The sequence below is a fragment of the Corvus moneduloides genome, chromosome 3 (assembly GCF_009650955.1).
Source record: "Corvus moneduloides isolate bCorMon1 chromosome 3, bCorMon1.pri, whole genome shotgun sequence".
Classification (NCBI taxonomy): domain Eukaryota; kingdom Metazoa; phylum Chordata; class Aves; order Passeriformes; family Corvidae; genus Corvus; species Corvus moneduloides.
In genome coordinates, this window is record NC_045478.1 from 102,245,782 (window position 1) to 102,316,756 (window position 70,975).

A 70,975-nucleotide genomic window follows, 5' to 3' on the forward strand; every position below is an offset into this window, starting at 1 on the left:
TGCTCCCGTGCAGTGCAATGCCTATCAGCTACAAGAGGCAGTCAGATCTGGTGTTCACTTCAAAAGCACATTAAATATGTTACCTGGATGAGAAATGACTAGTGCACACTTTCAGCTGCAGCCAGAGAGGATGATGTAGCTCAGCAGTGCAAACTGCTTCAGTCTAATAATTGTCATAGCTGAGAGTTTCAGGAGGAGATTTACAATGGTTCTGCAGTCTGGCTTTAGCCTTAAAAGTTAGGGTGGGGACTGTAAAGAATTGGCAGCTGATAACAGAAATGGAATGAAATCAAAATATCTATCCTTTGTTTATTCATCATCTTGAAATATTTATAATGGTCCAAGTAGCCCTCCACCCACCTCTCACTTGAGCTTTTAAATGTGTGTCCAGATTCGAGACTGGCAACATCTTGAGTCCATCTCTGGATTAACCCAAATTAATATTAGGTGTTACAAGACTAAAATAACCTCTAATGAACCTGAGAAATGGCATCCTGAATGAAGTCACGCAAGATTTGACTGCAGCCAACAGCCCTCTGTTCTAAATATATACATATATACATATATATATATATATACACAAATACATACATAAAACAAATTTAGGGCCAACTGCCCTTAACAGAAAAATGTATATTACAATACCTACCTAACTGGATTTTAAGGCTCCCTCTGACTTAGGTTTAGCATTTCCCTCCACTTTAATTATTTTCTTTAAAAAGAACTCTACACATAGAGTCCATAGTAAGACCACAAATGTCCATAATGCCCTAGAGTTCACATCTGCTTTTCTCTTTTTTTTTTTTTTTGTTCTCTTTAAGGAGATGGCTGCCAATAAGGAAGATTACATGTTGCCTTGAATTTTCCCAGAATATGTCTCCTTGGATCCAGCACTATGGTTCAGCCTTTTGTACACATGGAGAGGGCAGCTGGAACATCTCAGATACAGATGTGAACCTCCCCAGAGTTAATTATTCACGTTATTGTTTGCATCTTCAATTTGAGTTACCCAGCTTGTATTAAAAGTCCTACATACCATGCACGAGTTTTGGTGCACCAATACCTTCTGGGAGTTTCTGGCTGCAACTACTGCTTCATATCTATGTTTCCAGGCACTTTTTGATTTGTGCAACTGGTAGTCAGATTGTGAACACATATATGGAAAAAATAACTTCTACCAGAAAAGAAGTTATTTAAACAATTAGCAGCACAAAGGAGACTAAGGATAACTCTTTTAAAACCCTATAGCTCCTTATTCTCCGTGGCCTGCAGGCATCCCCTCCCTTTGGTGATTTGAAACTCCTAGCCCTGCAGACAGTTGTCTTGGTGTACTGTTTTTGCTGAAACTGCAAGGCAGTTTATCAAAAGGTTTTTGAATGATGACACTTTCTCCCAGACCTGAAGGAACAGCTCATTCCCTCCCATATCCTCCTTGCACTTGCTACAGAAGAGCTGTGAGGTGTTTATGGTGATCTATTTCAGACTTCTTTAACATCGGATGCTCTGGTTTCATGGTCTGACAACTGATTGATAAGTCCTCTTTTGTGGGCTGGGAATGACTGACCTTTTCCTCTGGGATTCCCATTACAGGGTTGCCCTGTGTCCTCTTTCTTGGCCAAGTGCCATGGGAAAGACAGCTTGCAAAGACAGCTCAAAGAATGATGTATGAATTAAAAAAAAAAAAAAATAGAGGAAGAAGAAGGCTTTGAAAGTCATTCAGTATGACTGTGGACACACATAGTTTAATATACATGAGTCTTTTTATCCTGTAAAGATTCTTTCTCACATCTCTCTGTTGACCTTGAATGTTAAGATGAGCCTCGCTTTAAGTAGGTTTCCCTGGATATGTCTGATATCTAGGCACTCTTTTAAAAGAACTATCTGCTGGGATCAATTTCCAAACAAAATCCATCAAACTCAAGACATGGATTTCCAACTTCACAAGCCATTAGTTAAGCTGGAAGAAGAAATTGCGGCAACAACCATAGGCTTCCCTAAAAGTTATACGATCTTGTCAGCGCCTCAGAGGCCAGCGAGACCATTACTGGGGAATAGCTAATGGGAGGATGAGAGGAAGGAAGAGCCAGCTGCTTAAGATGTGGGAAAGTCACTCATGCTCCCTGAGAAACTCCTTGGATTTCCTCTTATTTAATGAGGTGTTTTTCCTCCACCAGTTACTGCAAAGGTACAGTTTCATTAAGCAGTTGGTAGCTTATAGAGCTGCATTATCCGCTTCATATCTATGCCACACTTCACCCATAAGTCAAACTATGAAACTCCGAGCTTCCAGAAAGGTCAGAGAAAAAAAAAAAAACAAAAAACAAAAAGCCCAAAAAACCCCCACCAAACAAAACGAAACAAAACAAAACAACAACAGCAGATACACACGCACACCGAAATTAAAAAAAAACAATAACAGTAGAAAAGCTACAAGAAAGACTACTGAAAAAAGCTACTGAAATACCTTGCAGTGGGGGAATAATGGATATGGAAATAACACTGCAAAACTTGATGATGCAAAATATTCAGTCCAACTTCTGTACAAAAGAGGTGACTAAAGTTATTCAGACCTGAAATTTTCAGGCTGGACAAAGGCTCCCAAAACATTTTTTTTATATCTAGTCATTAAACACTTTCCCTGAAAAGCAATTTCTCAGAATCCCTTGAAGTTGAGGACCCCCAAAACATTGTACAAATTAAGAATTTAAACATGCAGACACTTTTTCAATCTCTGTTTGCACATTTCTTTCACTGGATTTTTTAATGGATTTCCATTGCATTTATCCTGGACTTGTTACATTTGTATTAGGTAGAAGTATTTCATTAGTTCTATGGCTTAGGACCTGTCACAACAAGAGAGAACAGCAGGAGGTCTGGGAAAGCATTGGGACACCCATTGCCTTGGAGGATTGCTCAGGAATCTGTCAGTGTATACTTTGTCAAACATTCAAAGGAGATGGGCACAGACAGAGGGAGATCTTTTTCTCTCTTACACATTAACCAAGTACTTCTCCAGACACAGCAAGATGCTCATCACACTATTCCTGATGAAACTCACGCAAGTGCAGTGCCCGTATTATTTACAAGTTCAAGCACCTAGGGAAGTCTGCAGAATGGAGGCCTGGAGCTAGAAACATTAATTTATCTTGTTACTGTAGTGTCCAAACCTAACACCATTCAGAGGTCAAGTCATGTACTGGGAGGTATGTTTGCTATCTGCTGGCCATGATCAACAGAAAACTCTTTTTTGCCATAAATACTAAGAAGATACTAAGAGAAGGAATCGTAAAAGTAAAACACCCTGTGGTGTCATTGCCACAACCCATACTGGGTTCAACTGTAGGGTGGTCAGACTTTTATTAGAGATGAGTCAATTCTGGGGCCTGTCAAAATAACTCAAAAGGTCTGCTGAGCTTGCTACTGCTTTTGAGCAAACTTAGAAGATTTGCCAAGGAAGAATTTCATAGGATAAAATCATATTAAATCCTATGGTGTGGACTTGAAATCAAAGAAAATGCAGCCATATCAGATTATTTGAATTTTATGTGTAAGTGGATAATCTGATGCTGAACATTATCATCTGCAGAAACACTTAATTCTTCTTTTACCTCTTATGATTTTACGTAGAAAGGAGTCTGTTTAAATTTCGATTTTAATTTTTACCAAGTGTAAGGATTAGGTATACTCTCTAGAAAGATCATGACAAGGCACACATCTGAACTACCTGGAAGTCCTTACTCAGTTGTAGATGAAAAAACAAATATCAAATCCAGCTATTTCAGTTGTCAGAGCACCAAGCTCAGAATCACAGGCATTTGTTTGAACTCCAGTCAATACTGGCTACCACAGTGAATGATAGAGATATAATATAACACATTTTCTTTCTTCCATAGTTCTTTTTGAAATTAAGGGTAAAAACACTTATTCAAGTTGAGTTTTGGATTTCCAGAAAGAGAGAATGAGTAATTTCACTGAACAAACAATACCCACTGTAACAAAAGCAAAGTGACAACAGTGGAGCAGAAGGAGTAGAGAAAGGGGTGCTTTATGTCTTGAATTCTTTTATGTTGGCTTTCTCCATGCAGAGACATTGACATCTCATATTTGTTATATGTCATAGTGTTTGACAATACCAATTTCAACCAAGACACTGTGTCATCTGACTGGCCTCTGAAGTGAGCATAATGCTTTTTCCAACAGGACTGACAATGGTATCAGAGTTTCAACAGGGGAAGTAGACAGCCTCAAGGATTTGATCATGGTGTACACAGAGGAAGAAAAGAACCAGCACTCATTGGTAAAGGACCCAAATACACCTGATGAGCAGGGGCACCTTTCTCCAGCATCAAAGGCAATGGCGCAGCATGAAATTCAAACATCTGAAAAGTCTAATGGCTGAAAATTAAAATAAGCTGTCAGTCTGCTAAAAATGATTTTTAATTCAAAATAAATCAGACTAACAATTTACAGATGTTTGGAAAGAAAATGTTTAAGTTACTCGCTTTCAAAGCCTGAGCCTTCCCTGCCTTCAGTATTTCACTTACATTTTAATGGTTGTGGTGGCTTTCTGCCACTGCCTGCTCTTTTCTGATGCACAGCACGAACCTCGTGAACCGGGAGGTCTTGTGCTCACCCTTGACCTTGAAATCACATCATTTCTATTATTTTCAGGGCTAAGCAGGAAAGATAGGGAGAGAAACCCAAGAGTTGATTATCCCTTAACAGAAAGAATTTATGAAGCCTATATCTATATATCTATATCTATATCTGTATCTATATCTATATCTAGCTATCTATATATATATATGTATGTGTGTATATATATATATATATATATATAAATTCAGTGGAATTGTGGAAATCTGAAGCAGTAAAATAGATCCTTTGAGAAAGAAGTAGAGCACACAGATCTTTTAGGATTTATGCTAGTACCTTCTAAAAGCACATGTATGAAGCCCACCTGTATTGACAAGCCAGAAAAGGAATCTCAGATTAAGCCTCATATGTCCAGTCTAATGTTCCCAGCTTGGAGGGAAGCTGTGTGGCTGGCAGCTAGCAGGAAGACAGGTCAGCTCCCATCATCATGCCACTGACTTTGCCTTTGCTTCATCCATCCAGCCAAACCTTAGGTGAGGAAGGATATGGCTACTATCTCTTTCATCTACTGGTACTTCCATTAATGTTGTCCAGTTTATACTGTTCTTGCTACTCAGTTAGGGTCTTTCTTTACTTACTTTCTTCCATGATTGGAATTGATGGGAATTTTTTCAGTATTAAATTTTTTCTGCAAGTATATTTCCTCTCCAATTAAAATTAAAAGTGCATTAATGTAATTATGTTAGTGTTGGTCTAGTGAAGAGAAGGGGAGACTTTGATACAACCAGTTCATCATGAAGGACATGAGTGCAGCTGAGAGAAGCAAGGCTCAGATGACTAAGACTTAGTGCACTGACTTGTCCCCAGTGAATATATCACTATGGGTCTTTCTTCAAAAATGAACTTTGGAGCCAAAATCACTCTTGAAACATGTTCAAAATTACCCTGGACACATTTACAACATCAACAGCAAAACTGTGGAGAAAACTTCTGAATCAATCTCTTGTGCATTTGTGCCACCTAGTGAACAAAACCCAGCTGAAATGCTTTTGTGAGAGGAAAGACAGACCTTGGTGTCCTCAGAAGTGCTTATTGGCTCTGAAGAGTGCTTTGATGGCTTTTGGGTTACTGCCTTTGTCCATCGCTGTTGGGCTGCCAGTTCCAAGCCCTAGAAGGACAGCAAATGAATGTGACCTGACAAACCAGAGCCACCAATAGCTCTTCTGTGTCACAGGGAAAAAATAGCTGGATCTCACTCTCATCCTCTCACAGTCTCGTAAGCAACATTAGCAGTAAGTGTGTGCAACAGAGAAATTCAGAGTCATTCTAGGTTCAGGTATATAGAGTATAACACCTAAATTTAAACAACTGGTGTCTGCTATTCTGTGAGGGGAACCTTAATATTATTCAAATTAATATCCACTTTGACTGTAAAAACCATACTGGTATTATCCTGGGACACAGTTTCCTATATAGCTCATAGCTATTTTGGGACCATAATACATTATGAAGACATAGCATTATTCATAGTAATAGCAGCCTTGAGGCCCCAGCCAAAAACAGGGAAACTTGAGCGTAGCTATGATTTACAGCCTAATCCAATAAGAGGGGGGGGGAAAGGAGAAATCCTCATTTTACAGATGAGAGTGATGAAGTTACATAGTCAGGCAGGACATGTTTATGTTGTATGTTTTAGGCCAAATCCAGGGTCTGGTGATGATAATGAGTTGGTGTCTGAGTGTATACAGGGTATTATATGCATGTCTATGAGGTTCCCTTGTCTCTGGTCTCATGCTCCTGCATGGCTTCCAGGACTGCTCAGACAAGGGGCTAAGGAGGCTTGCAAGGATTCAAAGCCTGCACAAGTCTCCTAGAATGTTGGTTGATTTTGGTTTAGTTGGTGTAATTTAAAGCTTTAGCTGTGGACCTTGTTTCCAGATTCCAGGCCAAAATCCCTAACAAAGTGTTTTTTCAGTATTTTGCTTTGAGCCAATATGTATATTAAACAACAGCAATCAGATCCTGTGAAAGATGTTTGTTTATCAGTATTTCAAATGCAGCAACTACCCAAGCACTGACTTTCCCCGCAGAGAAATAAACTCAGTTGCAGGACAAACGACAGCTCCACACGCTATGAAATAGCGCCATCTAGTGCATATTGGATGTTAGATTAAACAATCTTTTTCCTAGTGGGAAAACATCCAGAAAGCAACTGCTGAACACATATTCAACACAAAATTTCAGCTTTCAATTGTCTGTAAAAGTTAGGTCTGGAGTGTGCAAGTGAATTCTCTCTGTTTAACTTTTGAGTTCTTTCATTAAATGCTTATGCCTTACAACAAATTCATAGCCATCCCCAAAATCACGCATATATTTATTACAGCAATATTGGTTTCACAGGCTGTGCATCGAATTTTAAGGAAGAGTAAGGCAATCAAAGAAGAATCACTAGTGAGTCTCGAGTAATGAGATTTGATTGCTCATTAAAACCATTAAAACCTTCTGATAAGGCATCTATAAGAACTAAATACCTGAATTTACAAACTACTATTTTGCTTCTGAGAGCAACATTGAAAATAATTCAGAAATCCTAAAGATGCTGCTTATAGAACAGAAGACCATAAAAATAAAACCTGCCAGAGCAGCACCAGATTACCCTCAGCACACCTGTGAGCATGATCATACCAGAGAATTGACTGGATTATTTCCCCAAATTCACTACATCTCTTCCATGATAGGACTTATAAGCTTAGAGCTATGCAAGACAAAGTAGATGGTCTGTTCTAAGAGTTTAATCTGTAGGAGTCTGCTGCACTGCAAAATTAAACCACTCTTTGGGTTGGTCAATAGTCAGGTTCCTGCCCATGGTACAAGATAGCTTGTGACAGTCACCAAAAAGGGAGGTATGTCCATTCCCCCACAGGCCTGTCACAGGATGGTCATTCTTCCTTAGTGCCCATAGGAAGCTTCCTGCATCCCCCTGCTCCTGGATGCCTCACCAGATCCTTCAGGACATTGGTTACCACTCTAATTTAAAAGGTGCTTGATGTCCCATAAGGAAGTACAACCTGTCCAAAAAGGAGAAAATACAAAGTTTTTCATTGAAACTCTGTTAAAAGCTGTATTATTTTTGGTCCCAGATATACATCACTATCTTCAGCCACACTTGTCTGAGATGTGATTTCAGCAATTTTCATGTGGTGCATTTGTCTTGCCAGAGGTATTACTATTCTAGAAGTGTACAGGCTGTAACACTGACAATTCAATATAGGATTCAACAGGCAGATGTCCTCCTCTGAACCTGCAGTGATTCAGCTTATCCACATCCACAGGAAGGACCCTGGTACCACTGGAAGTCTCTGTCACTGCACAAGGTGCAGAGTCTTGACTGTCTGCCCTGATTTAAGGGTTCTGGGGCTGTTTCAGCTAGACCAGAAATATCAGCTCAGGTGTCTTGGATTAAGTCCAGGTACATAATTGCATTCTTCCTGTCTACATTTCCCTTTTGCTTTTTGTTGGATAAACTATTCCTCATGCTGCAGTCTAAATTGTGTTTTGCTGCTCTGTATGCTAAAAGCTGCCATATTCCACCACAAAGTTGGCTGTATTTAAAGGATGGATTAACTGTTCTTTATGTATGCAGTTTGGAACTGGATTGAAAGGTCCATTGTGTGTTTTAGGATCATTGTTATTTAAAATAGTGGTTTACCACCAGTATCTTCCCCTTATACTCAAAGTCTCAAAAGAAGCATATGATAAATAGACCACTGCAGAGAGTGGGTTAATATCCACAATGAGCCAAAGTCAGTGTTTGGTTAGAGTCTGATTGCTGCGACATTTTTCTGGAGGGGGCTGGGAGGGAAATGGCCTCTTCAGAATTAAGGAAAGAATAATCCACTTACATCATAGAAAGTTGGAATCACATCAAAGGCTGTGAAAGCTCAGAAATTGGCAGCTTGAGATCCGCTAAGAACTGAAATGAATTTATACTTTTTTTTAATAAAGCTGGAACAATGATTTAAACAACTTAATCCTTTAGCAATTTCACAACCTTTTGTTACTTTTCAGAAGTCCCTCTCTTGTCTTGGTGTGTCAAATCACCCGTTTAAATCTTTTGCATATTTAGGACCAAATTGTGCTCTCCTAAGTGTTTGATGCTGTTGAGTTCAATGTGCTTGGGAGAGCTGCAGAGCTTGGCCTCTGTCCTTGACGCAGAGAGGATGCCAAAGTGGGGCAGCACAGCCTGAGGACAGCACACAACTCTGTTCTCTGCATAGCTATGCTCTGCTGGAGCCTTTGGGAGTTAGTCAACTCACCCTCATTTTTAAAATGGAAGTAACATCAATCTGCTTCCCAAGACAGCTGAAAAGCTTAAGCACATCCATGTGACAATGCCTGGAATCAATGTGCCACCACAGACTCACTGGCCTTTCTGAATCAATGCCTATATATATACATATATAAGTACATGCATGACCTCTTCAGCCTGATATTGTCAATAGAGCATCAAGTAGATGCAGGATGACTGATGAGACGTAGCATCTGAGTCCCTGTCTGAAGTATAGGGCATGGTCTCCTTGGCGGCAGAATAGACCTTCTGGATGGACCTGTGGGGCAAAAAAAGCCCATGCCAAGCCCCAGGTGGGGAAGCAGCACTAAGGCACAGGCCTAGGAACCCTTCAGCCCAAGAGGGGGGTAAATCCATGGTGTTCCCTCTCCCAAGCTGTACCTCATCACAGAGCATTAATAAACCAGATGTGATTCCAGTCTTTTGAAGATACCTCAGTGGATAGCCAAGAAGGTAAAACTCACGAGAGGAAGAAGTAAAGAGAGCCTGATCCTGTAGTTATGCAGTTCAGGTGCTCAGCTGCAAAGAGGATCACCTGGGCTGTTTCCTCCCTTTAGCGGCCTGTTGAGGTGTTGCTTTTTCCACTGGAGATAAAGAAAGGAAATAACACAGGCAGCCCAAAGTAACACCTTTCAGATCAAAAGTTTGACAACTGCTTTGGGTGCTTGTTTCAAGATCCTAACTGCAGGTCTGACACAGCCAGGCCAGCTCCTGCTGGTACCAGTGTGTTTTCCTTTCCCTAAAACGATGGGATGAAGCTTTACACGCAGAAGCACACACACACCTGTGTTGATTTTCTTCAATGTTAATCCTGTTTGATTCATGCACGTTCTAGGTCTAAAGTTACTTTTGCACATATTCTGTGTTGACAGCCACCTTTACTAGCTAGCAGTATCCTGCTATCCCCCTACAAGAGCTCAGGACTCCTGTGCTGCAAAAATGACACCTTTGAACAGGGAGACTGCATCACTTTGATAGCCAGAAAAGGGGATAGAGAACATCCCAAGCAGGTCTTCTACAGGTAGATGAGACAGAGATTGCTCCCAGCTTCCGTTGAGAATAATGACAGTATATGGAGGAAGATCAGCATCTGTGGAAGGCCATGACCTCTAGACTCCTCATCTGCTACTGATGAGCATCTTAAAAGATGGTGAAATAGATTACAAACTTTCCAAGATCTCACAAGAACCTTTGCTAATGCACTTCCTTCTGGTTTTAATATTTAGTGGAGCATGGGCTAGAACCTGGTTCTCCCAGATCTCTCAATTGCGAAGCATTAGTTCCCAGGTAATGTGGTCATCTTCTTTCAGGAAGCTTACTGGGTAAAATTTTGGGGGTTTTTGTTTCAAAGCAATAGACCATGGTATTGTGAATGAGGGCTTAGCCTTCTCTGAGTTTAGATTCAAGGTCCTAGTGGGGCTGACACAGTCACGTTCAGATACAGACAGTAACTGCCCCGTAGCAATGTCAAGTGAGGGTGCTTTACAAGCACGATAATTACAGCAGTTAATTATTTACACAGTGTCATAGGTGTGCATAGCAATACATCGTTTAGACAAGCCCCTACCCCAAGGACCTTACAGTCCAATCTGGAGGGACATAATTAAAGAATGACCCATGGAAATAAGAGCAGAAGCGAGTCGAATTTGAGCTCATCTCCTATTTTGTCTGTGGGACATGCTGACCTCTGGGAGTAGCTCCTGTTGTTGCCGGATTTGTTTTCCAGCGGCGCTCGGCAGCTCCCGCGGCCCGGCAGGACCGGCAGCGGCATCTCTCCGTTCCTGAGGCTCTGCCGCCCTCCCGCGGCCGCTCGGGCTCGTCCTGCCCGCCTTGGCAGAGCTTCCAGCCCTCCCTTCTCTTTGGGAATGTCATCTCGTGTCTGTGCGCATGCGGCATCCTGCAGTCCCCGGGCTCAGTACTCCTTTTTTGTGTCTCAGAAAACGAAATATTTTCCCTCCAGAAAACATTTTACTGCCTTTTCCTTCAGAGCATAAGGTGCTCACAGAATCATAGACTCATAGATTATCCTGAGCTGAAACGGACCCACAAGGACCACTGAAGTCCATCTCCCAACATTGTCAATACGCTACATGAACTCTGTCGGGCTTGGTGCTGTGACCACTTCCAGTGCCCAACCACTCTCTGGGTGAAGAAGCTTTTCCTAATGTCTAATCTCAACCTCCCCTGACAGCTTCAGGCCATTTTCTCAGGTCCTGTCACTAGTCCCCATGAAGAAACGAGGTGAAGTCCAGGTGACAACACTGTGGGGTCAATAATACATATTGACACAGGGACAAACCAGCAGCCACAGCAGAACCATGAACTTCTGGAGCTCTTAGATTCATTACAATCCAGCCTGGATCCCATGGCAGAAAAGAAATTCTTACAGCCTGGGTGCACTCACTCCTGAAAAGCTCTTTGGAACCCACACAACCATCCTTATATGAGCTGAACCAGAATGTCCTCCTGCATCTGTTTGACTGTATGCTTTGATCATATGCTTAATTACAAACACCAGCAATGTCGTTTCAAAGAACTAACTCTGAAAAGCAGAAAAGCTGCATGAGTGAAGAAGCGAAGCAGCCCTCAGCAAATGAGGAAAAAGACTTTGAAGGGTTTGGGAAGATTTCTTAAGGAAATATGAAATAGCAGCAAGAAAAGTCACAGATTTAGTATTTTGCTAGGGAAATCTTCCCAGTTTCCCATAAGCACCCCTGACAAAATTTTTATGGCATCACAGATAATTCTTGCTTGCATTTACATGAAATAAACAAACAAATTTGCACAATTTTAGAGAACCCTTTGTCCATGCATATGCCCAGGAAATGACAGTTCAAAAATCTAGGCTATCCCAGTCACACAGCTCAAGGAAGAGATTAGAGATGTCCCAGCCAGCTGAACAGCAAATGTTTATTGCATAAGAAAATTGTGGTGATGTAAATATTGTTGGGTTGCCGAGGAAATTGTAAAAAACTTCACACCCTCCATAAATGTGTACACATCTTTAGACAAAGACGTCTCTATGGCTTTGGGACAGAATGTGAAAGACACGTGCAGCCTTAAAATATGCTTGAAAATGGACAGTGTGATATTGGAAAATCCAGACAATCCATTAACCTTTTACATGTGTATGTATACACATAGTCATACGTGGACAAAACCAGCAAACCAAATAAAATACTCAACACCTACAGTTGAAATGGTCCTTATATGGACACCTATGCTTTAACATTTTCCATTTTTACTGAAGTATATTTTAAATATACTTTTAATAAAATGAAAAGCAAAATCACATCATAAATACAGGTTATGGAAAACTGAAAGCAAGAAGAAGATACAAATTGTTCCAAACTCAACACAAAAATAAGAAGATACATTTCACTTGCTCAGAAAAGGAAAAGAACATCATAGGAAATTTCTCACTTCTGAAACAACTTTACCCATTTCTGTTTCACTTTTATTTTTTTCTTCTACTCCCTCACCTCAAAACTGTAAAGAAATATTTTATATATACACACACTCTCTTACTGTACTCTTGAGTTCTCTAAACTCCAACAGAAGAATCACCTACAAGAAAATTTGTTTCCAGTTTCCAGAGAAGCTTCCCACAGTCATCACCCTTCCATTTAACAATTTATTATTTTTTTTCCCTCTGTTTTTAATTTGCACCATAGGATGCCATGCTTAACATTCAGAATTTATTCCTTATGGTTCATGTCAAATCTGTATGTTTCTTTACCTACAGTATGGACAACAAGGATTGTGACAGCTGTTCTTGAGTACAAGAGCAGAGTAGATTATACACTGGCAATTTATTTATTTTTTAAAATTTGGGGTTAGGGTCAGTGGTTAGGCTTAGGGTTAGGGTTAGCATTAAGGTTAGCCTTTGGGTAGGGTTAGGGTTAAGCTTTGGTTAGGGTTAGGGTTGCATTTAGTGTTGCGTGTTAGCGTTAGTTTTACAGTTCAGGGTTAGTATTAGGGCTAGGTTTAGGCTTAGTGTTAGCATTAGTGTTTGTCAGCAAGTAAATTCAGCGAGTATGTCCCTGTCATGAGTCACCAAATTCAGACTATCTTAAAATAAAAATCCATGTTAAATCTCAAATATTTTACCATACCTAATTTTCATGACTTAATCTCTGGATGACAATCACTGAAGAAATGCACACTCACTACAGACGTATTTAGAAGTGTATCTTCCAAACGATTCTCCTCATTCGAAACTACTCATGAAATTAAAATCATGCAAGAGAAGTTCACGGAGAACTGTCTCCTGTGAGAAGGTCACCACGACATAGCAGAGAAAACACTCCTCTCCCTAAGCAAACTGAAAAAATATCTGGAGTGACAAACTGGCTAAACACCCCCTTGCCCTGTCTTCCTCCGTTGTCGATAGAAATAGGGAGGGGCTGGGGGAGAAAAAAGTTGTCTTAAAGGCTTAATTTATTCCTCATTATCCTCCCCTTACTCTGTTAATAATAAATTTACTTTGTACCTTTAAGTTTAAGCCAGTTTTGCCCGTACAATTCTTTCTCCCAATCCTTAACTCATCAACCCTTCGTCACAATTTTCATGGGTGCCTAGTATTTTAACCAGTGTCAAATCATGACACATTGGTATGTCAGAACCATCCCACAAAAAATAAATATCAAAAATGTAAACATTCACAGTGGGTAGCTGTTCCAAATTTGGAGAACATCAGCTTCTGTTGGGCAGTGGTTAACTGTTTGCCAAAGCTTTTTCATACAGAAAGAATCCAGCTGGTGTTTTTTGCAGGGTCTGATGATTTCTGTGGCCATCACTTCCTCAAGCACAAACACTCTGTTCCATAGTGAATGGAATATCCTGTGAATGGCTCTTGAAGCTGCTCTCAGGAGCTACTAGCCCTGACTTTGAAGGCAGAAATAGCTTTTTATCACTGAGTGCTCCCAGTCTGATACTGAATCACAAAAGCAAGCTTAGAAGCTGTTCTTGGTTTTTCCTGATAGATCAAGCATTTTTTCTGATGCATCAGGATTTAAGGAATTCTGTATGACCAAAGCAGTACGCTGGGCAAGTCAAAGCCGTAATTGAGCCACTCTAGTCTCATAGATTGAAGTTCTCTCTGCTGAAGCATATTTTCTTGTTCTTGTACTCTTTCCTTAAGAGCAGGATATCTTTTTATTCTTCTGAAAGGATGAACTTGTAACTTCAGGATACTGGGATATTGGCCAGAACTACTCTGCTTGAAGTACAGAGGAGAAAACTCAGACACTCAGCAGAGACCCTTGAATATCAAGACACCCACTATATTTCAATGAGTCAGGAGAGCACCACAGCTTAGTGGACTGAGACTAGGAATAGTCCCAATGACTACACTCCCTCTGGTTATAGTTTATTCTATAAATCTTGCAGTGAAATAATAACAGGCATTCTGACAACCTATGCAAATTGCCTCCAAAAGGCAGACTACAACACTGTTGACTCTTCATTCAATTACCCTATAATATATGTTTAGTAGCTCTGGAAAAAAAATAGACTGATGAAATCTTTACAAACACATCTCTCTAAGAAAATTATTTTGAAACACTAAACTTTAATAGATGAAGAAATGCTCTTCTCCAGCTCTCACCTAAGAGGGTACCCATGTATTTTCATAAGATGGGCAAGCTTCCATCTTAAGTTTGCTGCATTATGAGGTGCAAACTGTAATTAGTCTTTCTTTTAAGGAGCGTTCTTATCCATATTAAAAGGGCTTTTCACAGCTCTCTTCTGCCTTGTCTTCTGAATGTTAAATGCCAAATCCATTCACACAATAGTTAATCCTATGAGACTGTATTTCCTAAAACCCTGATCCTTCTCAGCCTTGTTCTCCAGCGGCCTCTCATTAGCATCTATCTGCCATGGAAGGTGATCCTCAGAAACAGACATTCTGTCATTGGGGAAACAACAGTAGAACTCAGACCAGGGATGACTCTGGGAATGGTTTTCCATCAGCCATCAGTCAATCTCCAGTGTGATAAAGACTCATCTCTGTGAGACTGCTGATGGGCAACACAGGTAACAGGGTGTGGAGGTTTCTGGAGTCCACACCCAGGTGCCTGTTCTTCACAAGAAGAATTTCTTCTTGTCAAGAAATAAGTGGATATGTTACTCCTTTCACCCAGTCTCCTCTGCTGTCATTTTTGGCTGTGATTACCTGAACATACATGAACTCTTGGAGAGTGAATTTCCTATAGTTGGAATTGAAATTGAACAATTTAGTTAAAATAATATTACCATTTCTAATTAAATTAATTTTAATATTGTATTTCTTTTCGTTTCTTCCTCTTGCTTCTTAAATGTTCACTATCCAAGTGTGGCAAACTAAAGTTGTGTCTGGAATAAGAGGTTTCCATATACACAAACCATGGAGTTCTACCAAGATTATTTCATGTTCACTCCTTCATATTTTTGTTCAAGGCAGCCAACATGATTATAGGTGATACTGACAAAATTGGTTTGGCTCGACCTCCACTTTCTCTGCAATGGGGTGAAGGCACCATTGCCTACTTTATGGCAGCCAGTCCCGGACAACAAGAATGGAGTCTGCCAGAGGGCATTTCTCTGGCTGATGTGGCCAGCATGGACTGTGCTGCACCTGGATTTCACTGAACTTTGTGCAGGAAGGGCGACACAGCTTGGGCACTTCACTGCTCGCCCTCTGTGACTGTGACTGAATTGGCTCCTGACGCAAGCACACATATGTTTCCTGCAGGAGCCCTGTTCCAGTGTGATTCTGTTTTGGGAACAATCTCGTGGAAAAAAAGGCTGCAGACAGCAGGATAACAGTGCAATTTCACAGAGGCCATAATGCCATGTCGTTTTCCTGTGAGATACTAGCAAGTAGTGCTGGGAGACAACCACTGCGTGCCCCAGGGCCTGCACACACTCATCCCAAAGGAAGAGGAGCCTAAATAAAGCTGTAGAGGGCCTGCTTACAAAGGAAGGTACTGATAGGACAAGGGGCAATGACTTGACAGCAACAGAGGGTAGCTTGAGATGAGATATTAGGAAAGAATTCTTGACTGTGAGGGTACGAAGGACCTATCACGGGTTACCCCAAACAGCTGCGGTTGACCTATCCCTCAAAGAGTTCAAGGAAACATTCTAAGCCAAGGTCCAGACAACTGGGTCTCATGCAAAATATCCCTCCCTGCCAGTGGTAGGGGATCAGAGCTGGATGATCTCCAAGGTGCCTTCCAGCCCAAACCATTCTATGGCTCCTCCATTCAATGTTGCCCCTCCCCCAGTGGCCCCCGGGCCACAGGCCGCAGTGCCCAGGACACGGAACCCACCCCTCTGTGACATCAGCCCCAGGGCCGAGGGCACCACGGGCAGCGCGGCTGCTGCGGGCACTGTGGCTGTGGCTGTGCTGCTGCCCGGATCCCTCAGTGCTTGCAGCTGACACGTGCCTCTGGCAGCCATGAATTGGCTCGGCCTCCTCGTCCTGCTGACCGCTGCCGGGCTGGTGCACGGCACATGGGACAACTGTGGGTAAGTGGCCCCAGGCCCTGGGAGGGAGCCAGGCCAACACTTGGGGCCTTCCCTGGAGGGGGCCCTGCCTGTCCCCCACAGCCGGGCCACAGCTTCCCACCCGCCATGGGGAAGCCTCAGCTCCTTGCCAGCAGCCAGGTGCTGGCACGGACAGACGCACACCCCATGGAACTCCCTGGGCTGCTGTGCGTGCAAGCCCTTGTGGGGAGGGCAGAGGGCTGAGCTTCAGCCTGAGCCACAGCAGGCCATGGAGCAGCATGGAAATGACTTTCTGCTTGCAGAGGGACCTGCGGACTCAGAGCTACCTACCAGCCCATGAATTATTACTACGGCAACGTGGCTTATGACTATGGCATGACCCGCATCGTGGGTGGCACAGGTGCCATGGACGCATCCTGGCCCTGGATCGTCAGCATCCAGCATCCCTGGGCACCAGACCTGGGCCATTGGTGTGGAGGGTCCCTTATCAGACCTCAGTGGGTCCTCACAGCAGCCCACTGCTTCAACAAGTATAAGTAAGGAGGAGCAGGGAATGGGGACATCCCCACAACACCAGCAGGTACCCTGTTGGCAGCACCACCTGCTACTCCCATCCCCTTTGCTCTCAGTCAGCCCAGCTGCCACACTGCTGAAGAGAAGCCTGGGCTGATGCCAAGGCTTCCTAGTAGCTTCCAGCCCAACATTCCCCCACCCTAAGCTGTGGGAGGGCACTCACTCCTGTCAGAGCACTGCCATGCCACACAGAGGTCTGGCAGCTGCTGGGCTGCTGTGGTGCATGGCTCTGCTCCCTCTCAGCCCTCTCTCCATCTGCCTTCCAGTAATGTAAGTACCCTGTACGTGGTGCTTGGGACCAGCCAGTTCACCCAGCCGGGCCCGGGGGTAGTAGTGCGCAATGTCAAGCAGCTGCTGATACACCGGTACTACAAACGGGCCGACTTGAGCTACGATATTGCCCTGCTGGAATTGGACCATCCTGTCCAGTGCAGCCCCTACATCCAGCTGGCCTGTGTGCCTGACGCCACGCTGAGAGTGTCAGAGCTGCAGAACTGCTGGATTGCTGGCTGGGGTGCCGTCACTGCAAGATGTGAGTTCCCAAGAGGGATTCCTGAGCCAGCTCAGCACACTGGGGACACAGCTTGGGCTTCCCCACAGCAGAGGCCAAAGTCAGGCTGTGGGACGTATGCCTCTGCAGAGATGGACCTGCTCTGGTCCCCAAAGGCAGGCAGCAGAGACACAGAGCCTCTGCAGAGGCAAAGCAAGCCCTAGGGAAAGGGATCCCCCACACAGGGGATGTGAGCTGGCAGGGAGCTGCTGGGGGCTTATTCCTTGCTCTGCTCACAGCTCAAGATTCAAGTGATCGCCTCCAGGAGGCCAAGGTCCAGCTCATCGATACCAAGCTCTGCAACAGCAGCGGCTGGTACGCAGGCGACGTCCACCCCTACAACCTGTGTGCTGGTTACCCACAGGGCACCATCGACACCTGCCAGGTAGGAGCGTGCCACGAGCCCCTCAGCCCCCAGCAGCGCGGGCAGCCCGGGCAGCACCGCCCCAACACAGCCCAGGGCCTGCTCCGCCCGGCCACTCAGTCGCCCTCCCAGCCCCGGCTCCCCACCGCTGTGGGGGCTTCCCGCACACTCCCCAGCCACACCTGCTTGCCCAGGGCCCCCTTGTGCCAGAAAGCCCAGCTAGTGTTCTTGGCAACCCAGAGATCCAGGTGCCAAATATCCATCCTCTGCACATCCAGGAGCCCTGTGCAGAGAGGACAGAGAGCACTAGCCTTACAGGACACCAAGCCTCTTGCAGACAGGATTCTGGATGCTCCAGCCCCTGATGAGCAGAGCCTTGCTCTGCATGGAATGCAGCTCTGGCAGGGGCTGTGGGAGACACAGAGACAGCCCCAGTGCTGACAGGGACCACCCAACACCACCTTAATCCTGTCTGCTCCCCTGCAGGGTGACAGCGGTGGTCCTCTCATGTGCCAAGACAACAATGCTGACTACTGGTGGGTCATCGGAGTGACCAGCTGGGGAGAAGGCTGCGCCAGACCACAGCAGCCTGGAGTCTACATCTCCACTCAGCATTTCTATAACTGGATCCTGGTCCAGATGGGCTTAAAGGCAGCTAAAAGTACTTCTTGAGCAGCAGGACTGGCAGCATCCAGAGCAGGCTGCAGTGCACTGCAACCATTTGCTGCTGGGGCAATGCCTGCTGATCCAAAGGCAGCCTCAGTGTCATAAACCTGCTCTGTCCTGACCACAATCCTCTCCTGTGTGCGTGCAAACACTGCAGTTGATTTAGTTGTTGAAATAAAGTTACCTTTGTTCACAGGGAACCATCTTTTCAGTGCAATTCCAACTCCTGGGCAAGGCAAGGACTGCCACGCTCAGCACCTGCAGAAGGAGCCATTGGGCACAAAGGGACAGAGTGGCTCCAAAGAGCTCCCAAGTGCCTGGGCAGAGAGGAGAGTGCTCTCAGCCACCATGGGCTGCAGGAACCTGGTACATCAAGCCTAGCAAGGGGATAGGAAAAGAGCAGACACCTTGGGGGTGGTGCTCAAAGGTACGTGGGCTGGGCATTAGGGCCCAGGGTATGAGCCTGGGCTAAGGGAACAGCACACCTGGGAAACTCCCAAACATGACCAGGGAAACTGCTGGCTCCTGACAGGAGTGCCAGTGCCCTAGGCAGAGCCAGATTTCATGAGTACTAAAGGGTGATGGATGTGCCAGGTGGTCACACTTGAGAGATACTCAAAGGAAGGGCTGGGGTCATTGCGGGGAGAGGAACCTGGCAGGAACAGTAGGAGAGCACCCCAGGAATGCCATGGAAGGCCAAGGTGAGTGGGCCAGCAGCAGCTGCAACACCAAGTCTGTTCACAGGAGGGGCCAGCCTGGCAGCCAGGGGGAAAAGATCCCTCATCTTGGCTCCATATTTGGGAGGAGACAAGGGCAGAGAAAGAGAGGAGTCAAGGAAGATGAGAGGGCTGTATGAGCCTGGCAAATGGAGAGAAGGGGCAATCAGAGAGCCAGCTGCACAGACTCAAACTGCAGCTTGGTGTGCTTGTCTGCCTGAGTGCTGCACATAATCACCACAGGATGGTGTAGTGGTTTTGATTCAAAATATCCATTATTTACTTATTTTTCTTCTGTGAGATAAGAATTAGGAGAAAAGCAAAGCAGGCACAAACCTTAAACAGTTGCAGTACAATGAAAGAGCTTTATTACTAACAGAATTAAAAGTAAAGAGAAAACAACAAAACAAAATTAAAGTAAATTCCCCCCCCCCCCCCTTTCCAGCACTTCTCTCCTTTTATCCAGCTCACACAAGGGATAACAGAACATGGGATGTTAGTCAGTGTTGCAGTTCTTGAAAAGTCTTTTCTCTTATGCTTAAGGAAGAAAAGGTTTTCCTTCAGTTGCACGTGGTTCCCAAACTGCCGCCAATAGCAGACCCGCCCGGAAACAAACAGTCTGCTGTGTGTAGAACATCTCTCCCATGAAGAATTTCACAGTTCTTTCATACTACAAAACATGGGCCATCACATGGGGTTATTCATCTTTTTAAGGATAAGTTCTTTTGGCCTGCACACAAAGGCTTTTCTTCGCCACAAGTCTCTAACAGCCTCTCACTACTTCTATATAGCCTGGCATAGGCACTCTTCACAAACTTCATAGGCACACGAGGATACTCCATCCCCCCATGTTCTTCAAATGGATTAAAGAGACAAACAGTTTGTGGTATTACAGTTTCTTACCACGGCATGCAAGAAGGTTTCTTTTAAGCTGCGCGCCAGAATCGCGGCACCGCCCTCTTCTCTCCCGTCGCCATTTCCAGCTCCGTCCCACGTGACTCACTTCTCTTTCTCTCTGACTCTGAAACCGCCATGTTGAAGGGTGTTCTTGTTCAGGCTTTACGGTGGGGAAAGCCTCGCTCCCTTTGTGCTGCTGGCTGCATGGTGTCCTCTTCAGTTCAGCACGGAGTGTGCTGGCTGCAGACAGGAGGCTCTGCCGGCTCCCGCTGGCTCCGCCGGCTCCGCATGGAGAGGAGAGGGACCCGCCTGTCCCCAGAAGCCGCGCTGGATGGGTTTAGCTGTGGCAGTCCATGGCTGGTTTTAGCTGCCTGCGGCTCTGGGACAGTCCCCCCCAGCGACCCAGGGTCCGTGCCGTGGCGCTGAGAAAGGGGGAAAGGGGCAGTGGCCCCGGCCCGGCCCAGCGGGGCCGTGAGGCTCGGAGCCCCCCCCACCTTCCAGCAGGCGAGCTCCGACCAAAAAGGGGAAGTCCCGCCTTTCTGTGTGGTTTAAATATGTAAATTGTGAGAAGCGTAATTGGTCTTAAAGACTGTCCATCAACTCAGGGTCAACCCAACACAGATGGGCAAGAACCTTCTTACCTCGACTCGCTAATCAAGAAATCATCTACAAACTGTACAAATTCACCCCAAAATTTATACCCTTTTCAATCAAACCTCGATATTTGGGGTGGTGGGGGAGGGAAAGAAAAAATAGTAAAGGAATGCCGTGGGGAAGACTTGTTGGAGGCAATGGCTGTCTTTTCCAAGTGAAGTGAGGCAAACATTGACTCCCTTCATCTAATGGAATGCTTCAAAGTGCCTCGGGCTAGGTGTCACTCCATCTGCTTCTGGATACTCTTCTTGGCTTCCAGGCCGGTGGAGTCCTGTCTCATGGCGGGTGGCACTCTTCCCTTTGTGTTTATCAGTATGGGCTGTGCTGAGAACCACCGCCCCACATCTCTACTGGCCCCTGGCACCCTGGCAGAAACTTCTTCAAATATTTCCTGAAGTCAGGGGCTGCCTGCTCACAAAAGATGCTGACCACAAGAGTGTCACTCAGGCTTGGGCATGGCCATTACCCTGCCCAGTGAGCAGACCAGCTTAGAGCAGCCCGATCACCCTGGCACAACCTTATGGCGCTGTCTTGGCAGAATCCTGCTGCCCATAATGATTTCCCCCAGTTTAGCAACACCTCAGCCACAGACATTCCCTCACCTAAACCAAGGATATTTCCCATCACATCAAACACCTCGAGGCACGTGAAACCCCTTTTTGCATGCCAAGAAGGGACTTCAACCCCCTTCTGTGTGCGTGCCCAGGGACTCTAGCACCCGTTGTGTGCCATGATGGACACAAGGCTCTCCCTGTGCCTGTCTCCAAAAGCCTTTGAGCAGAGACTCAAGCGTCCTGGCAGAGACTCCAGCCCCTCCACCTCACAGCTTACGGGGGCCTCCATAACTCCTCTGTGGCCACCTTATGCTGATCATGCTGCGCACCCATGCTCCACACGCTACCAGTGATGTCACCAAATATGCACCAAAGGGCACTGTAACACCCTACAACATTCAAATGCTAGGGGGTGACCTGAGGTTCCTTGACTTTGGGTCAGTGCATGGGAGAAATACCAACCACATTATCTCAAGAGGTCAAAATCACACAAAAATTTACCAACAAAATACAGAAAAACAATGAATTTTGGCAAAGGATTCAATACAGCATCCAATTCAACATAAAACACTTATCATAGCTCATTTTACCTATAAACCTTTAAAACAGTTCAGTGTTATCTTACCCAAAAGGTTCCACAAAAAGAGAATTAGAAGAAGGAGAGAAAGACAGAAAAGATATAGAAAAACACACATAGAGTTGGAGCTACCAACTCCTGGGTTCCAGTGTGGATGGGATAGAAACTCCAAGAAGCTGATAGGGTCCAGGCTCTCGTGCTTCCCTCAGGGGGCCTTTAAGCCCCAGAGCCTCTATGGGCCCTGCTCCTAGGCTGGGCTTCCAGTCACCTGGCCACACAGGAGCTGGGTTAGCACAGCCTCTGGAGTGTGATTGACTGACAGCTCTGCCAGCCTGGGATTCAGGCTCTGGGGCTGGAGCAGAGCACATCCTCGCCTACACAAGGCCTGATCTGCCCCACATCCCACCACACACACACACACGGAGGCATCCCAAGCATTCCAAAATATCTCAAGACATCAATCTTATCCAGTCTCTGACAGCCACACAAATAGAGAGGCTCAAATCCACCCTTATAATTTACATGGAATCTGCACACGGAACTGTAACACTGCCCCTGTGACTTCTTCCTGCTCTAAAGATCCCAGGAGAACTCACCTGCTGCCAGCAGTTGGATGTTTGGAGGAGGGAGGCTCCAGCAGTCCTGCTCTTGTGTCTCATCTGGGCTGCCAAAGTGCTGAGGGAACTCCTCTCCCCTGTGTGACCATTCTGGAGGCACGGCTGGCTCCAGAGAGCCAATGTGTGCCCCATTTGATTCCCTACACACTCCACTCTCACCCAGTCAGAGCGGGTTTCCGTACCAGTTCAGCCCCCAGCAGACTCGCAGATGTCTCATTCCATAAAGAGCCACCAGCTCCTGCTGCAGCTCTCCGTGTCCATTCAAATCCCTGGCTGGCACCTCAGCTCCCCGTGCCCTCGGTTATGCAAAGGCTGGGCAGCTCACGGCCCCTGGTCCCGGGCTCCCCCCAGCCAGAGCTCAATCTGCAGCTGGCACTGCAGCTGCACACCCAGCTCCCTGCCCCAAATGGATTCCTCAGCAGCTGCCTGCCCCGGGGACTGCCCAGCCTCATCCCACAAGAAGAGGGGCCTAAAGAAAGCTGCAGAGAGCCTTCTTCCAAGGGCAGGCACTGATAGGACATGGGGCTGTGGCTTGACAGTGACAGAGGGTAGCTTGTGATGAGATACTGGGAAGGAATTCTTGATGGTGAGGCTGCTGAGACACTGGCATGGGTTTCCCAGAGCAGTGTGGATGCCTGTTTTTCATGTAGGCAGGGTCAGCACAGAAGACACAGATACCAACTTCAGGAGTGTCTTTTACCATAATTCAAAACTGCAAAGAATTGCAAAAGGATAGGTAAGCAGTACATCAAATCATCAGCAAACATTGACAAAAGGATAAGCTAAGCAATGCATGTAATCATTACTACAAAAGACTGCCTACAGTGAGGAAGGAAGACACATCACCAGTTACCCTAACCCTTGACCATCATCCAGGTCTGCCCATCAACTGGGGGAAGCCACTGTCACAGTGAAGGACTGGGGAACCACTCCTGGCAACTGGGAAATCCTGCAGGTGCCTCCACCTACAGGCAACGAGGCTTCTGACCACGCTGTGAGAGGGTCCAGTTTTTACACTGTTGAATAAACAAGATACCAAAACTTCTGTGTACAGGAACATCTGGTTTCATTATACTATTGGGATGCTCCTGAGGCCTGGGAGGGCTTCAGAAGGAACCAAGGGAGTTGTCTGTGATCCTACACCCCCAAAACAAGGCCAGATGTGGCCTTATCCAGTTTCTAAATATGGAAAGATAAATCCACGATTCTCCAGTGAGCAGATTTGGATAACATTTGGTTGGAAAGCCCATGCAGAGGCTGACTTTTGGTCACGGCCAGTTGCTCCAGCCTCGGTCAGGGCCTATTGACCAGGACTCAGTACTTCAATGCCCAATCCATCAAAGTGTTCAAGGACAGCTTCTGAGCCAGGCTGCGTACACTGTTGGCTACTGGGTCTAGTGGAAGCTATCCCTCTCTGCCCATGACAGGGGGTCAGAGCTGGATGATCTCCAAGGTGCCTTCCAGCCCAAACCATTCTATGGCTCCTCCATTCGATGTTGCCCCTCCCCCAGTGGCCCCCGGGCCACAGGCCGCAGTGCCCAGGACACGGAACCCACCCCTCTGTGACATCAGCCCCAGGGCCGAGGGCACCACGGGCAGCGCGGCTGCTGCGGGCACTGCGGCTGTGGCTGTGCTGCTGCCTGGATCCCTCAGTGCTTGCAGCTGACACGTGCCTCTGGCAGCCATGAATTGGCTCGGCCTCCTCGTCCTGCTGACCGCTGCCGGGCTGGCGCACGGCACATGGGACAACTGTGGGTAAGTGGCCCCAGGCCCTGGGAGGGAGCCAGGCCAACACTTGGGGCCTTCCCTGGAGGGGGCCCTGCCTGTCCCCCACAGCCGGGCCACGGCTTCCCACCCGCCATGGGGAAGCCTCAGCTCCTTGCCAGCAGCCAGGTGCTGGCACGGACAGACACACACCGCATGGAATTCCCTGGGCTGCTGTGCGTGCAAGCCCTTGTGGGGAGGGCAGAGGGCTGAGCTTCAGCCTGAGCCACAGCAGGCCATGGAGCAGCATGGAAATGACTTTCTGCTTGCAGAGGGACCTGCGGACTCAGAGCTGTGGTATCTGACTATGGCCTCATGACTTATTACTACGGCAACGTGGCTTATGACTATGGCATGACTCGCATCGTGGGTGGCACAGGTGCCGTGCCAGGAGCCTGGCCCTGGATGGTCAGCATCCAGCATCCATGGATGCCAGACCTGGGCCATCTGTGTGGAGGTTCCCTCATCAGCACTCAGTGGGTCCTCACAGCAGCCCACTGCTTCAACGACATCACGTAAGAAGGGGCAGGGAATGGGGACATCCCCACAACACCAGCAGGTGCCCTGTTGGCAGCACCACCTGCTACTCCCATCCCCTTTGCTCTCAGTCAGCCCAGCTGCCACACTGCTCAGGAGAAGCCTGGGCTGATGCCAAGGCTCCCTAGCAGCCTCCAGCTCAACATTCCCCCACCCTAAGGCGTGGGAGGGCACTCACACCTGCCAGAGCACTGCTCCCTCTTTGCCATGCCACGCAGAGGTCTGGCAGCTGCTGGGCTGCTGTGGTGCATGGCTCTGCTCCCTCTCAGCCCTCTCTCCATCTGCCTTCCAGTAACATCAGCATGATGTACGTGCTGATCGGAGCCACCCAGTTGACTCAGCCAGGCCCTGGGGCACAAATGCGCAGTATCAAGCAAGTGGTGATGCACCAGTACTACAATCACGGTGACATGAGCTACGATATTGCCCTGCTGGAATTGGACCATCCTGTCCAGTGCAGCCCCTACATCCAGCTGGCCTGTGTGCCCGACGCCACGCTGAGAGTGTCAGAGCTGCAGAACTGCTGGGTGGCTGGATGGGGTGCCACTGCTGCAAGAGGTGAGTTCCCAAGAGAGACTCCTGAGCCAGCTCAGCACACTGGGGACACAGCTTGGGCTTCCCCACAGCAGAGGCCAAAGTCAGGCTGTGGGACGTACGCCTCTGCAGAGATGGACCTGCTCTGGTCCCCAAAGGCAGGCAGCAGAGACACAGCACCCCAGAGCCTCTGCAGAGGCAAAGACAAGCCCTAAGGAACAGGCCCCCTCCAAAGTCAGGAGAGGAGAATGGACAAGGAGGTGCTTAAAGCTTATTCCTTTCTCTGCTCACAGCTCAAAAATCAAGTGATCACCTGCAGGAGGCCAAGGTCCAGCTCATTAATACTAAGCTCTGCAACAGCAGCGGCTGGTACGCAGGGGAAATCCACACCCACAACCTGTGTGCTGGTTACCCACAGGGCACCATCGACACCTGCCAGGTAGGAGCGTGCCACGAGCCCCTCAGCCCCCAGCAGCGCGGGCAGCCCGGGCAGCACCGCCCCAACACAGCCCAGGGCCTGCTCCGCCCGGCCACTCAGTCGCCCTCCCAGCCCCGGCTCCCCACCGCTGTGGGGGCTTCCCGCACGCTCCCCAGCCACACCTGCTTGCCCAGGGCCCCCTTGTGCCAGAAAGCCCAACTAGTGTTCTTGGCAACCCAGAGATCCAGGTGCCAAATATCCATCCTCTGCACATCCAGGAGCCCTGTGCAGAGAGGACAGAGAGCACTACTTTACAGGACACCAAGCCTCTTGCAGACAGGATTCTGGATGCTCCAGCCCCTGAGCAGAGCCTTGCTCTGACCGGAATGCAGCTCTGGCACAGGCACTGTGGGAGACAAGCAGACAGCCCCAGTGCTGACAGGGACCACCCAACACCACCTTAATCCTGTCTGCTCCCCTGCAGGGTGACAGCGGTGGTCCTCTCATGTGCCAAGACAACAATGCTGACTACTGGTGGGTCATCGGAGTGACCAGCTGGGGAAGAGGCTGCGCCAGAGCGCAGCAGCCTGGAATCTACACCTCCACTCAGCACTTCTACAACTGGATCCTGGTCCAGATGGGCGCAAACACAGCTGGAAGGGCTTCTCCAACATCACAGGCCTGGAGTCATTTTATGACCGCCCACCTAACAACTCAGAAGCCACGGCCGACACGACCCCCAGCTCAAATGCCTTGGCCAGCACTACCCCCCACTCATAAGCCATGGCCAACACGACCTCCCACTCATAAGCCATGGCCAACAGTAATCCCCTCTCAAAAGCCCTGGCCTACAGCACGCCCCACTCCTATGCCATGGCCAAAACCAACACCATCGGGCGAGGTTAGCTCCTGCCCATTTCCACTCAACAAGCTGGTAGAGTTTTTTACTAAGGTGAAGAAGCTCCTTCATCAGGTCCTTGGACAAAACACAGCTTGAGCAACAGGACAGACAGGATCCAGGGCACACTGGAGTGCACTGCAACCATTTGCTGCTGGGGCAATGCCTGCTGATCCAAAGGCAGCCTCAGTGTCATAAACCTGCTCTGTCCCAACCACAATCCTCTCCTGTGTGCGTGCAAACACTAGAGTTGATTCAGTTGTTGAAATAAAATTACTATGCTCAAAGTGAATCAGCTTTTCAGTGCAATTCCAACTCCTGGGCAAGGCAAGGACTGCCATGCTCAGCACCTGCAGAAGGAGCCATTGGGCACAAAGGGACAGAGTGGCTCCAAAGAGCTCCCAAGTGCCTGGGCAGAGAGGAGAGTGCTCTCAGCCACCATGGGCTGCAGGAACCTGGTACATCAAGCCTAGCAAGGGGATAAGAAAATACTTTTGTTAAGGCTCCACTATTTGTTGAAAATTCCTACAAGACATTATACTGCCTCACTGTACTCAAGATAAATGCCTCCCATATTAACCATTTGTGAGAAGAGTGTTGCTTTTTTACAACACTGCTACTGCTCCCTCCTTGTCATTTCCCCCTCTCCTCAGTGGCAAAATAGGCATTGTGCTTTGCAGTGCAGATACCAGTGCTATTACTTGTATTTTTTCATTTATCTGGTCCAATTTTCACATCTCACTTGTGCCTGAAATGCCCTTTGTTCTCTAAAAATCCTAATAAAAAGAGGAAATGTTAGGGGAGGGAATTAAAAATCCCACACATGGAGCACACCTTGAGCTGTGACATTCATCAAGCATAAGCAAACCCAAGACTCCACACCTCGTGGTTGTTTGGGGACGAGGGAAGCCGAAGGCTCTCACAACCAAGGTGGTTGCAGCCAGCCTAAGCACCAGCCCCACCTCTTTATCTCTCACCCAGACAGCCCTTCCCACCCGGTACTGGTGTGGTCACCCCAGCTTCCCTCAGATCAGACCCCAGCTCTGGGCCAAGCCCTTCCTCTTCCCGCAGTACCAGAGGTGGCAGTCCCACACCTCCAGTGGCCCCTCACCTGCCTGGCTCAGTGCTTCTCTCCACCCTGCCCAGTCAGGGATGGTACATCCACAGCTTCTCTGGGCAACCTGTTCCAGTGCCTCATCATTCTCACCGTGAAGAATCTCATCCTTATATATGCTCTGAATCTACAGTTTCCATTTAAAACCATTCCCCCTGGCCCTATACCTACAGAACCTACTAAGTCTAAACCAAGTAAACCAATACTGTTACAGCCTTAATCAATAGCCTGCTAAAACACACTTGTACTCAGTGAAAGTCACCCTTTGCATTATGCCTAGTACCAAAACACAAAGCCACTGGAGGAAAAGGGAAAAAAAATATTATGTCGTGTATTATTCATGCCATGGCACAAATTCCACCTGTTCTCCATCTCAAGAAGTAACACAACCCAAAGCATTCTCCTGCCCCCATGCATTTAAAGCCCTTGCCCACTCCCCACACTGCTGCATCCCCCAGTAAACACTTCCAGCTTCTCATCCAAATCACTTACAATTCACACAAGTGCAATTTAATCTATGCTAATTCTTCAATTAATTCAGTATTCTGTTCTCCAGCATTCTAACCCCAGCTGACATGAAAAGCAGATACCCAGTTGTACATCGAGATGGCAGAACAGCTGAATGCTTAATGACTTAAGTAGTGCAATTCACTGATGATTATTAAATCCTAGAAAGGTTTCCAAAGTGAACTGTAGGCAGTTTCCCCACCACAAAAGCTAAATGTGAGACCATGAGTTTTATTTTAGAATTAGTGGAAAAACTTGTTAATGTTTGATTTTCTTCAAGGGAAATAGATGGTTTCAACAGATTCTAAAAATGCTTTGTTAAAAAAATCTTATTAGTCATGCCTTACTCAGCTAACACTTAGCCCAAATTGAGTCTGTTCCCTGGAGTTCTTCCAGCTACCCACAAGGCTGCTCTGCCAAACTGCCCTGTCTTGAGCCTGATATTTGCAAATCTGGTTCTTCCAATACTCTGGTCATCTGAGTACAACGAAACCTTCAAAGAGTAGATTGTCACCTGTGCTCAGAAGTGCATTGCAACTTTTCATCCTCAACCCTGCAAAGCAACACTCTTGCTCATTGAAAATATTTACCAGGAATTCATATATATATATATATATATATATATATATATATATATATATGAAAATTTGGAACTAAGCTGATTTTTGTACTTGGAACCAAAACTTCACCAGTGCTTCAAAAATCCCCACATCAACTCCACTTTTTGGCAACCTTGGGAGCATTTGATGAGTACATTGTTGACAGTTCAGAAAGTAGGGCAGAGTTTTGTGATTGCCAATTACAAGGTTACACTGCACCCCTAGTTCTGCCAGGGTATAACCTATCATTAAAAAAAAAATAAAAACAGTAACCCAACAAAAACTCTCAACCACAGGAAAACCCTGTGGGTGATGTATTTTGAGTTGGTCTGTGGGATCTTTGGGTCACTGGAGTCGACTGCCTGCCTAAGAGTATTTGCAGCATATAACAGCACTCCCTCGAAATCATGGTCTGTCAGTTCTGATCGTTTACACCATCCACATAATCGCATAAATTGCTTTCACTTCCTCTTCACTGTATACAACTCAAAACAATCAAAGAACAGAGTTTGGGCATCATTATTCCTTAGCACAAACATGTCATTACATTAATTAACATATTAACGCTGATTACTTAGGGCTGCATATCATATAAGGGTAATCTATCCTAGAATGGTTTGGGTTGGAAGGAACTTTCAAGATCATCTTGTTCCAACCTCTGCCATGGGCAGGGACACCTTCCACTAGACTAGGTTGTTCAGAGCCCCATCCAACCTAGTCTTGAACACTTCCAGGGATGGGGCATCCACAACTTCTCTTGAAAAGCTGTTCCAGGGTGCCTCACCACCCTCACAGTAAAGAATTTCTTCTTAATATCTAATCTAAAATTACTCTCTTTTAGTTTAATATAGTTTGTAGTCATTACCCCTTGTTCTGTCACTACATTCTCTTGTAAATAATCTCTCTCCATCCTTCTTATAGTCTCCCTTCAGGTACTGGAAAGCCACTGAAGTTTGCAAAAATAGATTGTATAGAAGTCAATTTTACAAGTCTTCAGATAAGCAGGCAATGCATTGCAAACTTTACTGGGTTTCATTTTACTCATTCAAGACAGGACATTAGGCTTTCGCTTCCCTGAATTTGAGTCCCAAACACAAAACCCACTTGTGCAAAGCCTGATACAGTTCCTTCCAGTAAAAAGTTGCTACTAAACTTGCACATTTGTTAATAGAAGAACAACATGTAGCGAAACAGTAAAATCTCCACACATGACAGAGCAATCTCTAAAAAACCAACATGTTCCACCTGCAAGCCATGTTCTGCTTGAAAGAATCACTACAAGATGCCCCTGCCCAGAGATGGAGGGAGGAGGTCAGTTGTTATCCTGCCTGACTATAAGACACTGCTGCCTGAACTCACACTGTTTTGCTGTCTGTGGCATGGAATATCATCTACAGGATTTTTATGAGAAGCTGAATTCAGCATAATGTCTGCAAAAATGGTTCCAATTAAGTACAGTTAAAACAGTCGTAAGAAGCCCTTAGTTTCCATTGCACCTTGGAAAAACAGATTAGGAGAGGAAAAAATCCCAAATCTAAAAAAAAATCCTCTCTACAAAGACAAGAGAGTGGGGAACTCCATTGCTCACTGGAACTGTACTCTTACCAGTGTGTTGAAGTCAGAACTTGACAGAATACTTTAGTAGTTCTTTGCAAAACAAGCATTTTTCCACAAACACTTTTCTCTAATGCAATAGTGGTTTAAATAAGTGATCCAAACGTTTATCCTGTGATTAATAACCACAAAGAGTTTATGCCATACATTTCAGTGACTCCATAATCACAAACATGCCAAATTCCTTTAGCTCAGGCATGATTGTAACCCAAACTAAAATGCCACAAGATATTAGTTTCATGTATGACATCAAGGAAAGTTACAACTGTTGTCAGAGCTTCAAACATCTGTATTCTGAAGCATTTAATATTCAATGCATAGGAGTGGAATTCTGCATGCTGCCCACAAGAGTAGAACTGTTCCACTCTTACTTAAAACCACGCTGATCTCTCTCTGAAATTGCTTTAAAATTTCAGGAAACACAAGGCTTTGCAATGACATCAAGTCACCACAGAGCCTCAAGGTACGAGGTACTGTCTTTCTTTTCTGCCTCCATCTCTTTTATTTTTTCTGCCTGCCCCCCAAGTACACGTCAGTTTTCATTGAGAACTTCTATTTTGGGAATATAAAAGCAAGAGCATTTCTATGTTAGGGCCCAAATGAGACACCATCCAATGAGAGAGCACAAGAACACATCTGGAGAATAAAAATGTTTTTTGGATTATACATGGAAGCTTCCATATAGTTCCATAAATTGATTTCTTCTACCAAAGCTTCATGGAGCAGCAGCATGGACAAGCATGATTCATGAGTGGCACAACTTATCAGCACACACCTTCTGTGTAGCCACATATAGGGGAATGAAATTGCCACTGAGTACCTGACTGGTGCACAAACACCTCCTTCTTACGTCTCAAATATGAAAGCAGAGATGTTTGAGGATAAAAACATTTTAAATTCTCAGTTGAAAATAGCTGTTAGTGATGTGGCTCAGAGAAGCACAGGTCAAGAGGTCTGCCCTTGGCCAGGCACCCAGCTGGGTTGAGGCAGGAATTTGCATCAGGTCAGGAAAACAGTGGGTTTGTGACTCACCTGGCAGAGCAGGCTCCACTGTTTGCTTAGGACACCCCAGTGAGTGGGAGGCACAGAGTAGCTCTGGGATGGAGGACCTGGGAAGGGAAGCACTGGAGTTAGACATAGGAGATGTTGAAAGGAGATAGAGGACAAACCCAAAAGAAACCAGATGTTGGTAGCATAACTCCTATCTACAGCCATCCCTTCTTCCAGTGAGCCAAAGGAGGGGCTGGGAACAGGAGCTGTGATCCAGTGCTGGCATAGGGTCACCTGGATGTTTATCCAAAAGCTGTCAGACTTATCCTTACACAAGGAAACACTTGGTGCAACACAGGGTTACACTGTTGATCCTTCAGGAAAGTGTGGAGCTATACAACACCAGGGCTGGCGCAGGGCTGCCCTGCGCAGGTTTGGCGCAGTAACCGCAACAAGAAAATGTTCGCTACAAATTATTTCTTCAAGGCAGCTAAAGATAACAGACGCCTGAGGCCTCCCTGAGACAGTGACCAGGGATGTCATACATTACATGCCCAGGCAGTGCACACCTCTGTGTTAGGGGGGCCAGCAAGCCCGATGTTTTATGCCCTGCTCTTAACAAGAGGTGCTATGAGTAATGACAGTGACGAGAGGCATATGATGGACCAGAAGCATGTAGTGCCTGCAATGAGAGCACAAATCCTGGCTTTGTTTCTTGGTTGGAAATTGCTTGAATCTCTTGGAAACATTTTTGAAATCTCTTGAAAAATTAAAAAGTTGTTTCCATAAAAAGACTTCATGCTTTCACCTTAAGGAAGAAATCACAACAGGTTTCCCACCTCCCCCTTCCCCCCTCTCCCCCTCCCCCCATCCCCCCCATCATTCAGAAAGTACTTTATAAATAATTTATTGCTTTTCTCTCTCAAGGAGATGACAACACACTAAAAAAAAAAAAAAACCCTCATTATTTCAATAAAAAAGAATCTAAATAAAACTGTTTTAAAGGGTTTTGTAAAAGTCACTGAATGAGCATTTTGGTGATGTTTACCACTTCTCATAAACAACTACATTAAAATCTTATTTCAGTGGTAAAGCTTAAGAAAATATGGCTGTCTCTTTTATTGTTTGGGGTTTTTTTCCTTAATGTTGGGCAACTTTTTCATTCATTCACTCCCCCTTCAGGCTCCTCGCAGCGCCAAGCAGCACCACCAGTTAATTTTCCGAGTGCCCACTAGAGGGACCATTTCCATAGGGCTCAGCTGCGCAGCAGGCAAACCTCATCAGCATCCCCATCCCTATCAATCAAACCACGACACTGCGAGCCGCCGTGTGCCTTTGTGATGTTGAAAGGTAGTTATGGTTCAGCAACAGCTCAGCTACACGATGGGTGTTTATTTGCCTGGTTTATGAGAAGAAATTATTCGACTCAGTCCTTCAAGCTATTTTACATCTGCAATTAAAATTTACCTCAGAATAAAAGACTGGTACAAACTGGCATTGGAGCACAGTTAAACGAGGTGGGATAAATATATATGTCTACAGCCCACTGAAACAAATGGAAGGCTTGAGTGAAAACTCACTAAAGAGGCAGCAGCTCTTCATCTTGTAAAATTCCCAGTCTCCTTCAAGAAGTGTAAAATGCAAAAATTAGTCTCAGAGTCCCACAAGGGGATAAAGCTTCTGCTGTCTGGAAATTAAAGTGCCTTTAAGGATCTTGTTCACCTCGGTGCAGGCAGCACTGAGCCCTTGGATTTCACAGTCCTGCTTGTACAAACCTCAGTGCCAGCAGCAGGCACTAAATCATGGCAAGTCTCCTCTTGTTGCAGGGGTTTATTAAGTCACCCACCTAACAAACTCATGGGTGACTTCAGCTTTCATTTGGGAGAAAGAAGGCTTCTAGTGCTCCTGGTGGGAGAAAAACCAACTGAAAAAGCTGAAGCAAGCACATCACAGAATTATGGAATCATTTACGTTGGAAAAGACCTTTAAGATCATCAAGTGCAACTGTAAACCTAACACTGCCAGGTCCATCACTAAGTCTTGTCCCTAAGTGCCACATCTACATATCCTGGAGGCTAAGGGATCCTTCCCTCTTTACTGTGGCTGTTCAGCCTTGCAGGGCTCACAACATACCCAAGCAGGCAGTACCTCAAGCTGCTAGCAAAGCATGAATAGCCTCAAAACCACAACAAAAATTTTAAAATTAGATCAATGAAAGGGACATAAGAACAAAAAGAAACTGAAGGCAGATAAAAACTCAACCCAAGGACAGATTTTCTGTGCAAGGTGTGAAACACCAGGCATATTAAAAGATCTACTAGCAACTTTGCTATTGCTACTGATTTTTCAGGAGCTGTGCTCACAAGTTTTGGTGAAAAACAGCTCTAAAATGAGAAAAATAGACCAGTTGTGAGGACTGAAATTGACCCTGGAGCAAATGGTTTGTTGTTTGTCCATACAGGGAGAGGTTGATCTCATTCGGGGCACTGGGGAATGATATCAACAGGAGGCAGGAATGGGTCAAGTGGATGTTGCCAGTGGCCCAGAGTTGATCTCTGGCCTAGGAAGACATAAAGAACCCATGGACAGAGATAGCCCAGAGGCTGGTGCCTTCACTCAACGTGAGCACTGAATGGGCCTTGTTTGCAAAAAACCTGTGCGTGTCAAGGGCATAGAACCATTTATAGCATTCAGAGATTAGGAGAGTTCAGGGTATACAATCCATCCTTACATACAAAGAGCGAATTCTTAAAGGCTGTTAACCACCCCATAAGTGAACTCAAATCATAAGGTGAACCCAATGGCCACCAGGAAAGGCTGATAGCAGAGCAGCAAACTCACTGCCACCAGATTGCTCCAATGACTTGCACAAATGGGCTCTGGGATCTGCGTCATGGATCCGAATGGAACTGCTGTGTAGGCAGAGTGTTTGTCATGACATCTTGCTGTTTGGTAGAAAATGTCTCATTCTGCCTCTGCTTTACTGGTCCTTTTCAGCAAACAGTAACTTTTTTTTTTTTAAGAAAGGCTCTGAAGCATTGATTTCTAGTTGCAAATCCCTACACCACGTCTCCTGGCTACAGCAAAGTAATTTTCCATTCTTTCTTAACATTTATCTACTCAACTAAGAAATACTTCCTGCAAGGGAAATCACTTCCACTTTAGATTGGCCCTGATACTGTGCTAGATAAATTTAACATAGAGAATGGTCCTGCATGGTAGAAAGAAGAGCCTCCAGGGAAGACTCAGAAGCGTTGGTGTGTCCTGCAATCAGAAGATGCATGTAATGTGTGTCCAGGACATTCCTTTCCTTGCAGGGAAAAGAGGTCATATTTTATGACTGGCCAGTGATACTTCAATAACCTATAAAGAAAATCAGATATATCCATTGTAGAGGAGAAAGTGCAATGGAAAATTCTTGCGTATTACAGTCATGAGACCTATTGAGTTCAACTGTTAATTATCCTGGGTGAACTTCTCTTTAGTTTCCACGTCGCTCACTTTTATTTAAAATATCTCAAATGTTAAAATGTGGGTACCTGTGTCACAGGCATTGCTATCTTTGTGCGTGCATGCAGGAATGGTAACAACTAATCTGCTATTTTCTAGAGCAGAAAAGAAACAAGGACTTGTTGCATATCAGGGAAGAAATGGCTAAAAATTAATTTCAACATACTGCAAGAAAATACATTTGAAGTACCCATAATTAAACAAACTGGGTTTGGGATGGGGGGTTCGTCTGGTTTACTTTTTAACTTATAATTGTGCTTGGCCTTTGGAACAGCCAAGTTTTCTCCCAGCTTGGAGGTAGGCAGCCACAAGCAGAGGAATGTTTAGAAAAATAATTTCAAAAAGTTTTTGGAGGAAGGGTTTTAAATGAAAAAAAATGATATAGCATTTAGCTAATATTTCTTACACTTCTTCCTTAAGTAATTCCCAGACTTTGAAATACTTTTTTTCTACTCTATCCTGCTTTTTAATACTTACACCTTTATTTTAGAGAGACAAGCACTGTGGTCTTCTCTGTGGTAACCAGTGACAGGACTAGAGGGAAGTTGTGTCAGGGAAGGTTTGGGTTGGATATTATAAAAAGTTCTTCACCCAGAGGGTGGTTGGGCACTGGAACAGGCTCCCCAGGGAAGTGGTCACAGCACTAAGCCTGACAGAGTTCAAGAAGTGTTTGGATAATGTTTGCAGGGATTCTTTTGCATGGGGCCAGAAGCTGGATGACCCCTGTGGGTCCCTTCCAACTCAAGATGTTCTGTGATTCTATGACTTGGAATATTTTACCACTTTTACTGTGGAAAAGCTCTCACTTTCTCTGGAAGTTCGTTCTTCCAGTCTTCCCCGCACATTGATCTTAACTCCATCATCCCTATGCCCCATCAGTCTGCTGGCAATTAGTGATCATTAGTCTGCAGCAAACAAATATAAAATAGCCTTCCTACGACCATTTACATCTCCTAGATTTTAGTCACATCATGCAGAAATGTATCTTGAAAATGCTTTAACTCAGAGTTTAGTGGTAAATGGGCAGATATCTGAAAAAACCCTGTACCCTATGGCAAAGGGGAAATGAGTTCTTTCAAGCAATCCTCTTTGAGACCGAGATCTAATTTAAGAAAGACCACCTTGGCTGATCCATTTATTATGATTTTCAGACTTGAAATTTGTTGTGTTCATCTTAGGTATTTGCAGCACTAGTTTTCTTCCAATAAGTGCTATTTTAACACCACCCATTTTCAGCCCACTAATAACCAGAATGGTTTATTAAATACATTATTAAGTAATCTTGTAGGCTTCTGTTTGCTAGGTATAATGTTGCAAATGAACTCACTAAAGGATATTTTTTCTGCAGGAGAAATTTCACTAACTAGATTTTTAAATCATATTTTGGAGGAAGATCAGTACTGTTCAGAGATCTTCCCTTATATACTTTAAACCTTGCTTCATATTTCACCTGAAAGACAGCCCTAAGGTCACTGGTTTATTCATTACAATTTCCTTGTATGAGGAATACTATGTCACAATGTACTTGTTAGCCTAAGACAACCAGCACCAGTCTCCTCCCCTATGCTGTTTCATCTGTTTTTATCTAATAACATCATGAAATATTTGGGTTTATTACTTTGGGATTGTTTGTGCTGAACACGCATAAATGCTGCTGTTTTGGGAGGGGGTCTTAGCACACGTTAACCTGAACAAATTGAACAAATGCATCCCCTGCAGTACTGACTTAAACGAAAGGATGAGTCAGGAGTCCAGCAAGAGGTCCCTCCCACATCCAAAAAAACCCAAAAAGCTACTTCCCAGTCTCTGGGACAGCAACGTGTGACTCCCTGTAAGGACCTCAATGAATTTGGATCTTCAACAGGCTGAATTCAAACAGTGTTAGCAGAGACCTGACTGTCTCTGTAGCTGAAGTACTGCAGATGGCAATGAGACACAGGTGATAGTTTAGCCTGCAGCACCTCAAATCACGAGATGAAAATGAAGAGCAAGGAGGAAATACTATGACACCTTGCCCATCCTGGCAGAGGGACAGCAGCTAGCACAGTTCCAGGTACCTCGTAGCCTGCTCCATGCTGCAGCTCCTCCTGGCAGCGCTGGAGGAACAGCAGTGGTATCAACAGCGCAGCACTGCCAGTCTCAGTTTGTGTGCAGTTGATGTAGAAGGGCAGAGAACCATGAGTATATTTAGGAGTGGCAATGAGCAGAGAAAATGCTGGTTTTAAACAAGTGGGGAATGCTGTTGTTTGCAAAACACTGGTAGTTCAAAAGCTGTAGATTTTCCTGAAGCCACTCTCATAGCTGCATTACAGAAAATGTAATGCAGCTATGAGAGTGCAAATGTAAATTACTCTTTCTTCTGGCATAGGAAGGCATGAATCAGTAGCAAAATGGAGCTTCACTGGCAATATGATTCATCTCACCTTTGACCACCACTTTCTGTCTCTTCTATGAATCATTATTACAAATTATTACTGACTCAAGAACGAACTCTTTGTTGAGCTCAAAATCCCACGAGTCATCAAAAACTTTAACTTTGACCACGATCCAGTACCTAGAAAACTCACTAGGATTTTAAATCTATTGCCATTGAGATTAGACTTGTTACTGAGAATTCGAGATACCGTGGCGCAGACCCTACCTTGATTTATTCCAGCATCAACCAGAATTATTTCCATTTGCAGCATCAATATGAAGCCAGAGCAAGTGAAAGATTTAAGTCAATGCAATATTTATCAGGCCTGCATCTCTGTCTTTTGTCACAGCAAAGAGAGCAACACTTAGAGCCAGGCTCTTACATAATGGCTCTGGAGATTATGCTGATCTTCAAGTCTAAAGGTGAAGTCTGACTCAGCCCTCCATCTTCCCACCATTTAGTATAAATTCCCATATGATTTCTCTGTTTTACTGACATCTCACCTTCCCCCAGGGGATTTTGGGCATATATGGGAGATGGGGACAAGAGATAACAGTCACCCTCCATTCCTCAGAAATAAACCCAAAGTCTAAGCAGGCCACTTTTACTGTCTCTCAAGCAAGCACTGAACTGGACCCTGCTTAGTTGCATCAGGCCCAGACAGATTCATGTGCAGCCAAAGGCTTCACTAAGATAACAGCAATTCATTCGTTCTGTTTTTTCCTGTTGAATGAAAACTAAAGTGTGATTCAGTATACATTAAGTTACTTTATTCCATTCTGAGATGCAAGTGTTTCACTGCAGCTGTAGGCGAGGGCAGCTCATCAGGATCATGCAAGACATGTGAGGGAATTACCATGTAAATGTATAGTTCTCTTACACGGAACAGCTTCTGATCCCTGAGCAATGTAATAGAAGAGGTGCATGCTTTCAAAAAGCAGGCTAGGTAGTTCATTACTTGCTCATCAAGAAACCCACACAGTTTAAAATAAATGCCTAAGTTGTTCTGTGTACAGCTGACAGAAAGGAGATTTCTGGCTGCACAGTGTGATAAGCAGATAAGAAACAAAGGAACTGCTTCAGGCAGATAATAACATTCCTGATAGTACAGACCTCTGCTCCCAGACAACTCCAGCACGATTTCCATAAAAGTAAACGTTGTTACTTTTCATGTAGGACTTCCTGAAATACTTCTTGGAAAGCATTAATTGAATTATATTGCCAATCTAAGACCTACAAAAGGATATCACCCCTGGACTGCCACAGGCCTGTGACCAAGGACCAGATAACTTCCTTTTTCAAACCACAGGTGAAGCACAGAGCTTGATATAGGCACCAGGACTGGGAGCCAGTCTGAGCATTCCTTTCAGAGCTGTAGACTCATTAACTTCTTAGCCCCTTTATTAAGCCTAAGCTATTTATGGAACCATTGAAATCAATGAGTCTGCTGATTAAAATAGAGCTACATGCATAAATCCTGATGTACTAACTTGTAACTGGATTCAGTATCACTAAAGCTGAAGTCAAGACAAAACAACAAAGAAGGAGCAGTAACACATGCTCCTGACATGCTTTTCACCATAGCTAGTTTAGCTAATCACACCAAACACCACTGAAAGCAAAATTCACATCAAAAAATTCTCAAATCAACCAGAAGTTTGAGAATTTGGTCTACATTTTAAACTCTTCAGGCTCAGAAGTGCCACCCATTTTATGTTTCTAGTACATCTGGCAAAACAGATTCATTCTCAGGTGCTCTCCTAGTAAAGAAACAATTAGTAATATTTAGAGTAATAAACTTCAGGATATTTCTATATAGATTAACATTTTTAAATATTTACCCCCTAGTATGTGATCAAACAGGACTTCAGAGGGTTCCTTTACTATGCTCAGCTGGACAAACAAAAGTCAACCTCATTGACATACTCTTATCACTGAAAGCCCAAAGGAGAGGGGGAATTAAAAAGAAAAGAGTTGAGAGAAGGGAGTCATTGGTTCAGCCAGTAAAAACAAACAGCCATGATGGGTGCCACAGTGGAAGTTCATGAGGTTCAGTCCCACAAGTCTTACAGTGCCCATGATCTCAGTAAAGGTGGAATCACCAGTCCTCCAAATCAGCTGAACTTCATTTTTAATTAACCACCAGTCTTTCAAATCAGCTGACCTTCATTTTTAATTAATCAGATTGAAAGGTTAAGGGCCTGGAATCTTTGCTCAAGATCTGTTAGATTTCTTTTCTTTAGATGTATAACGGCAGTCAAATTAGTCAGAATCGTTTAATCATTCATACAAGAAAAATTGCTTATCTCAACAGAAGTGCCCTTGTTATCACTTTGTAAATACAGTTGTATTATTCTGGTAGAGGATAACAGGTTCAAAGCTGTAAACCTTGGAAATCTTTCACCATATGAAAGGTTATTGTAGGCATTTACTCATAATGTCTGCTTGCTATCATGACAGTGCCAGTTCCCCAGGGGTCAGCACGTTTATGCTAAAGCACATAGTGCTGAGTGTAGAGCACGAATAAACATCTATTGTCACTGAACCCAAACACCCTCTTTTCTTCCCTGCTCTGAGCAACAAATTAAGAACAAGAGATACATGCAAGTGCATTCTTCTTGGCCTTATGATCACCCCAAGTGCTCTAAAATGCTCTCAGTGTCTTGAGAAAAATCATGCCTCAGAAAATGCTCTGGGTTTTTCTGAGCACTCCTGCTGGAGGCAGATGGACCAAAGTGGCAAAGGCAGGAATGGGTTGAGCACAGGTCAGCCTCGTGGCAGGCCCAGCTGGCTGCAGTCTAGCCAGCCTGGTCTCAAATAAGACAAAAAACAGATTTACAAAAGAGGTGGTTTGTCAGTGCTGTGGATGAGCAGGACCTCAAGGATGATCTTGAGGTTATCCATGGTGTTTGCCAAAGGGAGAACACTCGTCAGCTGGAGGGAGCTTTGTCTTGGTGTCACTATGTGACCCTGAAGGTGCACTGCGGAAAAGAGTCAAGCCAAACACTTCCCATACCCTTGATTTTACATAGTCTCCCACAAAATCTTTGAGGATTCACAAGTGTTTCCTTAAGCAGCAATATTGCAGAGTATCTTTGTATTGATTCTCTTCTCCAAATTGCTTGGAACTAGTCACCACAGCCTTTCTTTTCATGTTAGTGGTGGTGGAAGTAGTAGTAGTGTTAAAAAACACTTCAACTTAGCCACAGTAACTAAGGTGGGTTTTCGCATCTTCAAACTTTCTGACCCCTTGACAGTTCTGAATAAAAAAGAGAAATTTGGCCAGCAATGTATATTCAATATCTGGGTCTAGATATACAATTGAACAGCAGTTCTGTAAAAAGCAGGTTAGTTTTGAAGCTGGCTGCACTTTCAAGCCCCAGACCTGGTCACTTCGAATGCCTCCCTTTTAGATTTTTTGCAGGACCAAGTTAAGAAGGTCTCCAAGCCGAAAGACAGCAGCTGCAAATTGGGCAGTGTCATGCTAGGGAGGGAGAGATTGGCAGCCCTGAACAGATGGGCAAGGAAGAAAGGAGATTAGGGGGGCCCTGGATGGCAAGGGAGAAAGCATCTGAGAAGAGCAAGCAGAAGGAAAGTAATCAAAGGGATTGGACAGGCCAAAATTTGGAGTCCTCAGATAGAGGCAAGGTGGAGCAGAGCCCATGCTTGTGGAGGGTGATAAGAGCTGGTCAGATTGTGGCTGTTGCCACCAAAAAACTCATGTTGAAATAGTAACTACCCACTGAACAAAGGACTAGGAGGACTTTTCCAGGGGGATTGGCTTTATTTGTCTATCCATGCCCTCTTCCTTTCTTCCTGTGCACATCTAGTAAACTTTTAAAGACCCCCTTTGTGCTCCTCTCTACCCAGATCAACCCCAGCAGGGAAAATCAGTGCGAACACCAGGACAATGGAAGTCTACTTTTTATGCCTCTGCCCTTGACACAGCTTCAGTACCTAGCAGAAAGGTGCTTCATACAGCTGGGATCCACATGGCAGTGCTCCATAATGGTAAAGAAAATATACCAAATACATTCAAAACCCTGATTCTAGGTGCTGGCTGTTTCTGCCAGGCAGACACACAGGTAGTTAAAGGACAGCTGTGATGTCCTGACACACTGAATTGGTCCAGTTTAAAAATGATAAGCAGGAAGGAGACACCAGAGAGAAGATATCAGGGATACCCAGTAAACTGTATTTGTATGGCACTGTGATTAAAGCAAGAACTTGCATTTGCTGATACATGGTAATAAATATGGCCATGTATGGTCAGTATCATGTGTGTGTGCCTATATATGTGTGTGCATGCAAAAATAAATACATGCGTATATGTCAATGTGCCCTAAATATGAGACGTTTCTCCACTTCATCAGACTCACTGCTGCTGGCACTTGCTGTGGAAACAAGCTCCATCCTACAAGACACTCCATACATGTCTTCCTTATGGATCCTTGTCCTGAAGCCACATTTGTCCAGAATATTTTTTGCTTTATGTGTGTCCCATATGAAGAAGGTTGCCCTGACCCACGCAGCGCAGGCTGGACAGAGATGCTGGATTCAAAGAAGGCACAGGCACGCTGCCAAACACTTTGGCCAAGTGAGCAACTGCTTTGAAAGACCTCTGTGAGCCAGGCTCCTTTTTGTTCCCCTCAGCCTCCTGTTGCTGCTGCCTCACATGATTATTCTCTGGCCAGGACACAAAGTGCTTGGAGAAACAGTGTTTGTCTTTCAGAAGGAAACTTAACGTGTTAGTTGGGTTGCAAATACAAAATAATTTGCAGAAGCCTTTGACTTCTGCCAGAAATAATACATATATACATGTGCAGGAACCAGGAGGAGGTGGGGGTGATTGCCCTGCTGCTCCGTGGTCCCTAGAGATCCCCACTGTAGCCAGAAAAGTAAATTTTCATGCCCTTAAGGAGGCAGCTGAGTCGCTGTGTAACCCCTCCTTGCCATGCTGGCAGCCCAGTTCCCTGTCACGTGGAGAAGAGCAGAGCACAGGGACAGATTTTCAGCTGGTGAAAATAGCCAATATTTCCCTCTAGCCAACACAGTTCTGCTTGCTTCCACCAGCAGATAGTTTGCTCCTGTGTTCCTGCATCAGGAGCCAAATCCCTTTCTTCTTGGGCTGGCAAAGAAGCACGAGGACATTGATGCTCAGTCTGCCAAAGGCAGGCTTTGGGAATAGCCTTCATGTCAGCCCAACCACTAACCCAAAAAGATCAGTTTCCTTCTTGAAGGAGCAATACCCTGCCTGACAACCAGGAGGAAGCATAATCCATTTCATTATTTGTAGAATTTCACAGCTCTTAGGAGAATATTACTTTGGGATCTCTGCTTTTTCTGTTTCCTTTCTTTTCAGTACAGGCACACAATGCCAGCATATTGGCATAAAGGTTGGGCCAGTGTTACTTCTAGGGGTAGATGGACTTGCTGTCATTGTGAGTGTAAGGAGCTGGCTGGTTAAAACGAGATTCCATATTTCATATAATAAAGGGCAGAGGCAAGTAGGAGTTACTGCAAACAAATGAAAAAACTGTATGCGGAGACAATAGGAATCAAGGGAAATTATAAAAAAGCTTCAACACATTTTCAAGGAAGTCACTTCCTTTCAAATACAAGCATCATGAGTAGGAGGCAGAAAGATGCCTACACCTAAGGTGCCCACTTCTAGATGACCTCAGAAACTATGCTGGAAAGCACAAGTGACACTCCCAGAACAGGGTTTGTAGGGGCCGCTGAGGGAGCTCCCCAGGCTCCCACTCTTCCCCCTCTGAAATCCTCAGCAAAACCTTCTCCATCATCAGCTGAAGTTGTTTGTCCTGGGGGATGCATGACGTCCCTTTGCCACAGCACAGGCACAGACGTGCAGAGCAGATCCACAACAGGTCTTCTCCCCCAGAGCTGGCCTGGCTGTGGGTGAGAAGCAGGACCCTCCTCCTCCTCAGGAAGGGCTGGGGAGCAGCTCCTCTGAGCACCACGCAAAGGCCACGGGGCCGAGATTATCTCCGCCTGTCATGAGCTATCAAGCTACACCCAGACAAGAGAGGGCTCACTGAACACTCACACTCTTAGAAATTACACACCAGAGAAGTTCATGAGTAGAAGGGTGTTCCCCAGATGGCAATGTCAGCAAAATCATTTGGGGGCAATTGGTTGAAGTGTGCACCAACCAGCACAAAGAGCTGCAGGTACTGTGCTGCTGGTGCGTGTTTTGTCACTGCATAGACCCTTCACACTGCTGGGCTCTTAAAGCCCAGCCATAAGAAAACACTTTCTGTGACCAGTTTGGGCAAAGGAAACTGGGATATGCAGAAAGGCTACCATCTTGACTTCATACAGCAGCTCTGAAAAGAAACAGCTAATCAGAGTGCTGCTCTGCAAGATGTCATAACATTCACTGAGCTGATTTCCCATCTCCTGTAGTTCTTCCTGGTTTACAGCGGGTGGATCAGCTCATCCACATCAGATGCTTTTTACAAGACTGATTTTTAAGGTGTTCATTGAAAAAAAGTTGCTTTCTACCTCTTGAATTATGCAATCCTTTGCTTGCAAAATATTCTGTCCTCTAGGCTGTGGACCTACTGTGTCAATGACTAGTATAAACTCATCACTGGGTTATTTCCCCACACATACCCTGAAGCCTCTTACCATAGTTTTGTTTCCACCTCCTCACCACGGGGTGGTCAGCAATGTGTGGTTAAACAAACACAGAGTTTATTAAACATGAGTGAACACTGAAAAAAAAGTAAGAATGTCCTAGGACCAGAAGAAGGTAAAGCAAAGGGCAGTGTCATATTGAACGTGCCACTTGCCTTGCACCTTTCATTTCCAAAGCAATGCAAGGAGCTGGGATTGATAGCATTATCTGCTGACTGCACTGCTGATCAGGGCAGCCTCTCCCCTCTCAGCTTGCCCTGTGCACTGATGCAGAGGAAACCTTTCCACCCTTGAGCCCAAGAAACCACCACCAGCCTCATCTCCTTTTCTACCTGCAGGTCCTGCTACCTTGCACAACAGAGTGGAGGCTCGGGGACCAAGGGCCTCACCAATATTGGCAAATTAAACCACAGCTGGGAATGAACCATGATAATCTGTATTAGTAAGGTGTTCAAGTCTTTCACAGACCATGCCAATTACTGCTCTCCATGCCCAGGTACAGTCCAGAGTCAGGGGCCTAATCTGAGCTGGTCATGAGCAGGGAGCCACCCTCTCCTGAAGCGAGCACTATCTTCCCAGCACAGGTACAAGCTTTTGTGTGCCGGCTGCTCCCTGTGCCTGGGAATAACCCCAGGTATAATTAATTGACCAACATACAAGTAGTTGAGAATAATTCCTGGTTGTTCAAATGCCTGTTATCTGTATTGACCAAGATATGTGTTTCTTTCATCAGACAGCCAATGTAACTTCAGCAGAGGCAAGTTCAACCACAAACCTCCAGTGGCTCTCTAGAGAGCTGATGGTAAGCATTGCAATTATGCTTTTCTGGCTACCATTTTATAGCAAAATAACTCTCTGTCTGTAAAATATGACTAGGATTCAACAATAAATTCCATATTTGAATCAGAGAGCAAAGCTTGTGTCCTTGAAGAGACAGAGGCTTACTCATCCCTGAAGAATACCTCATTAGCTCCCGCTGGCATTTCATTGCACATCTCCTACTCTGTTTTACTGAACCTCTACCTTGTCCTAACTGGAAGATTCAGTAACTTCCCCCCAGATATATTCTAAATTTGCCAGACAATTTAACTGACTCTTCATCCCCCATTTGTGATTACTGCTATTTCTTCACTTCTTACTACAGCTTTGGGTCAGAACAAGATCTCCACCAGATCAGAAAGCACTTGCCCTCAGCAGATAGACACGCACCCATTTGTGGGGAATCCATAGCAGCCACCTTAAACATCCTTGCAGAAGGGTATGGATTTAAAACCGCACATTTGGAAACAGAACAAACTGTAATTGCAAACATGTAACATAAAATGCGTAAACATTTTGCATAAATTAATATTGAATGCATAAGAAGCTATACAGATTGTGGGCTTTTTTTTAGAAGCTGTTTTAAAAGTGCAGTCTACCACATCCAGCCCAAACTCATCCTATTTCTGTGACTTCTTGGAGCGTAGAAAAGTATCAAAACAGTAGCAGCCCTCTAAGATGGAAAAATACCTTCTGCTCCAGAAAGACTGAGATACAAAATGAGGGCCTCTGTATAGAGAAGTCCTTGAATTTCAAGTGCTTTATGTCAGTCTGTGCAACAGAGAAACTGTTCCTAAGGTGTCAGGATTAAAATCACATGGTCCAAATCTATCAGCCCTTGTTCTTCTTGTCCTAAAACTGTTTTTTTTTCAACAATTATTGATCAGAGCATGATCTCATATCTTTGTAAAATAATCCCAGGATTGCTTGGGCAGCATTGCTGCAGTAATTTTCATGTACAACCAATAATGGTTAGGCTAAACCCTCAACATTTCTTTTCTGTTCATAACTTTTTTTTTTCTCTTTAGCATATTTTCTCTCTCTGTAAGGAAAGAGGAGACCTGGCTACCCTGGACAAAGAGAAGTCGGAGGTTCTCAACAAAATCTATGCCTGTCTCACCTCTGTGCCAGGCAAGAGAATGGAGCAGATTCTCCTGGAAACTATGCTAAGGCACATGGAAAACAAAGAGATGACTGGTAATAGCCACCATGGCTTTACAAAGCAGAAATCATGCCTGACAAATTTGCTCACCTCCTGTGACGGGGTTACAGCTTTGATGGATGGGACAGAGCAACTGACACCATCTGCATGGATTTTGCAAAGTGTTTGACACTGTACTGCATAACATGCTTGTCTCCAAATTGGAGAGGCATGGATCTGATGGATGGATCACTCAGTGGATAAAGAACTGGCTGAATGGCTGCACGCAAAGAGGGGTGGTCAATGGCTCATTGTCCAAGTGGAGATCAGTGACGAGCAGTGTCCCTCAGGGGTCAGTACTGTACTAGCCAATACTATTCAGTGTCTTTGTCAGTGACATGGACACTGGGATAGAGGACACCTTCAGCAAGTTCACTGGTGACACCAGGCTGTGTGGTGCAGTCAACACGCTGGAGGGAAGGGATGGTATCCAGAGGGATCTTGACTGGCCAGAGAGCTGGGCCGCTGCAAACCTCAGGAAGTTCAACAAAGCAAAGTGCAAGGTCCTACACCTGGGTCATGGCAATCCCAGACACACCCACAGGCTGGGCAGAGAAGTGATTGAGAGCAGCTGTGTGGAGAAAGACTTGGAGGTGACGGTGGATGAAACGTTCAACATGAGCTGGCAATGGGTGCTTGCAGCCCAGAAAGCAAAGGAAATCCTGGGCTGCATGCAAAGCAGCGTGGCCAGAAGGTCAAAGGAGGTGATTCTCCTCTCCTCCACTCTGGTGAGACCCCACCTGCAGTGCTGCATCCAGATCTGGTGACCTCAACAGAAGAAGGACATGGAGCTGTTGGAGCAAGTCCAGAGGAGGTCACAAAGTTGATAGGAAGACTGGAGCATCTTGCTTAGGAAGACAGGCTGAGAATGTTGGAGCTGTTCCTTGAGGAGAAGAGAAGGTTGTGGAGGGACCTCATAGCAACCTTCCAGTATCTGAAGGGGGGCTGAAGAGAAGCCTGAAGAGAGTGACTCTTCCTCAGGAACTGCAGTGATAGTACAAGGAATAATGGGTACAAATCGAAAGAGAGGAAATTTAGGTTAGATATTAGGAAGAAATTCTTTACTGTGAGTGTGATTAGAGACTAGAACAGGTTGCTCAGGGTGGTTGTGGATGTGGAGTTCAAGACCAGGTTAGATAAGGCCTTGAGCAACCTGGCCCAGTGGGAGGTGTCCCTGCACATGTCAAGGGTTTGGAACTAAGTAATGCTTAAGATCCATTCCAACCCCTTAACCTTCTATGAATCTATGTGTAATTTTAATTTTGTCAGGAATGGCTTTAAAACTTTTTCAGTTCTGTCTTCCAAATCACTAGTCGTCCACCATCTACAAGCCGAGTAATACCAACCACGCACACGAGCACAGGCAACGTATTGGCCAAACCTGAACTGCATTTCTTATGGAGCATTTATGTAGCATCTGCCACTCAGACACACTCAAAGGACTTAAAAAAAAACAAACCAAGCACAATGACCACAGCCTCCTTATTGATTATTCTTAACAAAGTAAGTAGGGACATGAACAACTGGAGAATTGGACACAACAGGGTAGGGAGCAGGTGGCAGATACTTAATACTGATGCTAAGAAGACAAACATATGAGGGCATCTCTGTGACTGCTGTTCCAAAAACGGCACCTAAACTTGTAGTGTTAGACCTCACCCCATTTCTAGCACACACATTCAGGTCATGAAACCCAGGAGTGAGAATCACAATATACACGTTCAACTTTCTCCATGTGGCAAAATGCAAGGCTGCTTGCAGAAGAAAAGCTTTTGAGTGCTGATTCCCTTTTCTTCTAAATACATACAAAATTTGCAACATTAACAAGCTCACAGGTTGAGAACAAACTTCACTCATGCAAAGATCCTAAAATTATCCAGTGAGACACAAGCTCCCTATTGCTAGCAAACATCAAGCTCAGAACAAAGGTTTATTTAAAAATACACTTTATTTACAAGACATTCAAACTTCATTTTGATAAAAATATAGCTGTACATAAAACCTTAAGTCATTTCTCACTAATGGTTAATAAAACCCCAGTGAGATTCAGCAATCATGGAAATTACATTTTGGCCCATTAAATCACATCAGGAACAGAAAAACTGGAGGAAATTTTTAAGCAACACAGCTCCATAAATGTAACAATCTTTTACAGTGACATCCTCACATCAAGGTATCACTGTTCAAATAAAGTATTTAACATAGAAAGTGCTTCCACTGTACAGCAGAGTAAGTAGTAGAACCCATAGGAATGTTCATAGCTTTTGAATTATCTTTCACTAAGCTTTCCCCCAAGATGTTAATGACCAAGGAACCCTCCTGATTTCACTTTACCTTCCCACGTTTAGAAATCAAACTTTCTTAGGAAGTTGATTCAGTTAGAGTGTTCATAAAGAATTTAAATATACATAAACACATGTGTTCCTACCTCAGGATGACTACTTAGATAACACTTCTACACAGACCACACTACACAAAATAGTCCTTGGATTAACTCACATCAAGCCATCCATAGAACTTGGATAGTGAACTTCACTTTGGGAAAAATTCAGGTACTGGTGTGGTTCCTTCAAAGTTCAGAATAAAAGGGAGTATTCAGGACAATAAGCATTATAACCAGGAATGGGAGAGGGAAAGAAGAGGAAAAAGTAAAAAAGGGCAAAAATTGGTTTGCAATGGTAAGGTGTGTTTAACATAGCAAAACCAGAAAGTGGGTGTATTTTAGTAGAGTGCAAAATTTAAACTTATACATAAAAATGTATTTCTAAACTGTATTATTGGTACACCACCATGACCAGACTATCAAAACCATCCTGCTTTTATTGAAGAGACAACGAAAAGAACATTAAGAGGAAAAAAACCACACTTGCACGATGAGTCAAAGTAAGTATTGTAAAGAAGACAAGGAAAAGGTGGTAAAACAAAGGCAATACTCCTGAAAATAGTAGCAGTTTTCTTTATAATGAAGAGCAAAGGCAACGCCTACATTTAGAGAGCTACAGAAGAAGAAAACATTAAAAATCAAATTGGCACTTTTGGCACCCATGAAAAGGTGAAAAGAATTGATTCTCTTTAAGAAAAGGCACGCGACTGATGAAGGCCAGTAAATTGCTTTTGCTTTCAATGTCATGTTAACTTATTCCAGGTTTCACTTTTACTCCAGAATGATCTGGCAAGCCTAGCAAGGGTTTCATCATCGTCCTACTAGGTCACATGTATGACTGGCTATGGATCACATCCACAGGAGCTGGACAACCAGTTGAAAGTCAAATATAATTTAAGCAGATTTCCTTTGCCACCAGCAGCAATGGACAGAAAGGGACAATCATTGCAAGAGAACATGAAAGCCATGAGAGACAATCACAAGGCAGTGGTTGAAGGGGACAGAGCAGCACAATCAACCTGCATTTGTCAGGGAGGCAAACAAAGCAATTCAGCTAAAGAGGCCAGAACAGAGCTTTTATGACAGTGCAATAGACTACAAAACTGAATTTAGAACAACTGCCCATAGATAAAGGGCTAACATGGAAATATACTATACCTCAAAATGAGGGAAGCCTGCCTCAACAGAATTAGAAGAGATATGCCAAGAACTGAAGGGAAACAGGCCAACACAAAATACACACTCATTGGAATGGAGTCTCCCACAGAAGTAGAGAGGGGACACACACTACAGGAGAAAAATATTTTGTTACTGAAAGGAAGGCAAAGATGTTGGTCAGAAACCTTGGTTGAATACCCTGAAAGTCCCAACATAAAAAAAAAAAAGCAAGGTTTAGCTCATAAGTAACATAGCTCTGTTGGTTTTGCTTGTTTAAGTAATAAAGCAATTTTAAAATCTGTTTGTTTTCTAGATATGAAGATTTCTATAAGCCTAGTATTTTCCCATTTATTCACAAGCAGCAGTTACAGTACATTCAACCAGACGAGAAAAAAAGTTTAAGGATGTTATTTCATTGTATTTTCAGATTACAACACTTTTAAAAAATTTAAAAATACATAGCCACGGTTTTAACACTGGAAGAATAAAAATTGCCCATTTTGACAAATGCCCCAACATCACACATACTAGTTTTCTTTAATCCCAGAGTAAATACTGCCATTCCAGCTTTCAACCATTTAATAAAATGTGTGTGTGTGTATATATATATATAAAATTACCTAATTTAGGATACAAATGCATAATTATGAAAGGGTGCTTGTTTTAAAGGATATCTGTGAAGAAAGTTCTCCCACAGACTTTGTTGTTATTTTGGGAGCTTTCTATTCCAGTTCTCAAAAACACAATAAATACATTTTTCATTTACATCAAAACACCATCACAGATGAAAATAAAGAGGAAAAAAAAGAACAGTATAAAGGGCTGTCTTACTTCACAGCACATGCTTGTAAAAGACAGAGCAATTCTTATGATGTTTCCTGATTTACATTAGCTGGTGCAATAACTGCCAAGCAAGATCCTGCTGCTGCTAAAGGAATCAAAGAGGCTGGAGGATCAAGCTCTTAATTATATTAACAAATAGGTTAATTTGTATAATAGAAACTTACAGTGAAATAGTATAAAATGTCTTAATTCACCCAAAAATTTGTTTAAAAGGGGTAATTACGATTCCAGAAATGTTCTATTTAGACTGGAATCACTGCTTCAGTAAATACCACATTCCAAGTAGTAAAATATCATTCTGTGTTTTAATATCAATTGAATTATTGCAATCATCTTTATTAATAAGGAGTTGGCTGCTTTTAAGCCATCCTTACAAGGAGGTCCCGGTATTTTCCCAGCCCAGGCTGGAAATCAATTTGCCCTTTCTGTTAAGGTGTCACTGAGATAAAGACACCTCTATTTCACAAAGGTGTCCTTGTGAATAAATGGATGAAATTGCCTCTCCAGGCCACACAGACCACTGAAAGGCTGCTTTTGCCAGCAAAATGTATTTGGAATCTTCTGGATCTGATCTGCATAGCCAGGGAGACCAAGCACTAGACTCAGTGTGGATTGGGTAGTGAGTCTCCTCTCCCAGAACCCTGTGGAATGCACCTGAAATCCAGCACTGGTAACAGGGCACACATCGCCTTGTTTTCCTTAGAGCACCCCTGCATACCTTCAGAAAGAGCAAGCAGCAAAAAGATAGTGAACTCCTTCACTAAATACGCTTTGAGAGACACCTTTGGGCAGGGGGAGGAAAGCCAGGGCAGAGGGTAAGGTCCAGACCTTTAAAACCAGCCGAGAAGAAATAATCAAGACTAAACCAGGAAAAATTTCCTGGTTTAATTTTTTTAAAGCTCCCTCTGAGTGATAATACTGCATATGAGACTTTAAAGGTGCTTCCTTAATTAATACAATATTAAATTATGCCTTAATAATAGAATTTCAGATTTTCAACTGTTCATAATAAACACATTAGCTTATTTATTCAGCATGAATAATGACAGACTCAGTGTCAAAGATAATGCAATCATCCTGCACAATGATGAAATAAGACCATGGCTCTTAGAACTTGTGTTGTCAGGAGAAGGATAAAAAGAATTTGAAAAGACTGAGTTGTACAATCACAGCAGTGAAAAAGATAATAGTTATTTGGATGACTGCCTGCATTTCCATTTGCTAGAGTCCATACAGACAATGCTAGTAGGTATTTATTTGCTTTCATGAAAGCAGCCTACTCCTTAGCACACTCATCTATGATTAAGCTGGGACTCCAATATTGCTTGTGGAGAAGCAAGACCAGCTTCTGCTCTGTCCCTAAATACAGGAGTCAATCAAGAAAACAACACAAGTCAAAATTCCTGAGTGCTTCCCCTTAGATACTCTTAATTTCATTCACAAACCCCACTGGCCAAAAGTGTTACTGTGAAAAATGAACTGTCCATGCAAAAATGGGGTTGAAGGATCAGTAAAGCATCTCTACTGAAGTCCTTTGTAAATATACAGTACTTCAGCCCAGTACAGTCATTAACTGGCCACAGAGCTTTTAAGAAACAGCTCTCTTCAGCAGGAAAGGCCAGAGTTTCTCTCCCAGTGCCACTGGCTGTGAACAGCAAACATCAGTGCAGACAGAGAGATAGACACCATCCACTCTAACAGCAGGAATTCACCCTTAGTTTGGTAAGGAACTGGGTAAGGCTGCATCACAAAAATCTTAGATGAACACAACAGCCTTGGTGGAAATCTTAATCCTTATTTCAGGTACAAGGGGGGTTTAGGTGTATTTTGGTTTACAGCTAAAGCACAGAAATCTTTTTGCCACACCTACATCAGCTACAATGACTGATGCCCCCCTTCCCAACCAGGATATGTTTGCTCCATGAAAACATGACACAGAGCAGAGGGAATTGCCTAAAATCGTGTACCACACAACTGTGATTTGTCATCAGACACGTCACAATTTTTCGCGTTTCTCATGCTCTCCTCTGCCACTGGGTCCTCCACAGGAATTTCAATGTCACTTTTCCTTGAACCATCGTCTTTGTGCTGTGTGGAAAGGCAACTTTCTCTTTTCTCCATGTAGCCATTCGTTTTAGCCCTGGGGGGCTCCCTCTGGCTGCAGCACAGCTGAGAATCACAAGCTTTTGAGATGCAGGGTGAGCTGCACAGTAGATGAGAAGTCTTGTGGTCAACATACTCAGGCTGGATGGTCACGGAATGGACTCCTGCCTCGTGGAAAACCTTCCGTATTTTGTAAGCAGCATCTTGGTAGTCAGAAGGGGTTTGGCACTTGACATGAAGGGTGGCAATATTCTTCCCACTTGCAAGCTCCCAGACATGCACCTCATGGAAGCTGCTAACCCCTGGTACACGAGCTAGTCTGTCAGCTGGAAGACATAAGAGAAAGGTATTAGGGGCTTTGGTGCACTGATTAATGATCAGTCTCACTAGGCACCCTATTCAAAAGCAGCAGTGTCGAAACTATCATTTTAGAACAAACATACTTGATAAAATATGTCTACTCCCAGCTGCCTTCAGTTCAGCCTCCAGGTGACTGCATGAACAGGCCATCCTTCCTTTTGGATTCACCCACCCCTCAGGCTCCCTAATGGCAATTACCAACTTTTCACAGAGGAAACCTTACAGCATCACTTCCTCTATCAAAATCCCACATCTTCTGGTTTCTTTAACCCTTGAGCATGATGGAATTCCAGAAATACCCAGTGCTACTCCACAATTAACCAGTGTGAACAGCACTAAGAGCTACAAAATTACCCAACCTTAATGGAAATTTCTAAGATGTTTTGGCAGCCTTTCAGAAGTAGCCACTGCAGGGTTGGAAAAGATTGTAACTCAACACTGGTTTTTTCACAAATAACCAACACAAAGCATTAACAGCTCAAGATCTGGTATGTTTGATGTATTGTTGGAGTATCACATTCTCAAAATGCATGCTTTAACTAATCCAGAGAGATTTGAGTCATGTTGCTAGGACACAGGCATGTGACTGTTTCTCACAGTTCTTGAGAATTTAGAGCTAATACGAGTAAATAATCCAAACATATCATTCCACAAATAACATATGCATTGAAATACACCATTAAAATTAACAGCATTTCAACAACAAATTTGACTTACTCAGTAGTTGCATATTAACACCTTTGGGGACCATCTGCAACAAAATAGCTGAGGTCTCCTTTATAAGTGGGAATGCAGAAGACAGGATGATGAACACCATAATTATTGTCAGGCTTGGATCAATGTAGCACTGCCAATTACACGAAGCAGCCCCCAGAGGACGTACATAGAAGATAGTAGCAGTAACTACCACGACCACAGATCCAAGTGCATCTCCCATAACATGCAAAAGAACACCTGAAACAAATGGCACAATTTCCATTAGTGGGATGGGTTTGGGGTTTTTTGCTTTGTTTTGGTTTTTTCTCTGGAGGGGAATGTAATGCTACATTTTTCAAGTATGTTCCACTTGACATGAAGAATGCAATATTCCAGCCATTAATATCGAAACCAAAGTTTCCAGTAACAGCTTTTGGAAAAAAAGCAAGGGAAATACTGACTCTGAAGAACTGCTGTTTAAGTGGGATGCATTATTAAGCATGTAGGGTATGCTAGCAACTGCTGTCCAACTGCAATGCCATGGCAACACAAAATGTGCTTGCTTAAATGCATGAAGATTATTAAGAGATCCTGGCACGTTAAATCTAAATTTAAAATTGATGACTAAATTTATCCATTCTACCCTGGAAGTTGAGAGCCACAGACTACCCTCAGCAACAGTTACCCTCCCCCATGAGTTTCTGTGACACCGCTGAAATCTGAAAAATTGCCTAAGTGAACTCTAAGCTGGCTCCAGACACCCTCAGACCCCAATTTTCAGATCAAGCTTGATTACCAGTCATATTGTTCCATCAATATTACTAGTCTTCTGACCTGCCAAAAATCTAGGGTCAGTCACATGGTTTAGTGCCTGGACTACTCTAAATTGAGAGGAATTCTGGGTACCTCTTCTTACATCTTATAAAATAAGGTTTTGTACAAAAGGTAAAGACACAAAACTGTAACATATTTAGCTGCTCTTTAAACTACCATAACCAAAGCTGGTTTTCTGCTATACAGTTACCATAACCCAAGAAGTCCCTTTTTTTTTCTTTTTACTACTTTACATAAACTTTGCTCTTCCCATCACTTCTCATTTTTGTTAGTTTTTACTGTTCAAACTCAGATTTTATTCCAACCCATGACTGAATTCCGAACATCTCTCTCTATATGAAGTCAATTTCTTAGTCAGCACTTTTTGGGGGGGGAAGCTGTGAAAGAAGGAAATGAACGGTCTCCTTTTAACAACCCTATCACATACACTCTCAAGTGCTTCACTGCCGTTTAATCCCTTCCTCTGGGCTAGGGAAGTCTTAAAAGGCTCCCCCAAAACTCATTAACAACACAGCAAAGAGTTTTGATGATGCTGGATACTGGATTAACCCTAGAACTCTGCCTGTGCTGCTGTTCCTTGCCAGCTCTGCACACACACCTTTATCTGTGTGAGAAATGAAGGCCACAACCTCTGGAGCTCCTCCAAATCACTTGGGTCAGATAAGAAAATACAAACTCCTGGTGAGTCCAGCTCTTTCTGCTGGAGTCAGGCGTGTTCTGTCCCATTTGGCAGTCTACCACGGGGTTTTACTCCTCCTAACAGTGTTGCAGTGTTTCCTTTTCATTTACAAATAGTCCTGATTCAGCATGGGCTATCAGCTGTTGCACTAAAAAGAGGGACAGGCAGGATGCAATTGCATTGCCCAGGCAACTAACAAGAGAGCACAGCTTATAAAGAACAGGAAAATGTTTCAGAAAGCCTTCTTTTGAGTTAAGAAAAAAACTAACTATGTCAGAATTTTGATGAATCAGTAATTGAGAATACAGAATTAGGAAAAATGCTTATTTTACATTCTTAACATCATTAATATGTACATCTTGGTAAGGCATCACAGAATTAGGGCCCAGACAGAAACGAACACATTTCCCTATCAAATCCCAAAGACTATGATTATAAGCTGGAAGTGAAAATGAGTACTTACAGAACGAAAGCAGTATGGTAAGACCATAGGTAACTGTTTCCAACAACTTGCCTTGCAAAGTCTTACTGAACTACTCTGCATATGCTCAAGAAGTAAAAGGAATAATTTCACACTACAATAATTAATCCTGCCAGGCAGAATTTATGGATTCCTGTTCCTACCAGTTCTAAAAATCAAGGAATCCATCCCTCTGTCAATCCATTCTGTTCAGCCATGTTTTTCAGGGAGGCTCGAATTCCACAACAAAAGAATTTTTTGCCAGGTGATCACGACGTATAGCTATGTAGACAACTTAAAATGAAAAGTATTGATTGAATCAGAATTTCAAAGACATATCTTTATGACTACAGAAGCAAAGAACATTTATAAAGATAATAAAAATAGGTTTTGCTAAGGTGACATACTGAAGTAGCACTTAAAAATTTCTTTCTAAAAAATCGAAGATGAAAAGTATCTTAAAATAACTGTCACAAAACTTCTTATCTTTCAGACATTTTTGAAAGCTTCCAGCATCTTTATACCTAAGCACTGTGGTTCAGGCAAGCAAGGCCTTCTCTAAAGTAATTGGTTTCTCACTCTTCTCTCCTCCATCTCTGAGTGTGACAGTTTGCTTATCCTGCTCAAATAATGTTACCACTATAATGCCATAATTTTCAGTGACACCAACTTCTAGTCATTCAGGCAAGTGTTCAGACTCTAGCACATGGTTTGATTTTCCAAATCATCTTCCCTTACAGAAGCATTTTTGTAGCTGTGCAAACACTTTTGAAAGACAGACAGTCACATATACACACAAAAAGACCCCAGCAAGCCCAGGTGTCTGACTGCCACATTGACCTCTCAAGCTGAATTTATGCAATGCAAACTTACACAACCTTAGAGGAATATCAGCTGCTGAGAGGTGACCATAAAAAGCCTGAAACTACTGTTCTGATTCAGGTTTCTGACAGTCCTTTCCTTGGGGACAAACTCCGCATTTCATATCCTCAAAGACATCTGCTTTTTGCCCTGCTCAGAGTACACACATAAAAGTGTATGCATGGAAACGCCTACACAGACAGGGAGAGACACGTGGGTAATTTATTCCTAGGAGGAGCTTTATGCTTCACTCCACAGATTCCCAGAGACCTGTTGAATTACAACGTAGGAAGGGCTGATCCTGTCACAGACTCTCACAGGGACGGGTTCACACTTCAGGGGCCTGCAAAAACACCATGCTGAAGCACCGGTTTCAGAATCCTTTTTCTTATGCTGACAATAAAACATTATCAGCCTTGGGATTTAGAAGGATTTCTGTTTTCTACCCAAAAGCATTTTAAGGTTGAATATTGGTCAACTACTACATCAGTGACACTCAAAAATGCACCTCATAGCTACCTGTGTTACCTTCCTGTAAAGCCTGTAATGACTTGAGCTTAGTGCAATAGGGTTTGTGTTCTCCAAATGTTCAGCTGTACTCTTCTAAGAATAAAAATCAAAATGTGAGCACACTCAGAGCCAAACCAGCATGACACAATTTTGTTACTACTTATGCTATTTCATACAATCAAAACCTTTCCAGCAGAGATAACTGGATCCAAATATATAGAAGAGTCCTGGGGTTTTGCTCCCCTTCTTGCTGATATTTGTGTGTGTGTATGTAAATCTGAAATGAAAACCACAAAGAGTTTGAAGTTAATATAACGTTAGCAGTATACTCCTATGTCATACCTCTGATGTTCAATGCTTCAGACTTTTTCTCTTTTTTCTTCTCTGACCCCTCTTCAGGGCTCTTTTGGTCATTTGGTGAATCACCTGCATTCAAAGAAGAAACGCTGTGTTGTGTATAAGTTCTACAAACAGAAAAAACATCAAAACCAAAACCTTCTCAAAATCAACTTATTTCAAAGATGACAAGAAGAAAACATAAAAACGAGTCAAAACATTTCCTATGCAGTTCCCTGGGCAACGCCTCCTCCCCCCATCCCGAGAGGACACCCAGAAGCCCGGGGCAAAGTACAAGGTGAAAGAGGCGGCGGGTGCCTGAGTGGGCTTAGTGAAAGCCCCCGGGGCCCACGGGTGACCTTGGGGCTCTGAAAGGGCCCAGAGGATTGGGCCAACATCTCGGCGGGTCCCGAGGGAAAACGAGAGGGAGAGAAGGGATGGGGAAGGGTACGGAAGGGTGAGAAGGATGCTGAAGGGAAGAAGGGGTGGGGAGAGATGCGGGACACAAGGGGAAGGCGGGGAGGCGAAGTGCAGCCGAAAGGCACCTGCTTCATCTGCCTCGCCGCTCGGGCTGCCACCGGGCACGTCCCGCAGCGCGGCGGCCGCGGGCGGAGGAGCGGACGGGCGTCGCCGGCGGCAGCAGGCGCCCCAGTCCTGGAAGACGAGGAGCCCCACGACGTTGACGGCGAGGCCGAGGGTGCCGACGATGAGCACCAGCTGGGCGTCGTCTATGGGCTCAGGCCGGGCGAGGCGGAGGATGGAGTCCACGAGGATGGTGAAGCAGAGGGCGGTGAGGAAGACGGCGTTGCTGAGCGCTCCCACCGCCTCGGCCCGGCTGTAGCCGTAGGTGGCGCGGGGACCGCGGCTGCTGCGGCGGGCGATGCGCCCGGTGGAGAGCCCCACGCAGAGGGAGATGAGGTCCGAGAGCATGTTGAAGGAGTCGGACACCAGCGCGATGGAGTTGCCCAGGTATCCGGACACCAGCTCGGCCACGAAGAAGCCGACGGTGAGCACCAGCATGAAGATGAGGCGGCACGTCTTGCCCGAGTACCGCCCCATGGCGGCCGCTCGCTGCCGCCGGTAACGCTCCGCGCCAGCGCCCGCCCGCAATAAGAGCGCCCGGCCCGGCCCGGCCCGGCCCGCCCGGGGGCACCGCCCCGCCCCGCCCCGCCCCGGGCACCGCGGGCCCCGAGCGGCCACGGCGGGGGACGCGGAATCAACCAAACGCGCAATGAACGGAAGAGAGATGGGCCGCGGGGAGGCGCGGAGCCGGGCGGCGGCGGGGGAAGGGCCCTCTCGGGCAGGCACAGCTACCCAAGGCTGTCCTGCCTGCGCTCCGGCCACCCCGAGACGGTGAAGTTCCAGCGATCCAACAATTACGGTCCTTTGGTGCTTTATTGGGGACGAAAGTGCCAAACCAAAGGACAGAGTGTCGTCTACTGAGCTAGCTCGTTTCCAGCCACCAGTCTTTAAAGAGGTGTGTCAAAAAGCCAAGCGAATCCTGGGCTGCATGCAAAGCAGCGTGGCCAGAAGGTCAAAGCAGGTGATTCTCCTCTCCTCCACTCTGGTGAGACCCCACCTGCAGTGCTGCATCCAGATCTGGTGACCTCAACAGAAGAAGGACATGGAGCTGTTGGAGCAAGTCCAGAGGAGGTCACAAAGTTGATAGGAAGACTGGAGCACCTTGCTTAGGAAGACAGGCTGAGAATGTTGGAGCTGTTCCTTGAGGAGAAGAGAAGGTTGTGGAGGGACCTCATAGCAACCTCCCAGTATCTGAAGGGGGGCTGAAGAGAAGCCTGAAGAGAGTGACTCTTCCTCAGGAACTGCAGTGATAGTACAAGGAATAATGGGTACAAATCGAAAGAGAGGAAATTTAGGATGGTAAAATACTGGCACAGGTTGCCCAGGGTGGTTTTGGATGCCCCATCCCTGTTAGTGTTCAAGGCCAGGTTGAATGGGGCTTTGAGTAACTTGGTCTAGTGGGAGATGTCTAAGCATGTGGAACTTCATCTTTAAGGTCCATTCCAACCCTTAACATTTTATGACTCAATGAAAATAATACCTTAGTGTGCACAAATCTATCACCACCCTACAAGAAAAATAATTTCATGCACTTTTTAACCTACAGGAAAGTCTACAAGAACCATAATATAGTAGTAAACCTCTATCTTGTATTTGTAGATGTTTTGTTGTTGTTGCTCTTAGGACAGTTCTTGGGAAAACGACAGCCCTGCTGGCAAAGGGTAAAAGGACAGAGCTGCGCTACTAATACATCATTTCAAATTGATGGGGACAACTAAAGGAGCTGCTGTGAAATCAAGCTATCCTCAACAACGGGGTTCTCAATACCAGAACTCATCCCAAAAATAATAAAATATATAAGACCTAAAGAAAATTATGTCCTTAAGGTGTTATCCTGTGAGAGTTTGGAGCACGTCAGCTATGCCAGAGGCAAACCAGTGCTGAGGTACTGCTTCAGCAGCTACAACTCACACTGAAATGCCACATCACACGTTTCACCTGCTTGACAAAGCACCCATCACTGTCAGATTTTAAACCAGCAAGGCCAAGAAACACTATCTTGTCCCACCTACCTAAGGCAGTGCTCTCTACAGCCAGAAATCCCTTCAGGGCCTCAGGAATTTCCTCTTTGTTCTAGCTCTGAAGCAATTGCATTGTTACGGCTGTTGATTGAGTTTGAGCCCTTGGTTGAATACATCTTTTAAAGGAGGCCTCTCCATTTCACCTAACTCTGTGCACAGAAGCCAAGATGTATTTTAACCTCTGGAGTGGACTTCAGTAGCCTTTCAGGGGATAGTCTCCCCTGCAAGGAATTAACACACAACTCCCAATTAACCAGAGATTCACACATTCAATATCTTGCGGTGTGCAAATTATTATTATTATTTATTATTGTTATAATAAATGCAGTAAAATGCAAATTATTATTTATTATTATTATAAATTCATAAAAATAAATGTATTGAAATGAACCTTACCATAAACATAAACACAATTGTGGGAGAGAACGGAGTAACTTACATCACCACACATTTCAGCTCTATAATTACTACTACCAACATAGGATACGAGATTTTTAATGGTTGATCCAAATCAAAAGCAGTGGGACATAGGTGAGAAAAGAAAGAAGAAAAATACGAGTTATAGGAAGATAAATAGTCAGATATAAATTTTAAAATGACAGACTACATCTTCTTTACTATAATTAATGATAGAAAATTCTGCCTCTGGCACTTCGCTTACAATCAAAAAGGAAAAAAAAGACAAAAAAAGACAACTCTCTGAAGCTAATTGTACCTTCATAGAACTGAAAGGAATTTCCAGTGGCTTTTATTTTAGGAAGACATATAATACAGTAGCTGAAACACCATTAATCCTCCTGTGAAAAATATACATCAATCCTCTTTGAAAAAAAGAAAGTTTCATAGCCCTGAACTCACTTCAAAACATAAAAATATCACGGTTATTCTGAAGAAATGGTGTTAAAAATATTGTTTTCAGCAAATAAGGCTGTGACTAAGTCCTCTGACGTGGAGCACAATTACAGCTGACTCTGAAGGTGTCAGAAGCTGTATGTGTTCAGAGCCTCAGCTCTGACACTGTATCTGCTGATCTTCTGATTATTCCTTCTGTCAAGCTCACGCATCCCCATCTGCTTGTCACGATACAGCCACACTCTGACACAGGAACAGCGCAGTGTCTGCTGGGTCAGACCACAGATCCGTGTCTGGACTGTTTCCAGTTCCCATCTACACCTCTTGGAGATGAGGAAACCAAACCTTCACTGTCTTCAAAATACAGGGCAGCCACAGATACAGAGGAACTGCAAAAGTCCTGGCTGTCTCCTTTACTCCTTCCCCTGGATGGTCTCATATTTGATTCACTTTTCTGTTCTGAACATTAAGCACACATTTTTATGGAACTGATCATTCACTCCTGCTTTCTGTTTCTCATCTTCAGTCACAGTTTAAGCCCAGCTGGCAACTCAGTGCCACACAGCAGCTCACCCGCTCTCCCCTGCCACCAGGGGGATGGGGAGGGGAGTCAGAAAAAAAAGTAAAAAAAACCTTATGGGTTGAGATAACAGTTTAATAACTGAAACATAGTAAAAACAAACAAACAAACAAAAAAACAAACCAAAAATAAACCAAAGAAAGGAGTGATGCACAGCACAGTTGCTCACCACCCGCTGGCCGATGCCCCGCTCATCCCCCAGCAGTGATCAGTGGCTCTTGGCCAACTCCTCTCAGTTTATTTTCTGAGCATGACTCTCTATGCTGTGGAATATCCCTTTGGCCAGTTCAGGTCCTGCCTGTCCTGGCTGTGCTCCCTCACAGTTTCTTGTGCAGGTTCTCGCTGGCAGATCACGGAAAACTGAAAGTCTTTGACTTGGAGCAAGCACTACTCAGCAACAACTAAAACATCAGTGTGCTATCAATATTTTTCTCATGCTGAATTCAAAATGCAGTGCTGCACCAGTTTCTATGAAGCCAAAAACTATTCCAGCCAAAACCAGGACATCTTCCGCCCAGCTCTTCATCCATGGAATGGATGCTTAGAAGCATCTTGGAAATCCAAAGTTTTGCTCTTCTCACTGTGCATCCAAACCTCCCTTTCCCTCTTCATCCAGGTGCCACAATCTCTTCAAGAAAAACAACAACTGAAACTGCCAGGTGAACAAAGTTATCCTAATCATTACATGTAAGTAAGCTGTTGCTTTCAATAACAAGAATAGTTAATTCAGGTCAATCTTCAGAATGAAGTGTGTGTTATCCCTGTAGCTCTTTTGCACCTTGATTTCTTCCCACACAGTCCAAAGGAAAGCCATGATCCTGCACATAGGAGTCACTGATGCCATTACCAGTTTCTTTACTTGGGCTCTTCCCCCTTTTTGGGCACTGCCATTCTGCCTGCACCAATCCACCTGCAGTGTCAGAACATTTGGTCTCAAATCCTTTTAGAAAGGAGCGATGTTCATGATTGCTTTGCAGTGTGCTTGGCATCCTTGTGTGTTTTACACTGATTGCACACATCCAACAGTGGAATGTTATGATTTCACTTTTTCATTCAGTGCTGAGATGGCCTGAACAAGATACATACTATTAAACAAAGACAAGAAACCTAAATATCCCAGGCTCTCCATTTCTGACTATGCTGAGTTGGAACAAGTTCTTAGGAGATTCAGAAAAAGTTGTCCAGCACCTTAGTTTTCTGATTTATTTGCCACTTTAGTTTCAGTTACAACGCTGCTAGAAAAGCTGCAGTTTTCTCATCCTAATTGGGAGCAGAAATTAGAAAAATTCTTCAGAACTCCTAAAATTATTAAAAACAAAAAAATTTCCTTCTGAACCCCGAAGTGCAAAGCACTCCTGTAAGCTTCAAGATCTCTGTGTGCCAGGCTTTCAAAGTCCTCAACACACCAGTTTTCAACACTTAGCCATTGGCAGCCAGATCCTGTAGCCAAGAGGCTGTCCCCACCTGTGGCTGTTAGGGGATGCTTAGATAAGAGTAAAGCAGGGTAAGTATTCCCTTAATGGTCTTTTATCCTTCAAGTGTTTTCAGCCCAAGTGAGTTTCTGAGCCAGATATCTGTATTTAGTAGCCCTCAATGAATTTTTTTCCATGCACGAGTCCAGCCTCTCACTCATCACTGCAGACTTCAACATTAACTGGAAACAAGCTCCACCATCACCTCTCACAGTGTGAAGAACCATAGGATAGTTTAGTTTGGTACCCACCCTGCCACAGGCAGAGACATGGGCAGGTTGCTCAGAGCCCCATCTAACCTGGCCAGGAACACTTCCCGGGATGGGGCATCCACAGCTTCTCTGGAAAATATACTCCAGTGCCTCACCATCCTCAGAGTAAAGAATTTCTTCCTAACATCTAACCTAAACCTACCCTCTGCCAGTTTAAAGGCATTAATCATTGTCCTATCACGACCTGCCCTTGTAAAAAGTCCCTCTCCTGCTCTCTTGTGGGCCGCTTTAGATAATGGAAGGTGCTTTAATGTCTCCCCAGAGCCTTCCCTTCTCCAGGCTAAGCAACCTCAACTCTCTCAGCCTATTGCCTCTTTCTCCTTGTTTTGAATCTCAATCCTGATAGTTTCACTTAACATGTTCTTGTTCCAGAAGACAGGACAAAAATTCAATGGCTACTGACCCTCCCTATGCCACTTTCAGTTTTGCAGATTTGCACATCCTCCTTAAGTTATTAATTTTCAAGGTGGCAGGTAAAAATCTACTTAATTCCTTCCAGAGAAGCCATTACCAGCCCGTGAAAATGGGGTATCTCTGTAATTATGAAATATGACAACAATAACAGCAGTAATGATGGTAATTTTCTTCTACTGCTGCATGAAAATAAGGTCAGTCATGGCCTCGTGCTTCTGTAGAATTTGGATAGTAAAAAGAGCCATGAAAACAAGGAACTAGCTATTAACATTACTGTTAAGAGACATCTCTCTTCATCCCGCTTATCTAAGTCCTGCCAGAGATTACTTCTTAACCCATCATAAAAATTACTTACAAAAGACATTTCAGGAATTACCTGGAAGGAACTAGAGAATGAAAGAAGCCAACGCCCACACACTGCTGTACATCATAAAGGAGTTATGCCTCCTTAAGGCTGTGGGGAGGAAAATATCACATTTGTACTAAAAAGCTGAGGCTGATCCTGAGCACATGACATTTAGAGGCAGCATCCCTAGCCTGAAATGCAATGGGTGGCTGTGAGAGGGCCTTTAAGCTTCATTCCAAGAAGACCTGGTGATAGCCTTGACTGTGAAGCTTGTGAAGCTTATTTCTCTAAATTAAGAATGATGGACCAAACTCATAGCAAATCTAAACAGAAACCACGTGGTTGGCTTCTGCAACAGATAAATTCGACCACAAAATGAAGAACATAATAAACACCAGCCAACAGACCTAGTTGTGGAAGGTGGTTTGCTCCTCACTCCTTGCTCATTTTATTTGTGCCTCCCTCTCACACCTACAAGAGGAAGATGGGGTTTCTCGGGATAGACTGAAAGGTGGAATGGCTGGGAAGTCATTAGGTCTGCTTCAAGCCAGGGAGCAGAAGCCTAGACTAGCAAGGCTTCAGTAGTCTGCCGGAAAGCTTTATCAGTGTCCTTGGCAGAGCACAGAGGTTGAATGTTCCTGGGTTTTTAATCATAGCTGTGACTCTTCATGGCAGTCCTGAAGCTGTCCTGGGGAGAAACCCTGCACTGGAGGTTGGCCTGAGAAAGTATTTTTCATGCTCTCCTAAATTTCACTTGAATACATTGAATGATGAACCTGCGGGATTATTTATTTCCTAGACTGGAATGTCTTCTTTTTGTTATATTTTTTCCTATTTTAAGGTGGTTGCTCAGGTTTTTAGTTACGAATCACCATTCCCTGCACTTAATACCCAGCATAAACAAAGTTTTGCATACTTTAGGACATATCCAGTCAGTCTCTGCTCTATCACCTGGATAAACCTTCCTGAAATATTTCAAATACTTCACTTTTTAAAAAGTGTAGTTCTGTTATGCTCCTCACATAAATGTATGTGTGTGTATATTTATATCTCTGTATGGCCTTTTCTAGGTAGCATAGCACATTGCAAAGAACATGAAGAGGAGAAAGCCATTCACTGATTTCATCACTGTAAATTGCATTGAGTCCTACTGGAAAAGGTTCATTTTCTGTATCAGCAGTATTTCTAGACTGAAACTGATACCAGACTTATGCCTGTGTCAAACTCCCTGCAGAACATCCAAATAAAACAATTGCAGTTAACGTATAAACATGTCAGCCTTAAAAAAACCCATTGTATTGAAACTGTTTATGACTTTGAACTCAGTTATCTTACAGTCTTTTTATTTCCTTACAGCTCACCAGAGATATTGTGATGTAACTCAGACAGTCTGTCCATGCCCTTATTATGAAATTGGTTCAAGGTTGAGAGTGAATGCAGATACCCAAAGTTCAGCAGCACTAGTACTGTTGGAATCTAGGTTCAGAGAGTTTAATCTCACCTTTATGCTGTTGCATAAACCATCCAGGGATGCTTTGCTTGCTTTGCTCAGAGACTCAACTTTTTCATTCTGCACTTTCCATTTTGGATGCAACGTACCCCTAAAATATTTGCTTTTACTCGCTTCGATGCACATTTTTCTCACTGAAAACTAATCCTTAGATTGCCTTCTGAAGTTTCTTTGAAGAGCATTCAAAATTCTGGTGAAAATTTAGTGAAGGACGTTGCTAAATATGCTTTCACAGTCTCTTCCCTTGTCTTTTTAAAGACTTTGTTTTAGAGCTCCACTGAATATACATTAATACAAATCTGATTACCTTTTCTGTGGCTGCTTAGAAAAGATTTGGAAAATTTTGATGAAGACTATTTGCCACACTATTAAACTAAAGAAGATCTTCAAAATAATATGTGTTCAGTTTTAGGCACTTGATAAACACTTAAAAATACTTTGACTGTATCTCTCAGACTTTTTATTCCCTTTGAGAAGACTACATCCAGCAAAGCCAAAAAATCTAAATATTTTGTTACAGTAGGCTCTGTTTACCTGCATGCCAACACATTAACACCTCTGTGATTTATGGAAATAAATGCATAAAGCATACATCCGTCCATTTATGGATTTATGCATAATGTTTAGGAGTTGGGCGCCACAGTGCGTTACAGAGGTAATGTAAATCCCGAGCATGAGGATGCACCGTGTGACAGAACTGTCATTTGGTAAACTCTGGTGCTGCAAGTTCTACAATCATCTGTATGAATGCAGCCACGAGAAGAATTGGCATGAAGAGTCTACTGAAGTCTTGGTGCTTTCAGGGAAAAATAAAATCAACCTCTTGAAGATACACCCAAAAGAGAGGCAGCACGAAGTAAATGCTGATTATGAGGAAAGCTTTAGGCTTCTCACGTGTGAAAAGCACATTAAGCCAGGGGTTTGTTGTTACAGGTGTTACACTCAGGGTTCCTTCTAATTCCTAAAAAGGTCTCTGAGTCATCATCATCTGGCAAAGTCTCCTACACTTTCAGCAGTGCGTTTGAGAGAGAAACCTACTCCAACCAGGGAACGTATTTTTCTATTCTTAAATGTGGCTAAATTGATTGATCATGAAATTCTTCAAACTGAAAGCCTAAGAAAGTGAAATCTTCTGTTCTGGAACTCTAATTCCCAGAACATTTTTGGCACCTGCAGTATAGATTGTTGCCACTGTAGAATCAGAGATCACTGTTACAAGTACAATTGGTTTTTGATATCTGCACAATTTAGCTCACCAGGTCTCCACCGGGAAGGTCTGTGGCACTAAGGTACAAATTAAGCAGCCATTTATTCCCTTATTTTAGCTTATAAATCTTCTCATTTCCCCTGAGATCAGCATGTTTGCACAAACAGATGTGAATATTTAGTTCAGAATATTACATCAACAAAGTCTTCCCAAGTCACCCAGCCAGTTAAGGTGAGCACCTCTCTTCGTTCACACATCTGCCCCCAAATCTCTCCTGCTTACAAAGCCTGGAAAAAAGATTTGCCTCGCAGCAAGCCTCAGAATAAACAAACTCACTCTGCATAGGTCCAGAAAGAGAAAGGAGGTAAGTTTTCCATTTATGTGATTCCTAGCTACTTGCCAGCTCTTATCTGAGAGGTAGGCTGCTGGTGCATGCTGAAATAGGAGAATCAAGATTCAACAGTGATGCAACACCAAAAGCTCACATACTAAACCTGCTAAATTGCACAAACAGGGACGTTAAAAGCAAGGCACTTGGCTGCTAACACAGAACATGTTTTATTTAATAAGCTGTGAGCTGTGCAAAGACCATGAGTTCTCTCATGAGAAGATGAGAGCTGTTTCTCCCAGACAGACATTTTATGAGTGGCTCAGTGTCAGGTGGGTTGGGCTGGGTGACATCTTTATTTCCTACTTCCCCCCACACCTCCCTGTACAGATCACAAGACGACAGAACAAATGTTTTGTCCAGGTTAGATCTATATTTCTTTTCTAAGACAATCAAGAGAGAATTACTACGATCAGACTAATGTGGTGCTTTTCAAACTGTGGTCTCTCTAAGAGTTTAACATTGTGTGTAAATGAGTAGAAGAGACAGCTGCACTGACCTACATGGACAAGAGTAATTGGGTCTCTGTGTCCCGTAAAACAGACTTCAGTATTTTTACGACTGATTATAAGGCGTATGGCCAGTATTAAAATTGTCTGGTATTTATTATGGGAGTGTGATGTTTTTTATTTTCATCTGCTTGCTACTTTGCCATGTTCTTCCTCTTTGTGCCAAAACTTCCTGTGTAAGATACAAGACCTCGAAAGTGTCAGAAAACTCTGGCTGAAGGAGCTCTGTCATTTCCAACAGCAACAGTAAAAAAAGTCTTTTGTGAATTTCAACTTCTGGGAAAAGTTTCTTAAGGAAGCTTTAATATTTCTACGTTTTAATAAGTATTTCCTGGATTTGAATCCAAAGCACCTATTATTCTGTGATGCCCTTTGCTATGGATGGCCTAGCTGGCTCAAGCTCCTCTACACAGTGTTTCCTTTAGAGAGTGTAGAAATATTTTTATACCTGTAGTGGCTGGTCTGGGCCAGCATCAAAAGAAAGAACAGGGGCATGTCCTCCCTGTTCTCTTGCTGACCTCTCCTCTTAGTCCTGACTTGGTGCGGGGAACTGCATTTGTCTGAATCAAGTGCAAAGATGGACCTAGAAGACAGAGAGACCTTAGTTCAACCTGGTGAAAAGAGACAGGTACTTGCAGCTGGCAGAGGGGACAGCAGGAATTTGAAAAACTGAGAGAGACAAAGGGGAACGGCAACAGCTGAAGACTTAGGGAATAGGACACAGAGCAAAAGGGTAGCAAGAACCAGAATAGGGAAGGGTGAGGGGTTGAACAGTTAGGAATGAGAGGCAAGAAAACCAGAGGCAAAAAAAAAAGAGAGGGAAAAACCACATTTTTACTCTCCCAACAAGAATATTTATACTAAGATGAGAACTTGGGGAGTGGGTGTTGCAATGAGCTAAATGAAGAGTACAGATGTAGAACAAGGGAAAAAGACGGAGAGCTGAGTTGGCACCTGTAAACACCTCCCTCAGAGTCCACTGGGCTCGTTAGACACATCTCACTCTGCCCCTTCTGTCAGGAAACCCACCAGCTATTTTTTCCATCCCTGATGGTAGGCCATGCAACAGAGGAACAAGATGAACTGCTGGTTGTGGCAATTACTTGTGGCACTAATACACATGGAAGAATTTGCTTCAGTGGATTCAGATGCTCCCACTGCCCTCAGCACACACAGTTCAGCACTAGAGCACTAGAGTGGACCTACTCTCCTCATTTTTTGCCTTGATACTTCAAAGCAGTGCGAACAAGAGAGGAGAGGGCAGTTTAAATCCATTCCCTACCTGGGGAGCAGAGATATGAAGGCTATTGTCCCCTTTCCTTAGAAAGCTTAAGAGGTAGAGGGCTACTCTACAAACCTTTATCTTCCAGCAAACCATCACTGATGCCAGGAGACTGCCCAGGTGTCTCCAAAGGTGTTGCCTGTGCAGAGCTGGACAGCACCAGAAGCACACATTCAAGTATGTCCATCTGCTTGAATTTCTGCTAATGGTGCTGAAACACTACAAAATTCACCTTGCCTTCCAGCTCCAGGGAAGAGTGTATTTTCCTCATACACAGGATGACAAGAGGCAGAGAGATGGTATCCCTCCTTTTTCACATTTTTTAATATATCCCTAAAATAAATGTAAAGCACACGAGTATATTTTTCAGAGTACAGCTATCTGGGGAACAGCATTTCTTTTGAAAGAAATGCAATAAAAATCCCACTTAGATTGAATATAGAGCAAATTAGAGGAAATAAATAGGAAATTTTACTCAAGTGGGAAGTGCAAAATTAAGTCCAGAAGAGAGGAGCATTCCCTCTACAGCATAAAATGGCGTTATCTTGCCTGTAGGCACTACTGCAAGCAGAGAAGTGTAATTGTACCAGAAACAGAGAGGCAAAACCACCAACAAATTTACACACTACATTTATGGGATGGTACAAAATTCATCCCTGGCTCATGCAAATTAAATTCAGTTGGAAACAAAGTCGAGTTGCCAGGTATTTGGACATGAGTCTTTTGGAGGGAGAGGGGTGTCTGTGTTGTCCCAGAAAGTTATTAGAAGAAGGATCCTGGAAATTCAGTGAGAACATAATTTAGCTACACAGTTACCATTCATTTCAGTTAATTCCTCTATAACTGCCGATGTGTTCCTCCTCCCTGCCTTCACACAGAAGCACAATTTTCAAAGCTGTCTTCCAAGAAGTCATCATAAACAAAGACTTCATCAGGAATTGCTGACAGTTCCCAGCATAAAAGCCTATCAAATCCCCCAAATAATTACTTATCACCAGAAATTTAGACCAAGAGCAGCTCAAATTTTAAACAGGTGGGCATATAAACAAGCAGGCACCAAAATCAGTTATGCATCTGGCTTTAATGTTAAACAACAACAAAGTTAAAGCTTCAATATAATCTGGAGATACCTTTAATAATGAACAGAATTATTTTCCAATTTGAAAGTCCATCAGAAAACACATTAAAGACTGTAACATAAACTAACAAATTTTTAATTTCTAGTTCCAAAGCCCTGTCCAGCCTGAACGTCAAACATAAGACTTACCTTACCTCACCTAGAGCAGTATATAACAGCACCTGCTTTTTCAGACAGGCTCTCAGCTTCCTCCCCAGCACATCCAGTTACACTTTGCAAATACCTGGCTCTTATCTCAACTGAAATATTTCTAGTTTTAAGAAATATATTTGTATGTGTATATAAAAACATACAGAGACAAAAAAAGAAGTCGCATGTATCTTACAACAAATAAAGTGAGACAGTTCCTGCAGGAATAAAAAAAATCAGCCCCCGTCTCTCGTCCCAAATGTAGAAATTTTAAAATCCAATGCTAAGAAAAATAAACTGAAAAGCCAAAACTGCGTACCAAAGAGAACCTCCTGCAAAATGTTTCTGCGGCAGAGTATGCCTGTTCCTCCTCTGCATGCTCTCCCAAGCACGGGTTAACAAACATCAGCAGAGAATCCTCAGCTCTGTAGTCACAGGTTTTTTCAGTCAGCATCCTAATATTCTCACAACATATTCCCAAATCAACAAAGGCTGAGACGCTCCTTTTACCCTTACCTATTCTTTTGTCTCCTGCAAACAGTGAACACTGCTCTAAGGATAACCGCGTCTCTGATAAAAATTACAGCAGAATTACTAAAATATTGAGAGGTGGAAATTGGGGATGACTGGTATTTCAGGATTAGGTATTTCATAGCAAGGATCTCCCTGGGGGTGGTAGCACATTTTGTCCCATATTTCGCCAGCCAGTGGATTAGGGAGGAAATTTCTCTTGCAGATCACTGTACATTTTGGAGAGACAACACTTAAACTGCTTGCCCATTAACTTACTGATAAACACATGCGGTGATAGCTGGAAACATGCACAGGTTCAAGCATAAAATCCACCTCCCTTGCTAACAAGAGAG

General features: G+C 44.1%; 4 protein-coding genes and 1 long non-coding RNA gene across 5 annotated transcripts in view; 3 read left to right on the forward strand and 2 right to left on the reverse strand.

The window, feature by feature from the left end:
* The window catches only part of LOC116441290, an 8,603-nt gene extending 4,033 nt beyond the window's left edge, over positions 1-4,570 (forward strand). The window contains exons 4-5 of the long non-coding RNA XR_004239006.1: positions 822-2,185; positions 4,201-4,570. This is a non-coding gene — a long non-coding RNA (uncharacterized LOC116441290). The remainder of the gene's footprint in view (positions 1-821; positions 2,186-4,200) is intronic.
* An 11,761-nt stretch (positions 4,571-16,331) lies between these two features.
* Positions 16,332-18,761, forward strand: LOC116442100 (acrosin-like). The gene is made up of 5 exons (XM_032104703.1): positions 16,332-16,456; positions 16,738-16,971; positions 17,275-17,540; positions 17,798-17,943; positions 18,409-18,761. Exons 1-5 carry the CDS (start codon positions 16,386-16,388, stop codon positions 18,592-18,594), a joined length of 903 nt encoding a protein of 300 aa, XP_031960594.1. The 5' UTR covers positions 16,332-16,385; the 3' UTR covers positions 18,595-18,761.
* Positions 18,762-24,214: 5,453 nt separating this feature from the next.
* LOC116441295 (acrosin-like) lies at positions 24,215-27,046 on the forward strand. The gene is made up of 5 exons (XM_032103028.1): positions 24,215-24,358; positions 24,640-24,882; positions 25,197-25,462; positions 25,732-25,877; positions 26,341-27,046. The coding sequence occupies exons 1-5, from the start codon at positions 24,288-24,290 to the stop codon at positions 26,851-26,853; spliced, it is 1,239 nt and encodes a 412-aa protein (XP_031958919.1). The 5' UTR covers positions 24,215-24,287; the 3' UTR covers positions 26,854-27,046.
* A 21,067-nt stretch (positions 27,047-48,113) lies between these two features.
* LOC116441301 (zinc transporter 10-like) lies at positions 48,114-58,524 on the reverse strand. The gene is made up of 4 exons (XM_032103037.1): positions 58,030-58,524; positions 57,414-57,535; positions 53,749-53,985; positions 48,114-52,997 (listed from the first exon to the last, which is right to left on the reverse strand). Exons 1-4 carry the CDS (start codon positions 58,464-58,466, stop codon positions 52,522-52,524), a joined length of 1,272 nt encoding a protein of 423 aa, XP_031958928.1. The 5' UTR covers positions 58,467-58,524; the 3' UTR covers positions 48,114-52,521.
* Positions 58,525-70,572: 12,048 nt separating this feature from the next.
* The window catches only part of LOC116441300 (zinc transporter 10-like), a 952-nt gene continuing 549 nt past the window's right edge, over positions 70,573-70,975 (reverse strand). Inside the window, exon 1 of the mRNA XM_032103036.1 lies at positions 70,573-70,975. This exon is cut by the window's right edge and continues 549 nt beyond it. The gene's annotated coding sequence lies outside the window, so the exon portion shown is untranslated.

Excerpts from the sequence above, each read along its gene's own strand:
- LOC116442100 (XM_032104703.1), top strand. The coding sequence starts at position 16,386 with ATGAATTGGCTCGGCCTCCTCGTCCTGCTGACCGCTGCCGGGCTGGTG. Across the intron at positions 16,457-16,737 it reads GGCACATGGGACAACTGTGG|AGGGACCTGCGGACTCAGAG; the intron begins GTAAGTGGCCCC and ends TTCTGCTTGCAG. Across the intron at positions 16,972-17,274 it reads CACTGCTTCAACAAGTATAA|TAATGTAAGTACCCTGTACG; the intron begins GTAAGGAGGAGC and ends TCTGCCTTCCAG.
- LOC116441295 (XM_032103028.1), top strand. The coding sequence starts at position 24,288 with ATGAATTGGCTCGGCCTCCTCGTCCTGCTGACCGCTGCCGGGCTGGCG. Across the intron at positions 24,883-25,196 it reads CACTGCTTCAACGACATCAC|TAACATCAGCATGATGTACG; the intron begins GTAAGAAGGGGC and ends TCTGCCTTCCAG. Across the intron at positions 25,463-25,731 it reads GGGTGCCACTGCTGCAAGAG|CTCAAAAATCAAGTGATCAC; the intron begins GTGAGTTCCCAA and ends CTCTGCTCACAG.
- LOC116441301 (XM_032103037.1), bottom strand. The coding sequence starts at position 58,466 with ATGGGGCGGTACTCGGGCAAGACGTGCCGCCTCATCTTCATGCTGGTG. Across the intron at positions 53,986-57,413 it reads TGAAGCATTGAACATCAGAG|GTGTTCTTTTGCATGTTATG; the intron begins GTATGACATAGG and ends CATTTGTTTCAG. Across the intron at positions 52,998-53,748 it reads TGTTAATATGCAACTACTGA|CTGACAGACTAGCTCGTGTA; the intron begins GTAAGTCAAATT and ends TATGTCTTCCAG.